Source organism: Pyrus communis, chromosome 16 (assembly GCF_963583255.1).
Source record: "Pyrus communis chromosome 16, drPyrComm1.1, whole genome shotgun sequence".
Lineage (NCBI taxonomy): Eukaryota > Viridiplantae > Streptophyta > Magnoliopsida > Rosales > Rosaceae > Pyrus > Pyrus communis.
This window is the reverse complement of record NC_084818.1, coordinates 19,093,643-19,165,731: the sequence shown is the minus strand read 5'-3', so window position 1 is coordinate 19,165,731 and position 72,089 is coordinate 19,093,643. Positions and strand designations below refer to the sequence as shown.

General features: G+C 40.4%; 3 protein-coding genes and 2 pseudogenes across 3 annotated transcripts; 4 read left to right on the top strand and 1 right to left on the bottom strand.

Moving 5' to 3' along the window:
* Positions 1 to 67: 67 nt before the first annotated feature.
* LOC137720095 (extradiol ring-cleavage dioxygenase-like) lies at positions 68 to 1,204 on the top strand. Its single transcript, XM_068459107.1, has one exon. The coding sequence runs from the start codon at positions 234 to 236 to the stop codon at positions 1,032 to 1,034; it is 801 nt and encodes a 266-aa protein (XP_068315208.1). The 5' UTR covers positions 68 to 233; the 3' UTR covers positions 1,035 to 1,204.
* A 13,008-nt stretch (positions 1,205 to 14,212) lies between these two features.
* On the bottom strand, positions 14,213 to 14,833 carry LOC137719924 (uncharacterized). The gene has a single exon (XM_068458906.1). It carries the CDS (start codon positions 14,831 to 14,833, stop codon positions 14,213 to 14,215), a length of 621 nt encoding a protein of 206 aa, XP_068315007.1.
* A 4,377-nt stretch (positions 14,834 to 19,210) lies between these two features.
* LOC137719923 (extradiol ring-cleavage dioxygenase-like) lies at positions 19,211 to 23,190 on the top strand (annotated as a pseudogene).
* Positions 23,191 to 28,408: 5,218 nt separating this feature from the next.
* On the top strand, positions 28,409 to 51,038 carry LOC137719921 (cellulose synthase A catalytic subunit 2 [UDP-forming]-like; annotated as a pseudogene).
* LOC137721013 (uncharacterized) lies at positions 34,466 to 40,193 on the top strand. The gene is made up of 9 exons (XM_068460137.1): positions 34,466 to 34,493; positions 35,126 to 35,249; positions 35,508 to 36,632; positions 36,719 to 36,936; positions 37,150 to 37,515; positions 37,666 to 38,398; positions 38,720 to 38,807; positions 39,218 to 39,232; positions 39,642 to 40,193. The coding sequence occupies exons 1-9, from the start codon at positions 34,466 to 34,468 to the stop codon at positions 40,191 to 40,193; spliced, it is 3,249 nt and encodes a 1,082-aa protein (XP_068316238.1).
* Positions 51,039 to 72,089: the final 21,051 nt, after the last annotated feature.

The following is a 72,089-nucleotide window of genomic DNA, read 5'->3' as shown; positions in this document are numbered from 1 at the left end:
GGTGCTGGGCAAAAAAAGGTGGGTGGATCTGCTCTTATACTGCGATTATCTCTAATTTACCCGAATAGTTAGGTGGGGTCCTGAGGAAAGGGGACTCTATACCTAATCCTCATCCTAAATCAAATTCACAAATTCCCAAATCCCTAATATTTCCAAATCGAAGAAATTTTCTTGCTGTTGGGTTTTCGTTTTTGTGGTCATTGAATTCTCAAAGAAAAAGGAAAAAGATTCTTATGGCAGTGAAGGACACGTTCTACCTTTCGCACGGATCCCCCACGCTGAGCATCGACGAGTCGATTCCGGCCAGAAAATTCCTCCAGTCTTGGAAGGACACGGTCTATCCTCACAAACCCACCTCCATTCTCATCATCTCGGGACACTGGGAGACCGCCGTCCCCACCGTCAACTCCATTTCCGGCCGCCACGACACCATCTACGACTTCTACGGCTTCCCCAAATCCATGTACCAGCTCAAGTACCCTGCCCCCGGCTCCCCCCACCTCGCCAACTGCGTCAAGCAGCTGCTTACGTCCTCCGGCTTCGGCCCTGTGGACGTAGACAGCAAGCGGGGGCTCGACCATGGCGCATGGGTCCCGCTCATGTTGATGTACCCGGAGGGAGACATCCCGGTTTGCCAGTTGTCGATTCAGACAGAGAGGGACGCCACTTACCACTACAACATGGGGAGGGCGCTGGCTCCACTCAAGGAGGAGGGCGTCCTTATAGTGGGGTCCGGTAGCGCCACTCACAACTTAAGGGCGTTGAAGAAGACAAAGGGCAATGGTGTTGTCCCTTGGGCTCTCGAGTTTGACATATGGTTGAAGGACGCTCTTCTCGAAGGAAGGTACGAGGATGTGAACAAGTACGTGGAGAAGGCACCGCATGCGAAAATGGCGCATCCTTGGCCGGATCACTTTTACCCGCTGCATGTAGCGGTGGGGGCTGCTGGTCCGGATGCGAAGGCTAAGCAAATCCACGACAGCTGGGAGCTCGGTGCTCTTTCGTATGCCTCCTATCAGTTTACATCACCTTGAACTTAGAACTACTTGCGGCTTCCAGTTGAAGATTGTAATAGGGTGTGCCGCGGCGGTGGCGGCTGCGGCCATCAATCATGTCAATAAAGTTGCCATGAATGAATGATTGTGTATTACTGAATGCTAATTTGTCAGTTACCCCATTATCCAATTTCACTTTGTTTGCCTTCTTTTTCTGCTTCTTTTACTGCGATTATCTAAATATATTGGGTTTCTAATCCTTGTTTACCAGAATTAATCTACCTGCTAATATTACACAGCCTAATACCTGCGTACAAATATGACAATAAGATGACACATCAAAGTAACTCAGAGTTCGGGTTGGCCTTGGCGAATCATTTAGGATGGAAGTTGAGCCTCTGCTTGAGAAAGCAAGGGTGTAGCTTTGTTTTTGATAAAATCTTGTTTGTTTCTGTAAACTAATGTTTGGCAATTGGCACTGATATTATGCTTTGACAGGCTACGGCTGAGTATGTAGCAAGAGTTTCCTCTGGAACTGCCCCTGATTGCTTCCATTCTACTTGTATTTACTACAATGTTGTTCCTTTGTTTTTTGGTATAAGGTAATTTATAGGGTCATTTTATTGTCTTTATTGTTAAATGTTAAATAATTTTGAATTATGTGCAGGATGGTGGACACTAGTGTTCTGGTTACAGCGAAGACACAATTGAGGGAGACGTGGAGGAAGGTCGTATTACTCAGGGGGGTCACTTTTTTCATGAACCCAGTGACCTCTTTTGGTAACACCGTCTATACTACGCTTTTCATAATACTTGGAAGGGTTTCAGGTTTAATTTTTTTAGTTGTTGGAACTTGGAAGAGACTTTTGTTCACACCTCGTTTACATTTTATTTCCTCAAATAGGAGCCGGCGAGCACAAAGGATAACAAGATGCAGTTAGTTATGTAGTGGGCTGAATGTACCCATTGGCTCTTTGCTAGTTTTGAGTAGAATGAAAGTATTGACTTTGTGAATGTTGTCTTTTACATTATAAACTCCATGAATCCTTAGAGAACTCTTAACAGCATAACTCTGAATCTGCAGGTCGCTGATAGGCTCCATTGGTACGTAAAGGATGGAGATACGGTAAAGAATTGTATGCTTATATCTGAGATAGTTTTAGTAGATTGGCATGCAAGTGCACTACATTGTAAGATGAAATGTATTTTGGATGTTTCTTTGAGCTATGTAGTTAATTTTCTGATCGATTGTACTAATCCAAATTAAAGTACATACAATTTTATTTGCATGGCAGATTATTTGCTCAGGTGTCTATTCGTCTTCTTAGATGCTTCGTAGAACCTGAAGCTGTATTTGACTGTTCACCTAGAGGCTAGAGGCTAGAGGCCTGCTGATGTATAGATCATCGTACTATTATTTGGCATTCTTTGCACTGATTACAACTTACAACAGTTACAACGGTAAGAAAACTATTTCAGGCTGGCAGCTTCATATTTATCATTTATCAACCATAAAAGTCTTTCCATTTTTTGTTCAGAAACTATTTCAGGCTGGCAGCTTCTTCTAGGACCTGATCATATTTATGATAGCAGAAGCCTCGATGTTTATTGTTCAAGAGGAAAGGTTTTTGGGGGATGAATGCTTTACACTGGACTCTTTTTTCATTAGTAATCTAGGACAATATTACTTCGATTCCAAAATGATGACAAACCCTAATAGCCACAGTCGTGCAGCATTTCTTTGTGAGAGACAACTGTTTTGGGTGGAAGAGAAAGCTTGGGGTGATCTCTGAGGACTATTCCTGGGCTTGATTCAATTTCTGTTTTTGTATGAACGAAACTTTATTCTGAGACAAAGACATCTGATATTTGAAATGTGATTTTTTATTTATTTATTTTTTTTTTTTTTTGAATTTACACAATCGATCTTGCAATGAACATATTCATCTCGTAAGCCAGTGTTTCCTGGAATGATCGCCCTTGTGTTGTATTAAATGAAAATACGATTTTGCTTTTAGAATTTACAATCGACCAAGCCATAAACATATTCATCTCGTAAGTTATATTTTCGTGGGATGATTGCTGTGCTGTATTACATGAACAGGAAAGAGGACTGGTGGTGTTGTGATTCCTTATTCAATGTTAATGTTGGATCATGAGAAGTGCTGTACTTGTGTCTACTTACTATATAGGTATGAGAATCATTTCACTTCTAAACTTTTCTACGCGTCTTTGCTGCGCCGGTTGGGCTGCTAAAGGCAGTGGCGGAGCCACGTAGATACCAGGGTAGTCTAAGGCCATCTCGGAATTTAAACTTACATTAATTGTCTACCGATTGTTGCAAGAATGAGAATGTGGTATTGGTTGATCAGATTTTGGACCTATCCTGGGGTCGACACCTGTGGATGGAAAACTACCTTTTGGTTTTATAAACCCCCACCTAAAATAAAATTTACCATATATAAGTACTCTTCTGCCAACATTCTGATTTCTTTTAAACCAATTCTTTTTTTTTAGTTTATATAAAACAAGGTATATACTTCGAGATGAAGATCAATAATATTAAAAGAAAAATCTAATAATAATAGTTTGAGCTAGTTATAACGTTATTATCAATGTTGCTTAACATGTCAACACAGGTTGTATTTACTATGACTTCTCGCAATACTAATTTTTTTTCATACAAATTTTAAAGCTCCATCACTCTTGTTTGATTAAATTTTTTCATGATATTACTAATTTTTTTTTTCTTTCTAATTTCTTTCATTAGCTTAAAGGCCCATTCTGGTATGAATTTCTGGCTCCACCACTAACTGAAGGTCATAAGGACTGGAAGCCCTTGTAGTAAGCATAAAATTAAAGTAGCCCAAGCTTATTAATAAGCTTAACATAGTCAAGATGGGTGGAGTAGGGGGCTACTCATGGTCCACACAGTAATAAATGTTTCAACTATGTATTTGTATTTGTATTTAAGCTTAACCCTCATTATTGGAATTGACGCTTTTCTTTACATAAAAAAAATGGAAAATAGAGCTATTGCCTGCCGCCATAAACTTAGTGTCTTGACCAATTTGAAAGATCACCTAATGTAATTGAAATAACGGAATTTTGGGTTGTTCAATCAAGTAAAGGATATTTAATAATGGAATTGATAACCGGCTCAATCTTGTTTTACATCCATTCTGTTTTATTTTCAAGTAAACAGGAATGCTTGGCTTGACTCGTAATATTTGTTTAATGAACCAATGAGATATGTAAGTCACTTAGCACAACGGTTTAGTGGTATTTCTCTTCACTTGTAAATGAGATTTTAGGTTCAATTCTCGTCAAAGGTGAATTTGAACCACATTTTATTAGTTCATTATGAGCCTTAGCGCACTCTCTCACCCTCTTAGTATAAATAATATTGTTTGTCCAAAAATAATAATGAGAGAACGTGAATTAGACAACCCTGTTATTTCCTTGATGACTTTGACTGTTAAGCGACCAAAAAGACTATGATAGTTATTGGACCAAAAGGATTGAGATAGTAAACCGGATTAGAACAGAGCAGAGCAGACCAGACCAAATCGAAACTGACTAGATCATATCATATCATATCCACTGGATAAAACGTATTATATTGAAACCCCACATATTGTTGAATACACCCCCACATACTTAATACACCCCCACATTTGCTTTTTTAATCAAAACTTATCTTAATACACCTCATTTACTTTCCTATAATACCTTCACACCCCACACTATCACCATATACCCTACATTTTCTACGTACACCCCACACTCTTCAAATCTTAGGTGCAAATACATAAGGTCATCCAAAAGTACCTTTGGTGTAAAGTTGAAGCTGGTGTGATTTCGAAATTTTTTTAATTTTTCCATTGGAGTGGTGCCAACAATTGTTTGATTATTTGCATGTTTATTCCCTCATGTTTCTCTATCGGGTCATTTTGGTTCCGGTCCTTAATCAACCTAATTGTTAGACTGAAATCTTATTTGTTTAAATATTTTGATCAAGGTCCTTAGCCTCATTTAAAAGATTTAACTAATGCATTTATGCATTTAATGTCCCACAAATTATGAAATTTAAACAAATTCAAATAATATTTTTAAATATAATAAGTACTTAAAAATCAATTTTAGAGTAATATTGTTCTTCACAAAAATTATAGCAAACAAATAATGATACACCCCGACCCGGAATGTCCACTAGGACCCCGAATCGAGTCGTGTTGGCCGACACCTGGAAGGTGACGAAGCCATAAAGTGTGATAATGTAAAAATGTGAATAAATTAAAATCTAATTTGCCTAAGTACACGAGTGCGGGTAAGCGGGTCTGGACCCATTTCACGCATGATACAGAGCATAGATATAGTACAGTAAGGTAAGATAAGGATTATACCATCATAAGAAGACATCTGTACTGAAAAGTGTCATGAATCCTCGTCGATACAGAACTCTGCTGCTAGAACCTGGAGGGGTGCAAAAATAGAAAATATGAGTGAGTGAAACAAAACTTTTCGAACCAATTTCAATTACCAAAGGTAGTAGCCCCTCGTCGTAATACCTGTATAATTTCCCAGAAAATAGAATACATATGTATATAGAAATCATGCTCAATAGCAATGAAAGCCAAGTATATGCCATGTCAAGAATCTCAACAGGAATAAGTAACCCAAGTGAAATAAATCAATATGAAATGGTATGTCAGTCGGATCCACCTATTATGGCCTGTACAGCTAAACCAATAGCTCATCAACATGCTAGCCAGAGTCACCTCACGTGACTTGTACGGCTTATCCATATCTCATCAATCAATGCTAGCACATAAGTCAGAAGTCACCTATAGTGATATGTACGACTTAATCTATAACTCATCAAACATGCCTGCACATGAGTCGGAACTACCTCTAGTAGTCGGTATGACAGGACTAGGTGTAAATAAGTACGCTCAAGTGCTACGATCACATAAAGACTGTGCGAATAATCGCGGGTCACCTACAAGTCGAAACCACCTATAGTGGTCTGTAAGACAAGCCTGTGCACCTACCTTGAGTCCAAGGTGAGCGTAAGGTACGAGAGATGAACATCACGTGAAGGACTATGCCCTGGCCATGGGTGGGAGCATTAACACTGGGGTGTAGGTTTATGAGCTCTCAATGCATCTCAATATAACATGTACAACTCATGGGCAACCTGTACGACAGCGTCGGAGTTGCCTAACACATAAATGTAGTCATGCCATAACTCCATCAATTCAACTAATACCATAAACTCACCTAAACTTACCCGGGTGTCCTGCGTTCACCTTTGCACTTCAAAGCATTCACAATAATTGTGTGCAGGTAATATACATATGGATATACCATGATGCAATCGAATACTCAACCATGTCATAGCATTTTCAATTATATACATATATATAATATGGCATAAAATGCATAAGTTGTAATGCCCTACTCCCGAACTATTTATTTTCGAGGATAATCATCGGTGATAAGTCCAACTAGACACTAGTTTAATTAACTATCATTACTTATGTTTCCTTACTTTAATTTCTTGATTCTTCACACATTGATTTATAACCAACATTTAACCACCAACACATAAGGTTAAATCTCACATTTTACACCAATGTCTCTCACATTGTTCAATTCCCCAAACAAAGCTATTGTCTCAATTATTTAATCACACTTCTTCTATGGTTGCATTTAACGTCTCGTTAGACTGCCTACGTAGCTTAAATAGGGATCAAGCCATTCGTAGTTCATGTTAGTACTTCAAAGCATTCACAGTAATCATAAGCAATAATCAATTTATAAACGTTTGTGGAATTATCAATCATATATATATATATATATATATATATATACACACACACACACACACACGATAGAAAGGAAAAGACCCACTCACCTAAGGTCCGCACTACGACTCCCTAGCACGCATATAGAGACATCAAGAACCAATGTCGCCTAGAACAATTATCAAATCACGTCTCAGAATTCTTACTGATAGAATACATAATTTACATAAAACACATCCCTACATAATTCACTTCGGAAGATCTGCATCACGGATTTCCGATCCGTTACTTCCAAAGTTTCACATTATGTTCCTAGAACCACGTCCTAATGTTTCATTATGATCCAACGGTCGGATCTCTGCCAATTGCCAAAACCAAGTGGCGGTCAACATTTTATTTTATGAACTTACAAATCCAATTCCGGAAGATCTGTACGTCGAATTCCCGATCCATAAGTTTCTATGGTCCTTAAATATTACGTATTATAATGTATTAAAGTTTGGTGACGATCGAACGGACGAATCATCGATTCTTATAAAAGTCAAGTGATGTGTTGTAATGAAACTAAGTTCCAACAATCAAACCACATCATATGGAAATCAATTATGGCATCAGAACATCTAATTGAACTTAAAAGGACATCGGCGGCCCATTGGGCAGGCCGTTGCCGCAAGTGGCAGTCTTTCGCCCCGACTTACCGAAAAATTCGACTATTTAAAAAAAATTTACCAAAATTTACAGAAATGAAGATCTCAATGAGTATAGCAAGTTTTATACCTATGGCCAAGTCTAATTTGGCCGGAAAATCCCCAAATTCACTCAAACCCGCCGGAAACCCTAAGATGGGTGTTCTTTGATTCGACTTCCTCGATGTTCCAACGCCCCTACAACTGATTGGGTCTTGTTCCTAGGTCCAAGGGGAGTTGATTAAGAGTGGTGGTGCGTGGTGAAACTCACCGGACCAGAGGAATCATCATTGAGCACCTCCGGTGCTCCGGTGAGGTTTTTCACGATTTTGGTCCTTAAACCCTTTGATCTTGGGTGGAAATGGAAAAGGGAAAGTCACTGAGTGTTTTGAAAGTGTTGGATGGTAGTGGTTCAACGAAAAAAAGGGCGAAAATCGCCGAAGTTCGATCCGTTTGGGTGTACGGTTGCACTGCCCAACGAGAAGGTTTCTTTATTTATTTTATTTTTATTTTTTTTCTTTCCTCCTCTCTACATGTGGAAATTAAATAATTCCCACAATCTATAGTTGTACAACTTCAAACGTCCGTAACTATACCGATATAATCCGAACTCGCAAACAGCTTTCGCCTGTGCGTTCGCATCAACGAGTACTACACAAATGCGCTAAGTGCATAAGTCAAACGTTTCTCTACACGTTGGTCAAAGAATGTCAAAACCTTCACCTCTAGGGCATTGGGCATAAATTCATTCTTTTAAAATTTATAAAATCATAGAACTAGGAACGGGTTGTCACAAATAATGTACTCACATAATTATTAACATATTTTTTAAAAAATAACTATTGATATATTTTAGAACATAAAATAAATATACATAATTTGACACACCCCGACTGAAATCAAGTTGTGCTGGCCGTTAGGTGAGGGTGACGTAGCCATGTGCACAGTGCGGAAGCAAAAGATAATAATAAAAGTACGAATAAATAAAAACCAAACTACTAAATAAACTAGTTAAAGTAACACATTAGTGTGAGACTAAGTGGGATAAACATAATTAGAGCACAGAAAGCCTAAGTGCAGTCCAGAAGAACGAATACTAATTACACAACACCCAAAAGTGATCCTACATTTGTGATGTTCTGTCAGAACCACCGTCAAGTCCTCGTGAACCACCAAAGCTACTTCCAACTAGAACCTGGAGAGGCACAAAACAGAAAATGTGAGTGGGCAAAAACAAAGCTTTTCAAAATCATTTCATTATCAAAAGTTCTAACCCCTCACCGTAAAACCTGTATAGTTTCCCAGAAAATAGAATATACACATATATCGAAAACATGTTCAGAAATATGCCATGTCGAATGCCTCCACATAAATTGTAAGTAACCCAGGCAATGTCAATCAATGCAAGTAACATGTTAGCCGGAGTCACCTAACGCGACCTGTACAGCTGAATCTAAAGCTCAAATCCCCAACTCATTAACTATACCTGCACATGAGTTGGAACCACCTATAGTGGTCTGTACGACAGGACTGTACACCTAACTTGGATCCAAGATGAGCGTGTGGTGCGGGAGGTGAACATCACATGAAGGACTGTACCCTACTCTGGGCGGGAGCACTAACATCGGCGATGCAGGTTATGAGCTCTCTATGCATCTCACATAACCACTAATTCACAATCATAAACCATAAACTTACCTGGCACTTACCTGTGCGTCTGCAGCACTAAACATAAATATATGCAACTACTAATGCATAAATAAATAGGCAAACGCTATGCATGGCATTTAAAACATATAAACATTCCATTTCATTTTTTGGGAAAAACCACAAGTATATAGGTATATACGGAAAACCAAAAGCCCTCTCACTGATATGTGGAAGGGTTGTAACCCCCTTGCCTCGAGTGACTGCGCTCATCCTCAAGATGGGTCTCACCTATATGCGAAACAACTATAAAATCGTCAATTTAAAGCACATAACCAAAACTAGGTAATAACTTCTCATATAATGCTCAAATGGGATGTTTAGATATACCAACGTGATCTACTTAACCTCACGAACATCCCCATATTTTTAAAATAAATTTCTGAGACCCCACGCGCCAGCGAGTGCACAGACCTACGCACCCCCCACGTGCGGCCACGTGCCAGTCACACTAACAGCGTCAGTTAACACCATTAGGAATATTTCGTAAAACCCTAACGGATTCCGTTAAATCTAACTGACTGCGTCAGAATATTCCGTCCAAACTGACGGAATATTCCGTCATCTTATCTGGTGAGTCACCGGTCGCCGAAAACCTGGAAAAACTTCAAACCCTTCGTTCTCACTTGTTTCATCACCAATTTCTATGAAATTTGCACCAATGGAAAGCTGGAGATGAGTAGAACAACGTTATACCTGTTTGAAACCTAAAAGATCACAGGATCTCGTCGGAAAAATCAAGAAAAATCGGCCAACTTCAAAACTAGCTTTCCCGATGTCCAATTCCACTCAACGCACCACCCCGAGCTTCCTAAGGACCTCACTAAGCTTCCTATAAGCTTCAAATTCCCTGAAAAACAATATTTCACATGTGCATGAACAATGACCAATTCGGAGATTCCTGGTTCGACGTGAAATCGAAGGATTCCTTTCCTGAAATTGATATGGTTGAACTCGTATGATCCTCACAAACACAAGGGCACCATTTTTCACTTCGATCTGCAACGTTTGCAAGGGTTTTGAGCCCCGTCCGTACAAGTGAGAAGGAGAGAGAGAGAGAGTTCGAGACAAAGAGAGATACATGGGGGAAGGAGATGATGTGGATGTGGGTGAGTATGTGGTCCAGATGCAACCAACAAAACCACAAAACAATCACTCCAAAATGACAAATACCTGCCAAAGGCAAAATCGTCATTTCACACATACGGTACAAATAATACGAGACGGGCACAACTTACCCCTCTTAAGAAAATTTCGTCCCGAAATTCATAACAACTTAAACAAACCACTAGTAATTATAGAACAAACGAGGATACAAATATCTCATCCGGTCTTCTGTCTCCCAAGTAGCCTCCTCCGCTGAGTGATTCCTTCACAAAACTTTCACTAAACTCACAGTCTTGTTCCTCAGAACCTTTTCTTTCCAATCCAGAATCGTTACTGGTTCCACGTCATATGTTAAATCTGTGTTAATTTCCAATGGTTAAGGAGGTATCACATGCGACAGATCCGTAACATAATGACAAAGCATAGACACATGAAAAACATTATGCACTTTAGCCAGCTCAGAAGGCAACTCAAGCCTGTAAACCACTTCACCAACTCGCTCGGTGATCAAATATGGTCCGATATACCTGGGACTTAACTTACCTTTCTTTCCGAACCGTACTACACCTCTCCATGGTGAAAGCTTCAGAAACACCCACTCACCAACTTTATACACCCTGTCAGTGGCATGCCTGTCCGCTAAGCTCTTTTGTCGATCCTGGGCGGCTTTCAGGTTAAACTTAATTACCTGAACATTCTAAGTAGTCTCATCTACAATCTCGGGGCCCACCAAAACTCTTTCTCCGACCTCTGACCAACATAAGGGTGTACGACAAAATTTACCATACAGTGCCTCAAATGGTGACATGCCTAAACTCGAATGAAAGCCGTTGTTGTAGGCAACCGCTTGTGCCAAACATCGCCAAACTGCAACACCGAAGATCTCAACATATCCTCCAACATCTAAATGGTCCTCTCTGATTGTCCGTCTGTCTGAGGATGATATGCCGTACTGTAGAGTAATCTCGTACCCAAAGCTTCCTGAAAAGCTACCCAAGATTTAGAAGTAAATTTTGGGTCACGATCCGAGACAATACGCACTGGAACACCATGGTACTTCACAATCTTCGATATGAATAATTCAGCTAATCAGCTTAAAGAATACTTTTCCTTCACTGGAATAAAATGCGCTTACTTAGTAAGCCGATCAACTATTACCCAAATGTCGTCAAAACCATTATGTGTACGCGGAAGCTTGTACACAAAATCCATAGTAATATTTTCCTATTTCCACTCTGGAACGAGTAGTGGCTGCAACAACCCAAATGGCTTCTTCCTTTCAGCTTTAACCTGTTGGCAAATGGCACACCTACTCACATACTCAACTATCTCTCTTTTCATACCCGGCCAATAATAGAATGGTCGAATGGTATGAGCTACCGGAAGAGGAACACGACTAGCGTACAACGCGTTAATACAGCCCTAAGATTTTTTGCTAAGTGCATCAGCTACCACATTCGCACGACCAGGGTGATAATCAATCGTGCAATCATAATCACTAAGCAGTTCCAACCATCTCCGTTGACGAAGATTAAGGTCTCTTTGAGTGAAAAGATATTGAAGACTTTTATGATCCATAAAGATCTTACATTTTTCTCCATAAAGATAATGTCTCCACATCTTCAAAGCAAAGATAATGGCCGTTAACTCCAAATCATGCGTAGGGTAATTCAAGTCATGAGGCTTTAATTGTCATGAAGCATAAGCAATCACCCTACCATGTTGCATTAGCACACATCCTAGACCATTTAAGGAAGCATCACTCCACTATCATCCGAGAATGCCAAAACAGGTGCATGAGTGAGACAATACTTCAATTGCTGGAAACTCTGCTCACAATTATCATCCCACTCAAATTTAACATCCTTCCTAGTTAGCCTCGTCAGTGGTAAAGCAATCACGGAAAAATCCTTTACAAACCGTGAGTAATATCCTGCTAAGCCAAGAAAACTCCTCACCTCAATGATGGTCCGTGGCTGCTCCCAATTCTCCACTGCTGCTACCTTTTGAGGATCCACCAAAATACCTTGAGCAGATATGACGTGTCCCAAAAATGCCAATTGATCTAACCAAAATTGGCACTTGCTAAACTTAGCATACAGTTGGTGTTCCCTCAACCTTTTCAACACCAAAGTAAGATGTCGAACATGCTCAGATTTAGACTTAAAGTATACCAGGATATCGTCAATAAAGACAATGACAAACCTATCCAAATACAGCTGGAATACTTGGTTCATCAAATCCATAAAAGCTGCTGGTGCATTCATTAATCCAAATGGCATTACCAGAAACTCGTAATGACTATAACGAGTCCTGAAAGCTGTCTTAGGAACATCTTCACTACTGATCTTCAACTGATAATAACCAGACCTCAAATCAACCTTGGATAATACATAAGCACCTTGAAGCTCATCAAACAAATCATCTATACGCGGCAATGGATAACGATTTTTAATTGTTACCCGATTCAATTGCCGGTAATCAATGCATAGTCTCAAAGTTCCATCTTTCTTCCTCAGAAACAACATTGGAGCTCCCTAGGGTGAAGTACTAGGTTGAATAAAACCTTTATCCACTAATTCCTGCAACTGGATTTTCAATTCCCTCAACTTAGTAAGAGCCATTCTATAAGGAGTTAAGGATATAGGATTACTACCTGGAAGCAAATCAATAGTGAACTCCACATCTCGGTCTGGCGGCAATCCAGGTAAATCATCAGGGAATACATCAGGAAAATGCCTGACTACCGTTACGTCCTCCATGCTACTAGGAGCAACATCGTTCAACACTACATGAGCTAAGTATCCCTAGCAACCTTTTGATAACAACCTTTTTGCTTGCATAGCAGAAATAACGCCATGTCTCACCCCACTCTGCTCACCCACAAAAGTGACCACAGGTAATCTAGGAAGATGGAATGTAACAGTTTTCCCGTAACAATCTATGTTGGCAAGATTAAAATGCAACCAATCTGTGCCCAAAATCACATCAAAATCAACAATATCTAACGGGATAAGGTCATCTAGCGTACAACATCCTCCACCATCACTGGACATCCTGGATACACACAATTGACATAGCTTTTCTCCCCTCTAGGCATAGCAAACTGTAAATCATACCCTAGAGATGTAGGGTGAGGTTACGTCACTTGAGCAAATGTATGAGAAATAACAGAATGTGTCGCACCACAATCAATCAATACTCTAGCAAAATAACCAAGGATATTTAACGTACCCATGATCAAGTCTGGATTATTCTGAGCATCTTGCAGAGAAATATTATGGATGCGCCCCTAGGTCTGCTGTCGTCCACCACGACCTCTTCTAGTCTGACCACCTCGACCCTGCACATTACGCCCCTGACTAGGCTGACTAGACTGCCTTGAAGATCCCGCACTACTAGTAGCAATCACTCCCTGCTGAGGCTGTCCTCTCTGGTACCACTGAGATCCACTCGCTGGAATGGGAGGATATGGCATATAACCTCCGGAGTACTGAGGATACCCACTCTGAGAATAAGGATCCTGGGGATACAAATATTGCCTTGGAGCATAAGGAACGACATCACCCTGATAATAGTAGGCACCATGACGACCCATCTGACCATAACTACCAGGCCCTGGAACCTGCTGGATCGGCGTAGGTGGTGGAAAGAAAGACTGCTGGGGCCTCTGCTGATTCTAAGGACAATTTGCAGCTCTATGTCCCATTTGCCCACAAGTAGAACATCCACTACTGCCTCTCTTGCACTCTTCAAAATGCCGATTGTTACACCTGCGGCACAACGGAGCTCTTCCTCTACCAGTATCGCCCTATCTCTGGCCTCTAGGACCCCCAGAAAATCTACCACCTCTTCCCTAACTAGTGGCACTAAAACCTACGCTGGAAGAACTGGAACTAGCTCCATTCTACTTAAAACTCTGAGTCTTGCGAGGTCCTTGAGATGCTTGACCTTTGCCTTTATCATCTTTCCTTTGATTGTCATCTTTTCCTTCTTCCTCACTCTCGCTAGGCATATCTTCAGAATCCTCAATCCTCAACAAAATCTCATAGAACTCTTGATAAGAGTCGCAAGGAGTAGTGGTCGCCATAGAACGCCACTTTTTCTTAGTACCCAATCTGAAACGACAAAGCATCTCAACCGGATTGGCAACAACCTCCGGATGATAACGAGACAAATCAGTGAATCTTCGATAGTACTCATTCACCGTTAACTTCCCCTGCTTCAACTCAGTAAATTCTTGCTTCTTACGATCAATGTACTGAGGGGGCACAAACCTTTTCCTAAACAACTGCTTAAACACTTCCCAGTCAGCCCTTTCTTCTGGGGTCAAATGACAGACCTCCTGTTCCCACCAGGATGCCGATTCTTTACCTAAGAACCATGAGGTCGTCTCAACCCACCTTTCAAAAGGAAGATTTCCCTGACTTTGCAATACTCGAAAAGTCTTTTCAATATGCTCCAGCCACCGCTTAACACCCTCATATCCTTCATGACCCTTAAACTTATCCAGCTTCAGATTATACATGGTCTCCAGAGGAGTCCTCTAAGGAGGGCGGAGCGTAGACTGAATAGCAGTAGCAATAGCTTCCCCAAACTGAGCTATATCGGGGAAACTAGGCTCAACTGAGCGACGTTGTTCTCTACGAGGCGGCATAGTTCTAACAGAAGACACCAAAACAATTAGAACACTCACAAAATAAGCAAGACTGCTAAACCTATGCTCTGATACCAAACTGACACACCCCAATCGGAATCAAGGCGTGCTGGCTGTCACGTGAGGGTGACGTAGCCATGTGCACAATGCGGAAGCAAAAGATAATAATAAAAGTACGAATAAATAAAAACCAAACTACTAAATAAACTAGTTAAAGTAACACACTAGTGTGAGACTAAATGGGATAAACATAATCAGAGCACATAAAGCCTAAATGCAGTCCAGAAGAATGAATACTAATTACACAACACCCAAAGGTGATCCTACATTTGTGATGTTCTGCCAGAACCACCGTCAAGTCCTCGTGAACCAACAAAGCTGCTTCTAACTAGAACCTGGAGGGGCACAAAACAGAAAATGTGAGCGGGCAAAAAACAAAGCTTTTCAAAATCATTTCATTATCAAAAGTTCTAACCCCTCGTCGTAAAACCTGTATAGTTTCCTAGAAAATAGAATATACACATATATCAAAAACATGTTCAGAAATATGCCATGTCGAATGCCTCCACATAAAATGTAAGTAACCCAGGTAATGTCAATCAATGCAAGTAACATGTCAGCCGAAGTCACCTAATGTGACCTGTACGGCTGAATCTAGACCTTAAATCCCCAACTCACTAACTATACCTGCACACAAGTTGGAACCACCTAAAGTGGTCTGTACAACAAGACTGGGTGTAAATAAATACGCTCAAGTGCTACGATCATGTGAAGACTGGGCAAATAATCGCAGGTCACCTACGAGTCGGAACCACTTATAGTGGTATGTACGACAAGATTGTGCACCTAACTTGGATCCAAGATGAGCGTGTGGTGCGAGAAGTGAACATCACGTGAAGGACTATGCCTTACTCTGGGCGGGAGCACTAACAGCGGGGGTGTAGGTTATGAGCTCTCTATGCATCTCACATAACCACTAATTCACAATCATACACCATAAACTTACTTGGTACTTACCTGTGCGTCCGCAGCACTAAACATACATATATGCAACTACTAATGCATAAATAAATAGTCAAACGCTATGCATGGCATTTAAAACATATAAACATTCCATTTCATTTTCTAGGAAAAACCACAAGTATATAGATATATACGGAAAACCAAAAGCCCTCTCACTGATATGTGGAAGGGTCGTAACCCCCTTGCCTCGAGTGACTGCGCTCGTCCTCAGGATGGGTCTTACCCATATGCGAAACAACTATAAGATCGTCAATTTAAAGCACATAACCAAAGGATGTTTGGATATACCAACGTGATCTACTCAACCTCACGAACATCCCCATATTTTTAAAATAATTTTCCGAGACCCCACATGCCGCCACGCAACGGCGAGTGCACGGACCTACGCGTCCCCCACGCGCGGCCACGTGCCAGTCACACTGACGGCGACAGTTAACGCCGTCAGGAATATTCCGTTAAACCCTAACGGATTTCGTTAAATCTGACTGACTACGTCACAATATTTTGTCCAAACTGACGAAATATTTCGTCATCTTCTTCGGCGAGTCTCCGATCGTCGAAAACTTGGAAAAACTTCAAACCCTTCGCTCTCACTCGTTTCTTCACCAATTTCTATGAAATTTACACCAGTGGAAAGCTGGGGATGAGTAGAACAACGTTATACCTGTTTGAAACCTCAAAAATCACAGGATCTCGCCAAAAAAATTAAGAAAAACCGGCCAACTTCAAAACTAGCTTTCCTGACGTCCAATTCCACTCAACGCACCACCCCGAGCTTCCTAAGGACCTCACTAAGCTTCCTATAAGCTTCAAATTCCCTGAAAAACAATATTTCACGTGTGCATGAACAGTGACCAATTTGGAGATTCCTGGTTCGATGTGAAATCGAAGGATTCCTTACGTGAAATTGGTATGGTTGAAATCGTATGATCCTCACGAACACAAGGGCACCATTTTTCACTTCGATCTGCAACATTTGCTAGGGTTTTGAGCCCCGTCTGTACAAGTGAGAAGGAGAGAGAGAGAGAGTTCAAGACAGAGAGAGATACACGGGGGAAGGAGATGATGTGGATGTGGGTGAGTGTGTGGTCCAGATTCAACCAACAAAACCACAAAACAATCACCCCAAAATGACAAATACCCGCCAAAGGCAAAATCGTCATTTCACACCTACGGTACGAATAATTCGGGATGAGCTGTCACATAATTAGCATGGGTACATTTAGTAAAATTAAAAATGGGTACAAATAAATTGAAAAATATGGGTACAAATGCAAATAAAAGTTTAAAAAATATGGGCACAAAAAGGAATTAATATATGGGTACAAATTGAAACTGAAAAGAAAATTGGTACAAATTTAAGAAAAAAAGGTTGCAAATTAAAAATGGGTACAAACTAAAAATAAAAATATATGATAAAAAATTTAGCCATGAATATAAATATAAAAAATTTAATGTTTCTAACACTATATGAATATATTTAGAAATAAAAAATATTTTATTATTGAAATAATTAAGGGAATTTTAACGAAAAGCTTCCGGTACTATTCATTTTAACGAAAAACCACATTTTTACACTAAAAAGTCAATCCTGGTACTATTCACTTTACCCTTTATTGTTTATCGTTAAAACTCAAAGTTTTCAAGCTCTTTTCATTAGTTTTCCTAATAATTAATGACGTTTATTAAAATCTTAGGATCTTGATAAAAAATTGAAAATGAATAAGGTTTTAATCAATGGAGTAGGAAAAATAAGGATGGGAACCTAATTTTTCCTTCTCTATCCTTTCCATGGAAAGAGGTGGAAGGTTGTGGGTATTCTGTACCAGTAGATGAGGAAGATGATTTTCGCAACTGTGGATGAGGAAGATGAGGAAGATAAAATCCAAAAAAAAATATGGTAGCTATAGAAGTGTAGAGCTTTATATACAGTAGGAGTAGGAGCAGTAGCACTAGGTAATGGGGATTAAATAAGGAAATTCTTATTAGCACTTCAAAAATCTCATTCTACACTCCTCATAAGTGTATTTTTCTTTCTAATTATAAAAAGTTTGGAGTGCAAAATGAGATTTTTAAAGTGCTAGTAACAATTCCCTTAAATAAATATTAGGGTTGATGATGATGATTCCTCTTCTTTTCCTTTGATCGAATCATGGGAATGGATTTAGTTATTTAATCATTGAATTGGAGGAAGAGATTAGGTTGTTACGACGCTTTTAAAATCAAGGGATCTTTGTGATCTAATGTGGCTAAGGTTTATTAAGTGTGTGATTCTCATCATCAATCATATTTATTTTTAATGGATATCATTCATAACGCAGCTATATGCATGCCGATGTCGTTGAAATCACTAAAACAATGAAAATACGAAGTCTTACCTCATGCAAAGCTTCTGAAACGTTGATGAGCGTGGTTTTGAGAGTTGAAGAAGATAAATAAACTCGGGATATGCATGTGAAAAGTAATTTGGATTTTTTTTTTTTTTTTTTAAACATTATAAGGTCGAAATTGACATTACATATTAGGTATGTAAGTCATTTAATATTAAATTTTAATGAGGGGTGTATTCAACATATTGTGGGGTGCTAATAAAAAAAAACCTATCTATATTGAAAAATGACCGAAGCAGATACGAATGCAAACTTAGCAAAACATCATATCCTTCTATTTTTTATCTTGTGGCCAAAAATAAATTTAAAAGGTGAAATTTTCACGTAAAACAAGACAAGATGAAAATGAAAGGTTGTGATGTTTTGCTCAGGTTGCTCAGCAAAGGATCTAAAGGTGATCCCAGTCCCATTCACCAAACCTGGATTACGACCTATCACTATAATAATATTCAATAAGGAAAAGGGTTTCTATACCTATTCCTTATCCCAGATTTGGATCCTCACCGAATCCCCTCCCTAGGGATCCTAGGGATCAACGCACGTGGACCGTTGATAAAAAATCATGCTACCACAATTAAATGCTTTTTATATTTTTAAAGTAAAGTAGCCTCGTTTTGCGTGAAAAATATAAAAAAGAAAAAAATTGTGGCCGCACGATTTTTGATCAACAGTCCACATGCATTGATCCCTAGGGAGGGGATCTGGCGAGGATCCAAATCCCCTTATCCCAAATCAAATTCCCAAATTCCAAATTCCCAAATCGAAGAAATTTCTTGCTGTTGGGTTTTCATTTTTGTGGTAATTCAATTCTCAACGAAAAAGGAAAAAGATTCTTATGATGGTGAATGACACATTCTACCTATCGTACGGATCGCCTACGCTGAGCATTGACGAGTCGCTTCCGACCAAAAAATTCCTCCAGCCTTGGACGGAAACGGTCTATCCTCACAAACACACCTCCATTCTCATCATCTCTGGACACTGGGAAACCAGCATCCCCATCGTCAACTCCATTTCCGGCTGGCATGACACCATCTATGACTTCTATGGCTTCCCCAAATCCATGTACATGATCAAGTACCCTACCCCCAGCTCCCCCTACCTCGCCAACCTCGTCAAGCAGCTGTTTACGTCGTCCGGCTTCGGCCCCACAGATGTGGACAGTAAGTGGGGGCTCGACCACGACGCATGGGTCCCGCTCATGTTGATGTACCCGGAGGAAGACGTCCCGGTTTTCCAGTTGTCGGTTTAGCCAGAGAGGGACGCCACCTACCACTACAACATGCAGGCCCAGTCCAGAGATTTTTTAGGCTCGAAGTGACGTCAAAAAATGTGCTCTCATTTCATATAAAAGAATATTTGTTTTCACACGTAAAACATCGATAAAATTATATTTAGAAAAACACTTCAAACTCAATAATTTAGAAATACGGAATAATTAATTTATTTTGTATCAAGAGAAGGAAACTAAAAAACTTCAGCTTTCAAGTAGATAGAATATGAGTTTTGTTTTCCATCTGAACTTGTAAAGTGTTTTTGTATAAATTGTGAGTTGTTTTTTCTTATTTACTAACCTCATCAATATAAGACTAAAAAAATGCTAATGTTTTTGAGCCTTTAAGGATATGTATAAGTAATGAATGAACACTAAATTAAACCTTTTGATGACACGTAATATTATTTGCAAATTTGGTCTAAAAATTTAGTCTACGCATTATTTTTTGCTAAAGATTAGACTTGAATTGGAACATATATTTAAAAATAGCAACCCACTTAGCTACTAGCTAGTAAATAAATTAACAACCAAACAAAAATTTGTAAAAATTGAAAAAAATAAACATGCACATAGCATTTCGAACTTAGGACCTGACACACCCCGACCGAAATCAAGGCGTGTTGCCCATCATGTGAGAGTGACATAGCCATGTGCACAGTGCGGAAGTAAAAATAATAATAGAAAAGCAAATAAATAAAAACCAAACTACTAGATAAACTAGTTAAAGTAATATGCTAGTGTAAGACTAAGTGTGATAAACAATATCAGAGCACAAAAAGCCTAAGTGCAATCCAGTAGGACGAATACTAATTACACAACACCCAAAGGTGATCCTACGTTTGTGATGGTCTATTAGAACCACCATCAAGTCCTCGTGAGCCGCCAAAGTACTTCTACCTAAAACCTGGAGGGGCGCAAAACAGAAAGTGTGAGTGGGCAAAAACAAAGCTTTTCAAAACCATTTCAATTATCAAAGCTAGTAACCCCTCGTCGTAAAACCTGTACAATTTCCCAGAAAATAGAACATATTTGCATCTCAAAACCATGCTCAACAAGCTTTAATCATGAATATGCCATGCCAAATATGTCAATATGAAATATGTAATCCAGGTGATATAAATCAATGCAAATGATATGTCAGCCGGAGTAACCTAACGTGACCTGTAAGGTTGATTACAGAGCTCAAATCCACATCTCAGCAACTATATATATCTATCTCATCAACAATATGCCTGCACACGAGTTGGAACCACCTAAAGTGGTTTGTACGACAAGCTGGGTGTAAATAAATAGGCTATAGTTCTACAATCGCATGAGGGCTGTGCAAGTATCGCAAGCCACCTACAAGTCGGAACCACCTAAAGTGGTATGTACGACAGGCTAGCACCTGCCTTGGATCCAAGTTGAGCGTGTGTGGTGCGAGAGGTGAACAATTACGTGAAGCCTAGGCCCTCAACTCTGGCAGAGCACTAACACCAGGGTGCATGTTAATGAGCTCTCTAAACATTTCACATAATCCTCAATTTTTACATAAACACTAGTTACAACCATAAACTATAACTTACTTGGCACTTACCTGTGCGTCCGCAGCACCAACATACATATGTGCAATTACTAATGCATAATTAAATAGGCAAAGACTATGCCTGGCATTTAAAACATATAAACATTCAATTTCATTTTCTGGGAAAATTCTCAAGTATATAGGTATATACAGAAAACCAAAAGCCCACTCACTGATATGTGGAAGGGTCGTAACCCCTGAGCCTTGAGTGATTGCGCTCGTCTTCAGGATAGGTCTCACCTATATGTGAAACAACTATATAAAAGTCAATTTAATGCACATAACCAAAACTAGGTAATAACTTCTCATACAATGCTCAAATGGGGTGTTTGAATATACCAACGTGATCTACTCAACCTCACGAACATCCTCATATTTTTAAAATAATTTTCTGAGGTCTCATGCATCCCCACGCACCGGCCACGCGCAGGCATGTGCATGGCACACAGACGGAATCCCTAACGGCGTTAGGGAATATTTCGTCCAAAAGCAAGCATATTCCGTTAAAACTAACCTGATGACGTTAACTACCGTTATGAATATTCCATTAATCTTAACGGAATATTCCCCTTTCTTCTTCGGCTAGTCGTCAGACTCCGTCGCCGTCGCTGGAAACTGGGAAAAACTTTAAACCTTTAAATCTCAGTCGTTTTTCATCCAAATTTCATGAAATCAGTACCAAATTAAAGCTCATAACTTGTAGAACATTCCCTTACCTGTTTGAAGCCCCAAAAAAGATGGAATATCGTTGGAAAAATCGCAATATTCCGGTCACCTCTGCAATTCACTATTCTCGAGTTTCCTGACGTCCAATTTCTTCCAAAATGCTTCTCCGAGCTTCGTGAGAGTGTCTTAAAGCTCACAATAACCTTAGAATCCTCTTAAACCTTTGTATTTACGTATGCATAAACAGTGCATGAAAACTGGGTTCTTGGGTTCTCGGGTTTTCGAGGGTTTCAAGTTCTAAAAATGGTATGGATGTACTCAGGAGCTTGCAAGGAGTTTGAATCTTACCTTCTAGACGTCGATCCGTGCGTGAAAGGTTGGTTTTGAAGTTCGTCCGTACACTTGCAAGGGAAAAGGGAGGAAATCCGAGAGAAAGAAGAGAAAGGGAGTCACAAGGGTGTGTGTGAGTGTGTGTGTGGTCCAAATGGTAGCCCACCAACCAAAACAAATCAAACACCCTACAATGCTAATTAACGTCCAGGGCAAAATCGTCTTGTCACACTAACATTACAAATAATTCGGGACAGGCTGTCATAGGACCTCTCGTTAATTTTAAACAACAAAAACCATTGCTTCTAATTAAACTTCTTGATCATTTAGCCAAATTTTATAAATTTATACTGTTATGAAAAGAAATTTGTAAAAATTAGAATGTAAATAAGCACAAATGGTGTTTGAAACCTAAGACCTCTTTATTCATTTTAAACAACAAAACCACCAGTTCTAGTTAAATTTCTTTGTCACTAAACCAAATTTTATATATTTATATTCTTATAAAAACATATATAAATATGTCACCCTAATAATTTTGGTACTCCCAATTTTTTTGGACCCCAGATGATCGCCCTACTTACACTGGGCCTGGGCCGGGCCTGACAACATGGGGAGGGCGCTGGCTCCCCTTAAGGAGGAGGGCGTCCTTATAGTGGGGTCAAGCAGCGCCACTCACAACTTAAGGGCGTTGAAGAGGGAGACAAAGAGCAATGCATGTGTCGTCCCTTGGGCTCTCGAGTTTGGCACGTGGATCAAGGAAGCTCTTCTAGAAGGAAGGTACGAGGATGTGAACGAGTATGTGGAGAAGGCGCCACATGCGAAAATGGCGCACCCTTGGCCGGATCACTTCTACCCGTTGCATGTAGCGGTGGGGACTGCTGGTCCAGATGCAAAGGCTGAGCAAATCCAGGACAGCTTGGGGCTCGGTGCTTTTTCGTATGCCTCCTATCAGTTTACATCGCGTGCCTTGAACTGAGAACTTGCAGCACTGCCATTTGAAGATTGTAATAGTGCATGTGTCTGCCGACGCTGCTCCCGCAGGTCAAGCATGTTAATAAAACTGCTGTGGATGAATGATTGTGTATTAATGAATATTATGTAAAGTGTGCAAGTGAGATGTGCTTCTCCTTTAATTGCAGCTGAATCTTAATATCACTCAATGGCCTTTAGGATTTCTGCTTAATTTTATTGAGAAGAAACTAAAACTTTTGCTCCCTTTCAAAAGACATGAACACAGTATTCACCCAACAAATATCGTATCCTCAGTGATTCTGTATTATGACTTGCTATAGAATCACCCAACAGACTCCGTATTCACACAATGCTGTGGATGTTGTTTATTTATGCAATGGATTCAACCAACCCCATTACCTTTAAATTTATCTGGTCTGCACAAATTGCCTTTGTTAAACCTAAGGTGTTGAACGTTGAATCCTTATCCTTGAAGAATTCTGAAAGCATAATTCTGAATATGCAGCTTCCTGATAAGCTCCACTGGTATGTAAAGAATGGAGATACGGTAAGGATGTATTTGCCCTATATTTTGATCAAGTACTCAACTGTTTTGGAAATAAAGATTGATTAACTTTGTTTCGGGAAGTAAACTGGCTAATAATATCCTAGGAGATATGCAAGTGCATAAATCTTGCTTGCCTACAATGATGAATGCGTATGGAATTTCTGGGTTGGGTTTTATAAGGTTTGTAGTTACAGTGGAATGCAATTTCGACAACTTGCACTTACGACTTACGAAGTATTCAAGGATCTTGGTTACCGTTCATCATCATTTTTGCTTCAAAAAGTTTTGTTATTACTTTTATCTCGCGATTCCTTCCATATGCCACATTCTAATGTTCAATTTTAGGCTGTTGTGTGCGTGCATTTTATAGGATTTAAGACGAACTTGGAAACTGAATTTTGTTTTGTGATCTTTCATTTGGCATAACATTTCAATTTTGAGAGGAGAGATTGGATGACTGTTGCACCAAAAGAGTTACCGACAGTGTCACAATTGATAAGAAATTGGGGCATTTTTTTTACTTGACAGACGTTTGTGTTCCTGAAGCCTTGTGTCAATTGTTTCTGCCTCTCAAACTCTGTTTATTATGCAGATAATGGGGTTAAACCCTACTTTCGGGGTTAAAGCAGGCGTGACAAACAAGTTTATCTATAAGGCTCTTGAGCTCATGCCAAACATCATTGTTCTAATTCTTCCAACAGAAACTCAAGGGTAGCATCTTGCCGTTGTTCATCTCTCTGTGTCTCTGCGATGGACACGCATATACACGCTTTGAGAAAATGAGCCTGGTCATGAAATACAGGTTTGGGTCATAATTCTCAACCCAGTAATTATTCTTCACGCCAATGGCCTTTAACTTAAAAGGAATGCATGAGATTTTGAAGTGCTAATAAATGTAATTTTTCTTAATATATTATTTCATGAACTCGTTCGTTTTTTTTTGTTTTTCAGGGTCTGCCTTTGAATCAAAGGAAAAAGCAGTAAACTACGTTAATGCGAAGAGTATCAAAGATGTAAATACACAACATCTACTCATAATACACTATATGCACACCACATGCCCATAAATGTACAGTACATGCACATAATATGCATAGAACGAGAGAAATTTTAACGACAACATATTGATATAGGGGATACAATTAAAACATAATTGTTATGTATATAAGGTTACAGTGACAGTCTTGTTACGTATATCAACCACCGCTTAATCGTGCACGTGGAAAACATGATACTCATTGTCATTATTTCACGAACACGCATGACCCTTAACATCCTCTAAGTTTTTCTTAATTTTGTATTTCGCTGAGGCCAACTAGGTTATGGTCATACTCGCTAAATTCTGGGGCACAACATACGTGCATTATAAATTCTGGGGCACAACATACGTGCATTATAACTAGTGAACATTTCCGCTTTTCATATTAAGATGTAGCCATAATGCACACCATATGCGCACCGCATGCACATTACGGAAATTTTCACAAATTTCTGCAATTGAACACTTGACCAGAAATTGTTCCATCCCATTCTTGTAGCACATCAAAACATGAAATTTATTCCATAACCCATCGCCCCAACATGAAACACAAACCCTAATTTAATTTCTAAGTATTAATTCATCTTACAAACAACCAATTTATTCCATAAATCATTGATGAAGAAACTTGAAACTAAACACCCTACCTTACTATGCTTGCCGAAGCTTTAGTCGTCGGAAAAAACAGAACTTTTCGGCCAAAACATAAAATATGGTACAAAACCGAGCCCACTCTTCTCACCTCTCTCTTGCATCCTTTTGTTCGAAATCAGAGGTATGAGGTGAACCCAAAGCCCAGCTCAATCTTCTCGCCTCTCTTTGGACTTCCATCGCTTCAAAATTAGAGGTCAAAGATCTGAGGAATGGAGAGAGAGTAGAGAGAGAAAGTGAGAGGAGAGAGAGGAAGGAAGAGAGAGAAATAAGAAAATGAGAGGAATAACCCATTTATATGTGGGTATTTTAATAATTTTGATTTTATACATAATGTGCATGGTCGATTTGTCCTATTTCTGTGTGAAAATTAAAACATCGTCTGATTTTAAAATATTTCCCAAAAAAAAAAAAACCAATACCTTGGCTCTTTCTGGCTCTCGCCATCTTTAGAAGTCATAGTATATGAGACATCATATGACTCGGTGCGTTTGGTTTTGAAAGGTACCGTTTGGTACGTGGGACGGGACAAAACGGAGTGGGACGAGACGTTCCATCCCACGTTTGGTGTGCCCAAAATGGGTGGAACGCGCTGTCCTGCGAGACGAATTTTGGGTGAATTTTGGTTCCGCCTCCCCCGTGGAACGACTCGTTCCACATCCGTGGAACACAAAATTATAACATTTTAAGACAAAAATACCCCTTATCTTTTTCAATATTTACACCATCCAAAAACAAACCCTAAAATTCTATCTTCTTCGTTCCATCTTCTCTACCTGCTGCTACCTTTTCCCGTAGCCTTCCTCCTCATCTTCTCCCGTAGCAGCTGCATCTCCAGGTTTGATCTTGATCTTCTCCCGTAGCTGCTGCGTCGCCAGGTTCGATCTCGATCTTCTCCCATAGCCGCTGCATCTCCAGGTTCATTTTCTTGATTTTTCCATGGAAAATTTCAATGTTCTGGGAAAATAGGATGATTATGAGAAAATAAGTTAGTTTTCTTGGTTTCTCTAGTTTAATTTGTGCTTGGGAACAAAGTCTGATTTTTAAGGTTTATTACGATTCTGGTTTGTAAAGATTAGATCTGGTTCCGATCTGTGCAATTTAGCGGGTTCGGTTGTGAGCTTGGCTTTGTATGATGGAAAAAGTTGGTTCTTTCTGCATTTGGTCAGCTGAAATGTTAATCAATTTGATGCATTTTAATGGTTATTTTACTGATTATTGGTCAGTGTGTATAATTAAGCCCATTGTTTACAATTAGAGGAGGGTTAGTAACACTCATCGTATATTTCCGTATGCTTGTTTTCAGATGCAAGGGATCTTTTCACATGTGTAGTTAAGTTGATTTATGCAAGTGCATATGTTTCGTTACATGCTTAAAGCTTTGGATTTTTGTACTATAAGAAGTCATTCCCTTTAATCGATATAACCCATTTGTCGTAGTGTATGATGTTTTCTGCAATCAATATGTTGCACGTGTTTCAGGAGATGAAGTTTATGGATTTGGTTCTGGAAAGTGTGATCAATTGGGTATCTCCAAAGGTAAGATCAAATTAATTAGTCTTTCCTGAGTGAACTTACGGATTTGAAGGCATGATAATTGCAAGGATCGCTACAAATGGAGATCATAATGCATCATTGTCTGGTGAGTGCAACAAATCCCCCTTTCTTGATATGGTCATATAAAGTTGATCACATTGCTCGTCATACGAATGTCCAGCTTAAAAATGTACCAGTTCATGAAAGATCTAAGGACTTCCATGCTAGTTTGGTCCATGGTTTCCCACATAGGAAAGAAGCCGGTGCCGTAGGAAGTACCAATTAAACATTATTTGCCTTGGTAGCTTGATTCTTTGATTGCTGTTTTCTTTGTTGTCTATGGCATCAGCTGAGGGGCATTTGTACACTTTAGGAAAAACTATGTGAAAGATTGTGACTTGCAAGCAGTTTTACTAGTGTGTGTGAATGTAAAAGATGGTCTGTTGAAGTTTATTTGGTGTTCTCATATGCTCATCTCTCCTCCTTGTACATGGGAGTTCTTGTCTTAAAGATCCAATGTTGTCCTAAATAGCCATTTATTAGATGAATACTCAAGAAACATGAAGTTATTGCTTCAGGCCATGGGTCTGTTGATTGATATGTACACATCAGTATGGCTCTACAGACACATCAGCATGAAGGTTACACATCAGCAAAGTAGTTAGTTTGTTGAGATTGTAGGAAGGCTGTTAGTCTGTTAGGATTTGTAGGGATATGAAGTTAGTTGGTTAGTAGTTATGAGTGAAGCTAAGAGTACTTGTATAAATAAAAAACACCTCTCTCTGTAATTCATTCATTGTTCAAGGAATACAATCTTTAGTTACTCACTTACTCTCTCTAAATTCTTTGCCATTGTTTTTCGTTTTGCTTGTTCTACCATGTCTTCAGTCAAGAAATGGCATCATACATCATGGCATAACACATCTTCAGCCATGTACTATTGTAAAAAATATATCATAGATAAACATATATGTGTTTAAATATGAACAAGTTAAAAAAAAAAAAAATATTATCCCGTCCCGTTCCACACATAAACATTATACCAAATAACAGACGAAACATGGGTAAGTTAGTCATTCAATCTTTTAGTTCCGTTCCGTCCAGCGCATACCAAACGCAAGACGAAACAATCGTCCCGTTCCATCCTGCGCGTACGAAACATAATACGAAACCTCGGTTCTGTCCTGTCTCGTCCCGTCCCGTCCACGTACCAAATACCAAAGGATACGAATGGGACCCACAAGCTGCTGTCCCCACAAGGATTAGAAGTTTTTAGAACTTGCTCAATTGTCTCTAGATCCTACCAGTTTCACAAGGCTCACATGGCATGCTACTATTTGACATTGTCATCAAGTCAATTCCAATATAAAAACAAAAAAAAAAAAATCAAAAAGACACACTTTGAAGATGAACCGAACAAAGTTTGGTAACCCACAAATCAGAGACGGGACTCCTGAATTAAAAACAAAAAAGAAAAGAAGGGACACAGGTTTTTATAATTTTTACTTTACAAAATAGTTTTTTTCCCCTTAAAATTTCAGTTCTTGCCAACTCCGGTGGGGGCACAACTCAGCGCCACCACCACTCACCTCAGTCCTCCTCAATATCATCTTCTCAATCAATCCTCACAATTGCTGGTCTGCATTTTCCATTTCCTCTCTCTTCTTCCTTCCTACGCTTCCTGAATTTCCACATACGCTCACTCTCTCCCTCTCCCTCTCTCTGCTTGTATCTGGATAAGAAGAGAAAGAGGAGGCAGGCAGGCGAAAGCTGGGATGAATTGACAGAGACAGTGGGCCGGCTGGCAATACTTTTTAAATGCGGGGTTGGGGTTGGGGTTTGTGCTTGGGTTTTGTTGGGGTGTGAATAGCAAAAGTTGGTTGTTGTGGGGGCCGGCAGACTGGGTGAAAGATCAGAGCTTTGAGCTAATGAGCCATGGACACAAGAGGAAAACTTGTTGCTGGTTCTCATAACAGGAACGAGTTTGTGCTCATCAATGCAGATGAAAGTTCACGGGTATGCCCATTTCCTCCTTTTTTTTGTTTTCTTGATTTTGGCAATAAAAACAAACTTGGGTCCTAGTCAGTTAGGGTTTATTTTTTTTTTTATGGTAGTCCTCCAATTGGAATACTGATTTGGATTGGGGTTTTTTGGTGGGCAGTTTTATCTTCACTACTTAACAACTTTTAGTGTGTCAGCATTCTGTAATCTCCAATTATTATTTTTTGATTAATTATTTTGAAGGACTTGTTTAGCACTGCGAATGTAATTTGCTCCAAGGAATTTCAAGAATTTTTGAAATTGTGAGCATTCATCTCTCTTTCTCTCACACTAACCAATTGACAAAGGATGGAACAAAGTATGAGATTGTCACACAGTCAAGGAACATGGAGTTAGGAAAGAAAAAGTGAGCTAGAAAAATAATCTTACTTATTTCATTGTTTTGGAACAAGTTTGTGAGAGACAGTAGCTGATCGAACTAGCGTTTCAGTTGGATGAACCGGTGCAAATTTGAAACGAAATGTAGGAATGCTGGCATTGTTGAACTTTGTGGAATCATTTTGAAAACTCTTAAATTTTTACCAGTGGCGCACTACTTGTGTGATTTGTTATTAATTTACTTTGGTTTGACAAGAAACAAGTTGATCATCGACCGCAACGATAGATGTACACTTTAGTGGGCTATAAAGGGGGTTTGAAAGGTTCTGGAAGCTATTACTGAAAAATTATAGTAATGATGATAAGATTTCTCGGCTGTGTATTCGGCTTATCATCTGTATTATGTGTTTAATGGATGTTCAGAGAGGTTATGTTACATCTTAAGTCATCGCATTTACTAATGTCTTTTGAGGTTGTTACACATCAAGTCTGTGCAAGAATTGAGTGGACAAATATGTCAAATTTGTGGAGACGAGATTGAAATTACAGTTGATGGAGACCCCTTTGTTGCCTGCAACGAATGTGCTTTCCCTGTGTGCAGACTGTGTTACGAGTACGAGAGAAGAGAAGGAAATCAGGCTTGCCCTCAGTGTAAAACCAGATACAAGCGAATCAAGGGTAGTCTGTTCTGCATTTTTCTAAGTACAGTTCAATTTCCCACTAAAGTTTCAAACTTTTTCTTAACAACCGAAACAACTTGCAGGTAGTCCGAGGGTTGAAGGTGATGAAGAAGAAGATGGCATTGATGATTTGGACAATGAGTTCAATTATGGTAATCTTGATGCTTTGGGCCCTCATCAAGTTGCAGAGTCTGTGCTGTCTGCATGCCTTAACCTTGTAAGTGGTTCCGACTACAATTGCAGAATTCCTGCACATTCAGAGCATGAGTCCTCTCCCTTGGGTTCTGAAATCCCACTTTTGACCTATGGTGAAGAGGTAAATATGTCAGAAATTGCAATTTGTCCTGTCTATTATGATTACATGCTTTTTATCTGTATGCCCCTATGATTTGATTAGTGCCTTACTGTGATGATTTTTCTTCTTTTAGGACTCTGAAATTTCTTCTGATCGACATGCTCTTATTGTACCTCCGTATATGGGTCATGGAAACAGAGTCCATCCTTTGCCTTTTTCTGATCCATCTTCTTTTAAGTTATTTTTTTTTTAAATTACTTATTTGTGTTCTAGCATGCTTGTAACTGTTTTCATCCATCTAGTAGTAATCTTAGTACTTTGAATGTTGTAGTGCAACCTAGACCAATGGTCCCTAAGAAAGACATTGCAGCATATGGGTATGGGAGTGTGGCGTGGAAGGACTGAATGGAAGAGTGGAACAAAAAGCAGAATGAAAAACTTCAGGTTGTAAAGCATGAAGGAGTTAGCGATGGAGGGATCTTTGGTGGGAATGATGAGCTGGATGATCCTGATTTACCCATGTAAGTGACTAATGGCTATTAAAATTAAAGAATGCAAATAAATTTATCAAAGTTAATTTTGAGAGAATTACATGACTATTAAGCAATATGACGATTATACAACCACACGCACGCACACAGACAGAACATTGTGTTCCGCAGAACTCCAAAGCCCTCATTGTTCGTAATTGGTAGTTCACCAATGATGTTAGTTGATTGTTTATTCTTTATCTTGATTCTATTAAGTAACCGTCATCTGCTCATTACTTTTTTTTGTATATTTACAAGATTGACTTGATATGCTTTATCAGGATGGATGAAGGCAGGCAGCCACTTTCAAGAAAGTTACCTAAGCAAGATAAACCCATACAGAATGATAATATTATAGAAACTAGAAACTTCCTATGTAAGCTTTCCAATTGTATTTCTGAATTTTTTATTTTGTACACTATGAAGACATATATATAGCCTTTGGCTATTTACAAAGATACCCCTTAACTACCTACCTTATAACAGTTCTAACTAAACACAAACATTAGCACAGCTAATTACATTTAGAGATAACAGACTATTTTACAGTAACTGAAATGGGTGACTTGTCATTTTCCCTAATACACCCCCTCAAGCTAGAAGGGGAATCAGAACAGATTCCAATGGGAAGCTTGGAGCACAGGAACTGAAATCGACTTTTGGATAAGGACTTGGTGTGAAGATCAGCTAATTGGTCTGCACTGCAAACATACTGAACTTTGAGAAGATTAGCTAGAACCAATTCTCGAATATAGTGGTAATCAATCTCAACATGCTTTGTACGAGCATGAAAAACAGGATTAGATGCTAGAGAGATGGCTGAGATGTTGTCACACCAAAGTGTAGGCAGTGTAGGGATAGGGAAGTGAAGATCTCTGAGGATTTTGCAAACCCAAGTAAGTTCAGCAGTTGTATGAGCTAAGGAGCGATATTCAGCCTCTGTAGATGACCGTGCAACAGTACTTTGTTTCTTAGCACTCCAGCTAATGAGATTGGAGCCTAAGAACACACAATAGCCACTGGTAGATCTTCTATCAAAAGTACAGCCAGCCCAATCAGCATCAGCGTATGCTGAAAGATGGGTTGAACCCTTTGTGAACCATAAACCGTGGGAAAGAGAACCTTTAAGAAATCGGAGAACTCGTTTAGCTGCCTGAAGATGTTGTTCCTTGGGAGCATGCATGAATTGGCAGATCTGGTTGACAGCAAAAGCGAGATCCGGTCTAGTCCAAGTAAGGTATTGTAATCCCCCAACAATAGAACGATATTCAGTGGGGTTGGACAAGAGAGGCCCATTGTTATCTAATTTTGTGGAACTAAGGGGTGTGCAGCACGGTTTGGCACCCTCCATGTGTGTTTTCTTAAGAAGATCAATTAAGTACTTGGATTGATGAACAAAAATGCCATGGGAGGATCTGTGTACTTCTAAGCCCAAGAAGTAGTGTAAAGGACCAAGATCCTTTACTGGAAACTGAGAACTGAGTTGGGTGATAAACTGTTGACATATTTGGGAGTGAGGACCGGTTACTAGAATGTCATCAACATACACAAGAACAATAACCAAATGAGGACCATGAAGAACAAACAATGAGGCATCAGATGAAGATTGTTGAAACCCAAGAGAATGAAGAGCTTGAAAAAGTTTATCAAACCAAGCTCGAGGAGCTTGTTTTAGTCCATATAGGGATTTCTTCAACTTACAAACTGAAGTAGGAGAATTGGGATCAACAAACCCGGGAGGTTGTTGCATGTAGACATCCTCCTTTAAGTCACCATGAAGAAAGGCATTGCTTATATCCAATTGATTGAGAAACCAGTTATGTTGGACAGCAAGACTGAGTAAGATCTGAATGGTAACTGGCTTGGCAACTGGACTAAAGGTCTCTTGGAAGTCAATACCTTATTGTTGATGAAAACCCTTTGCCACTAGTCGGGCCTTAAATCTGTCAATGGTGCCATCAGCCTTTTTCTTAACTCGAACCACCCATTTACATCCAACTATATTTTGGGAAGGATGAGAGGGGACAATGGACCAAGTACCAGTAGAGATCAATGCATTATACTCATCTTGCATTGCAGCTCGCCAATGAGCATGCTTAGAAGCTTGCAGGTATGTATTGGGAACATAATCAGTGTCAACAGGAAGAGGATGGTTAGTTGCTGCATAGGCATGAGGGATAGATTTATAAATGCCAGCCTTGGATCTTGTGATCATTGGATGAGAATTAAGAGGAAGAGGAGGAGGATTGGACTGACTTAAGGGTAAGGTGGAGGATTCAGAAACAAAGTCAGAACTGGAAGCAGCAGGGACTGAAATGGGTTGAGAAGAAGAAGGATGGGGAGAATCAGAGGCAGAAGTAGAAACAGGTGAAGAAGATAGTGCACGACTAGTAGAGAGATGGGGAATATATTTCTCAAAATAAAGATCCAAAGAGGAAGAGCTTTGTGACAGCCCGTCCCGGAAACATTTTAACGCACGTGTGAAAGGACAATTTTGCCCCTAGTTCGTTTCTTTTACGTCTATTGGTTGTTTTTGTGTTGTGTTGGCATGTGTTGGGCCACACACTCACACTCTCACTCTCCCTACCCCTCTGTCCCTTTCCCTGTGATCGTCCCGAGCCCCCTTTCCTCCCATTTCCCTTGAAAACGTACGGACACACACCCAAAACCTATCAAACCTTTACAGATCGAGGGAACCAAGACCATTTTCGAGCTCGTGAGGCTGGGAGGAGTGCAGCTATACCATTTTCAGGTAAGAACATCAACGCTTTCACGTCGATTCTACGAAGTCCGATTTGGGTACTATTCATGCACACGTGATTTCTCACGTTTTAGGAAATTTGAAGCTCGTAGGTAGCTTGGTGAGGTCCCAAGGAGGCTCGAAGTGGTTCGTTTGAAGGATTTGGACGTCGGGATCACTGGTTTCGAAGTTGGCCGGAGTTGGGTTGTTTTGGCAGGTGAGATTTCGTGATTTTTAACCCTTGAAAGTAGTATAATTGTGTTCCTCTAGTTCCAAGCTTCAATTTGGTACCAATTTTGTCAAATTTGGATGAAAAACGAAGGAGATATTGAAGTTTGAAAATTTTCCAGTTTTCCGGTGCCGTAGAAGGAGACGGAATATTCCGTCAAGTCTGACGGAATATTCCTGACGTCGTTGACGGAATTTGTCAAAACTGACGGAATATTCCCTACGGCGTCAGTTGACGCCGTCAGCGTGCCAGGCACGTGCCTGAGCGTGGGTGCGCGTGCGGCGATGGAAAATTTTTCTAAAAATTTGGGTGTGTTCCTGAGGTCGAGTAGAGCACGTTGGTTTATTCATTTGCCCAATTTGAGCAATGTATGAGAAGTTATTACGAAAGGTTGGTTATGTGCTTTAAAATTAACGTTTTTGTAGTTGTTTCGCATATAGGTGATACGTATCCCGAGGACGAGCGTGGTCACTCGAGGCAGGGGGGCTACGACCCTTCCACATACCAGTGAGTGGGCTTTTGGTTTTCTGTATATACCTATATACATTTATTTTCCCAGAAATTGATTGAAAGGGTTATTTGTTTCATGCCATGCATTATATTATCGTTGTTTATGCACCATTAGTCACATTATTAGTTGCATACATATACATATGCATATTGGGTGCTGTGGACGCACAGGTAAGTGCCAGGTAAGTGTTATTCATGTTTATATTTCAGTAGCGAGTCGAGATGCTTAGAGAGCTCTTAACCTGCACCCCCGGTGTTAGTGCTCCCGCCCAGAGTAGGGCACAGTCCTTCACGTGATGTTCACCTCCCGCACCACACGCTTAGCTTGGATCCAAGTTAGGTGCACAGTTCTGTCATACAGACCACTTTAGGTGGTTCCGACTCGTAGGTGACCCGCGATTATTCGCACAGCCTTCACGTGATCGTAGCACTAGAGCGTTTATATGTATTACACCCAGGCCTGTCGTACAGACCACTTTAGGTGGTTCCGACTCGTGGGCAGGTTTAGTTATTGATATTGAGATTTGAGCTCTAGATGCAGCCGTACAGGTCACGTTAGGTGACTCCGGCTGCCAGATTATATGTTATTGATATGATTTATACCTGAGCACTTGCATTTCATTCTGAGGTTTCGACATGGCATATTCTTGAGCATGATTGGCATATCTATATACATACGTACATATGTTCATTTTCTGGGAAGTATACAGGTTTTACAGCGAGGGGTTAGAATCTTGTTTTTGAAATGGTTTTTGAAAAGCTTTGTTTTTGCCTACTCACGCTTTTGTTTTGCGCCACTCCAGGTTCTAGTTGTCTAGCAGGTTCGGTGGTTTCCCAGAGGGCTTTCCCGGCATTTCTGACAGAAGATCCCCAGAGTAGGGTCACCTTCGGGTGTACTGTTGTCGTATCATTTTCTTTTGGACTGCTGTAAGCTTACGCTCTGAACTTGTGTCTCACTTACGCTAGCACTTGATTTTATTACTTTATGTTGCTAGTTTTTATTAATTCGTACTATTTGTATTACTATTTTATTAGCTTCCGCACCGTGCACATGGTTACGTCATCTCCGTGTGACGGCCAGCACTCCCTGATCTCGGTCGGGGTGTATCAGTTTGGTATCAGAGCCTAGGTTTGGCAGTCCTGTGTCTTTGTGAGTATTCTAATGGTTTTGGTGTCTTCTGTCAGAATTATACCGCCTCGTCGGGAACCACGTCACTCTGATGAGTCTAGTTTCCCCAATATTGCTCAGCTGGGGGAAGCTATTGCTACCGCCATTCAGTCGGCGATCCGCCCTCCCCAGAGGACTCCTCTGGAGACTATGTATAATCTGAAATTGGATAAGTTCGAAGGTAATGAGGGTCATGAGGGCGCAGAGCGATGGTTAGAGCACATTGAGAAGACTTTTCGTGTGTTGCACAATCAGGGGAACCTTCCTGTTGAGAGGTGGGTCGAGACGACCTCATGGTTTTTGGGTACGGAGTCTGCAGCCTGGTGGGAGCAGGAACTCCGTCGCTTGACTTCAGCTGAGAGGACTGATTGGGACGTTTTCAAAGAGTTGTTCAAGAGGAGGTTTGTGCCTCCTGAGTATGTTGATCGTAAGAAGCAAGAGTTCACCGAGCTTAGACATGGGAAGATGACGGCTAATGAGTACTATCGCATGTTCACTGATCTGTCTCGCTACCACCCAGAGGTTGCAGGTAATCCGGCGGAGATGCTTCGTCGTTTCCGCCTAGGTACTAAAAAGAAGTGGCGTTCGATGGCGACTACTACCCACTGTGATACCTACCAGGATTTCTATGAGATATTGTTGAGGATTGAGGATTCTGAGAACATGCCGAGCGAGAGTGAGGAAGAAGAAAAAGATGGTAATCAGAAGAAAGATGACAAGGGTAAAGGTCAAGCGTCGCTCGGGCCTCGTAGGACGCAGAACTTTAAGAGGGGTGACACTAGTTCTAGCTCTTCTAGCGGTGGTTTTAGTGCAACTGGTCAGGGACGAGGAGGTAGGTTTGCTGGTGGTGCCAGAGGGCAGAGACAGGGTGATGGTGGTAGAGGCAGAGCTCCTGTTTGCCGCAGATGTAATAATCGGCATTTTGGTGAGTGCAGGCGTGGCAGCAGTGGTTGCTTCACGTGTGGGCAGATGGGACATCGGGCTGCGAATTGTCCACAGAGTCAGCAGCAGAAGCCGCAGCAGACTTTCATGCCACCACCTGCATCAATTCAGCAGATTCAGGGTCCGAGTAGTTATGGGCAGGTAGGTCGAGGTGGTGCCTACGACTACCAGGGTGATGTTGTTCCTTATGCCCCGGGACAGTATTAGTATCCCCAGGACCCGTATTCTCAGGGTGGTTATCCTCCGTATCCTGGTGGCTATATGCCGTATCCTCCAGCTTCAGCAGGTGGTTCTCAGTGGTTTCAGGGAGGACAGTTTCGCCAGGAGAGATTGCTACTAGTAGTGCGGGGTCTTCGAGACAGTCTGGTCAGCCCAGTCAGGGGCGTGGTACTCAGAATCGCGGTGGTCAGACGAACAGAGGTCGCGGCGGACGACAGCAGACCCAGGGGCGTATTCATAATATTTATCTGCAGGATGCTCAGAACAATTCGGATTTGATTATGGGTACGTTAAACATCCTTGGTTATTTTGCTAGAGTATTAATTGATTGTGGAGCTACACATTCTGTGATTTCTCATACTTTTGCTCAAGTGACGCAACCTCGCCCCACACCTCTAGGGTACAATTTAGAGTTCGCTATGCCTAGAGGAGAGAGATGTATAGTAGATTGTGTGTACCCAGGATGTCCAGTGATAGTTGAGGGTGTTGTTTTGCCAGTTGATCTTATCCCGTTGGATATTGTTGACTTTGATGTGATTCTGGGCACACATTGTTTGCATTTCTATCGTGCCAATATTGATTGTTACGGGAAAATAGTTACGTTTCACCGTCCTGGACTACCTGTAGTTACTTTTGCGGGTGAGCAGAGTGGGGTGAGACATGGCGTTATTTCGGTTTTGCGAGCGAAAAGGTTGTTGTCTAAGGGTTGCCAGGGGTACTTAGCTCATGTGGTGTTGGAGGAGGCAGCTCCTAGTAGAGTTGAGGATGTGAGAGTAGTCAGACACTTCCCCGACGTTTTCCTCGAGGATTTACCTGGTTTACCCCCAGATCGAGACGTGGAGTTCACTATTGAGTTGCTTCCAGGTACTAATCCTATTTCCTTTACTCCTTATCGTATGGCTCCCGCTGAGTTAAGGGAATTGAAAGTTCAGTTGCAGGAATTAGTGGATAAGGATTTCATTCAGCCTAGTACTTCACCGTGGGGAGCTCCAGTATTGTTTATGAGAAAGAAAGATGGAACTTTGAGGCTGTGTATTGATTACAGGCAATTGAATCGGGTGACGATTAAAAACCGTTATCTATTGCCTCGTATCAATGATTTGTTTGATCAACTTCGAGGTGCTTGTGTATTCTCCAAGATTGACTTGAGATCTGGATATTATCAGCTGAAGATTAGTAGGGATGACGTTCCTAAGATGGTGTTCAGGACTCGTTACGGTCATTACGAGTTTCTGGTTATGTCATTTGGGTTGACGAACGCACCTGCTGCTTTTATGGATTTAATGAACCGGGTGTTCCAGCCATATTTGGATAGGTTTGTTATTGTTTTCATCGACGACATTTTGGTGTATTCGAAGTCTAAAGCGGAGCATGTTCGACATCTTACTTTGGTGTTGAAAAGGTTGAGGGAACACCAATTGTATGCTAAGTTTAGCAAGTGCCAGTTTTGGTTAGATCAAGTTGCGTTTTTGGGGCACATCATTTCAGCTCAGGGTATTTTGGTGGACCCTCAGAAGGTCGCAGCTGTGGAGAGTTGGGAACAACCGCGAACCGTCACTGAGGTGAGAAGTTTCCTTGGTTTGGCGGGGTATTATCGGCGTTTTGTTAAGGATTTCTCTATATTTGCTTTACCGCTGACGAGACTAACGAGGAAAGACGTTAAATTTGAGTGGGATGATAAGTGTGAGCAAAGTTTCCAGCAATTGAAGTATTGTCTCACTCATGCACCTGTTTTGGCACTTCCGGACGATAGTGGTGATTTCGAGGTTTATAGCGATGCTTACTTGAATGGTCTGGGATGTGTGTTGATGCAGCATGGTAGGGTGATTGCTTATGCTTCACGACAGTTGAAACCTCATGAGTTGAATTACCCTACACATGATTTGGAGTTGGCCGCTATTATCTTTGCGTTGAAGTTGTGGAGACACTACCTTTATGGAGAGAAATGTAGGATCTTTACAGATCACAAGAGTCTTCAGTATCTTTTTACTCAGAAGGAACTTAATCTTCGTCAACGGAGGTGGATGGAGTTGCTTAGCGATTACGACTGCATGATTGATTATCACCCTGGTCGTGCAAACGTAGTGGTTGATGCACTTAGCAGGAAGTCTCAGGGCCGTATCAATGCGTTGTACGCTAGTCGTATTCCTCTTTTGGTGAACTTGCGTGCTACAGGAGTGAGGTTAGAAGCAGAAGATCGAGAAGTGGTGTTACTTGCTAATTTTCAAGTTAGACCAATTCTAGTTGATCGGGTGCTTGCAGCTCAGGTATCTGATAGGGAGACTCAAGAACTAATTCAAGCTCGAGATCGTGGAAGGAGGAGAGACCTTAGGGTTCGCGAATCGGATGGCATGTTGATGCAAGAGAGTAGAATGTTCGTGCCTAATAATTTGGAGTTGAAGAAGGAAATTCTCGATGAAACACATATCTCGGCTTACGCCATGCATCCAGGAGCTACAAAAATGTATCATACCATTCGACCATTTTATTTTTGGCCGGGTATGAAGGGGGAGATAGCTGAGTATGTGAGTAGGTGTGCTGTTTGTCAGCAGGTCAAAGCGAAGAGGAAGAAGCCGTTTGGGTTGTTGCAGCCGCTTCCCGTTCCAGAGTGGAAATGGGAAAATATCACTATGGATTTTGTGTACAAGCTTCCGCATACACAAAATGGCTTTGATGGCATTTGGGTGATTGTTGATCGGCTCACTAAGTCGGCACATTTTATTCCAGTGAGAGAGAAGTATTCTTTGGGCTGTTTAGCGGAGCTGTTTATCTCGAAGATTGTGAAGTACCATGGTGTCCCTATGAGTATTGTCTCGGATCGTGATCCACGATTTACATCCAAGTTTTGGGTGGCTTTTCAGGAAGCTTTGGGCACGAGACTACTTTATAGTACGGCGTATCATCCTCAGACGGACGGACAGTCAGAGAGAACCATTCACACTTTGGAGGATATGTTGCGAGCTTCGGTGCTACAGTTTGGTGATGCTTAGCACCAGCGGTTGGATTTGATGGAATTTGCTTACAACAACAGCTTTCATTCGAGTATCGGCATGGCGCCATTTAAGGCATTGTATGGTAGATCTTGTCGCACACCGTTGTGTTGGTCAAAGGTTGGAGAAAGAGTCTTAGTGGGTCCGGAGATTGTTGAGGAGACTACTCAGAATGTTCAGGAGATTAAGTCTAACCTGAAAGCAGCTCAGGACAGGCAGAAGAGTTTAGCAGATCGGCATGCTACGGACAGAGTGTACGAGGTTGGCGATTGGGTATTTCTGAAGCTTTCACCGTGGAGAGGTGTCGTGCGGTTTGGAAAGAAGGGTAAGTTGAGTCCTCGGTACATCGGACCATACATGGTCACAGAGCGAGTTGGTGAGGTAGCTTACAGGTTGGAGTTGCCTCCGGAGTTGGCTAGAGTGCATAACGTTTTTCATGTGTCTATGCTTCGACATTATGTTGCTGATCCGTCTCACGTGATACCTCCTCAACCGTTAGAAATAAATCCAGATTTGACTTATGACGAAGAACCGGTGACGATCATCGATTAGAAGGAAAAAGTTTTGAGGAACAAGTCAGTGATGTTAGTGAAAGTTTTGTGGAGGAATCATTCAGTCGAGGAAGCTACATGGGAAACAGAAGATCGGATGAGGGATTTGTATCCTCGGTTGTTCTTTGACAACTAGGGGTTGTTATCTGGTTGTTTTGAATTTCGGGATGAAATTCTATTAAGATGGGTAGGTTGTGACAGCCCGTCCCAGAAACATTTTAACGCACGTGTGAAAGGATAATTTTGCCCCTAGTTCATTTCTTTTACGTCTATTGGTTGTTTTTGTGTTGGGCCACACACTCACACTCTCACTCTCCCTACCCCTCTGTCCATTTCCCTGTGATTGTCTCGAGCCCCCTTTCCTCCCATTTCCCTTGAAAACGTACGGACACACACCCAAAACCTATCAAACCTTTACAGATCGAGGGAACCAAGACCATTTTCGAGCTCGTGAGGCTGGGAGGAGTGGAGCTATACCATTTTCAGGTAAGAACATCAACGTTTTCACGTCGATTCTACGAAGTCCGATTTGGGTACTATTCATGCAGATGTGATTTCTCACGTTTTAGGAAATTTGAAGCTCGTAGGTAGCTTAGTGAGGTCCCAAGGAGGCTCGGAGTGGTTCGTTTGAAGGATTTGGACGTCGGGATCACTGGTTTCGAAGTTGGCCGGAGTTGGGTTGTTTTGGCAGGTGAGATTTCGTGATTTTTAACCCTTGAAAGTAGTATAATTGTGTTCCTCTAGTTCCAAGCTTCAATTTGGTACCAATTTTATCAAATTTGGGTGAAAAACGAAGGAGATTGAAGTTTGAAAATTTTCCAGTTTTCCGGCGCCGGAGAAGGAGACAGAATATTCCGTCAAGTCTGACGGAATATTCCTGACGCCATTGACGGAATCTGTCAAAACTGATGGAATATTCCCTACGGCGTTAGTTGACGCCTTCAGCGTGCAAGGCACGGCCACACGCGTGGCACCCTTTTGCATCAACATGCCATCCGATTCGCGAAACCTGAGGTCTCTCCTCCTTCCACGATCTCGAGCTTGAATTAGTTCTTGAGTCTCCCTATCAGATACCTGAGCTTCAAGCACCCGATCAATTAGAATTGGTCTAACTTGAAAATTAGCAAGTAACGCCACTTCTCGATCTTCTGCCTCACTCCTGTAGCACGCTAGTCCGCCAAAAGAGGAATACGACTAGCGTACAACGCATTGATACGGCCCTGAGACTTCCTGCTAAGTGCATCAGCCACTACGTTTGCACGACCAGGGTGATAATCAATCGTGCAGTCGTAATCGCTGAGCAACTCTATCCACCTCCGTTGACGAAGATTAAGTTCCTTCTGAGTAAAAAGATACTGAAGACTCTTGTGATCTGTAAAGATCCTACATTTCTCTCCATAAAGGTAGTGTCTCCATAACTTCAACGCAAAGATAATAGCGGCCAACTCCAAATCATGTGTAGGGTAATTCAACTCATGAGGTTTCAACTGTCGTGAAGCATAAGCAATCACCCTACCATGCTGCATCAACACACATCCCAGACCATTCAAGGAAGCATCGCTATAAACCTCGAAATCACCACTATCGTCCAGGAGTGCCAAAACAGGTGCATGAGTGAGACAATGCTTCAATTGCTGGAAACTTTGCTCACACTTATCATCCCACTCAAATTTAACGTCTTTCCTCGTTAGTCTCGTCAGCAGTAAAGCAAGTACAGAGAAATCCTTAACAAAACGCCGATAATACCCCGCCAAACCAAGGAAACTTCTCACCTCAGTGACGGTTCGCGGTTGTTCCCAACTCTCCACAGCTGCGACCTTCTGAGGGTCCACCAAAATACCAGGAGCTGAAATGATGTGCCCCAAAAACGCAACTTGATCTAACCAAAACTGGCACTTGCTAAACTTAGCATACAATTGGTGTTCTCTCAACCTTTTCAACACCAAAGTAAGATGTCGAACATGCTCCGCTTTAGACTTCGAATACACCAAAATGTCGTCGATGAAAACAATAACAAACCTATCCAAATATGGTTGGAACACCCGGTTCATTAAATTCATAAAAGCAGCCGGTGCGTTCGTCAACCCAAATGACATAACCAGAAACTCGTAATGACTGTAACGAGTCCTGAACGCCGTCTTAGGAACGTCATCCCTACTAATCTTCAGCTGATAATATCCAGATCTCAAGTCAATCTTGGAGAATACACAAGCACCTCGAAGTTGATCAAACAAATCATCGATACGAGGCAATGGATAACGGTTTTTAATCGTCACTCGATTCAATTGCCTGTAATCAATACACAGCCTCAAAGTTCCATCTTTTTTTCTCACAAACAATACTGGAGCTCCCCACGGTGAAGTACTAGGCTGAATGAAATCCTTATCCACTAATTCCTGCAACTGAACTTTCAATTCCCTTAACTCAGCGGGAGCCATACGATAAGGAGTAAAGGAAATAGAATTAGTACCTGGAAGCAACTCAATAGTGAACTCCATGTCTCGATCTGGGGGTAAACCAGGTAAATCCTCGGGGAAAACGTCGGGGAAGTGTCTGATTACTCTCACATCCTCAACTCTACTAGGAGCAGCCTCCTCCAACACCACATGAGCTAAGTACCCCTCGCAACCCTTAGACAACAACCTTTTCGCTCGCAAAGCCGAAATAACGCCATGTCTCACCCCACTCTGCTCACCCGCAAAAGTAACTACAGGTAGTCCAGGACGGTGAAACGTTTCCCGTAATAATCAATATTGGCACGATAGAAATGCAACCAATCTGTGCCTAGAATCACATCAAAGTCAACAATATCCAACGAGATAAGATCAGCTGGCAAAACAACACCTTCAACTATCACTGGATATCCTGGGTACACACGATCTACTATACATCTCTCTCCTCTAGGCATAGCGAACTCTAAATCGTACCTTAGAGGTGTGGGGCGAGGTTGCGTCACTTGAGCAAAAGTATGAGAAATCACAGAATGTGTAGCTCCATAATCAATTAATACTCTAGCAAAATAACCAAGGATATTTAACGTACCCATAATCAAATCCGGATTGTTCTGAGCATCCTGCAGAGAAATATTATGAATACGCCCCTGGGTCTGCTGTCGTCCGCTGCGACCTCTGTTCGTCTGACCACCGCGACTCTGAGTACCACGCTCCTGACTGGGCTGACCAGACTGCCTCGAAGACCCCGCACTACTAGTAGCAATCTCTCCTGGCTGAAACTGTCATCCCTGAAACCACTGAGAACCACCTGCTGAAGCTGGAGGATACGACATATAGCCGCCAGGATATGGAGGATAACCACCCTGAGAATACGGGTCCTGGGGATACTGATACTGTCCCGGGGCATAAGGAACAGCATCACCCTGGTAGTGGTAGGCACCACCTCGACCTGCCTGTCCATAACTACTCGGACCCTGAATCTGCTGAATCGGTGCAGGTGGTGGCATGAAAGTCTGTTGCGGCTTCTGCTGCTGACTCTGGGGACAATTCGCAGCCCGATGTCCCATCTGCCCACATGTGAAGCAACCACTGCTGCCATGCCTGCACTCACCAAAATGTCGATTATTACATCTGCGGCAAACTGGAGCTCTGCCTCTACCACCATCACCCTGTCTCTGCCCTCTGGCACCACCAGCAAACCTACCTCCTCGTCCCTGACCAGTGGCACTAAAACCACCGCTAGAAGAGCTAGAACTAGTGCCACCCCTCTTAAAGTTCTGCATCCTACGAGGCCCGAGCGACGCTTAACCTTTACCCTTGTCATCTTTCTTCTGATTACCATCTTTTTCTTCTTCCTCACTCTCGCTCGGCATGTTCTCAGAATCCTTAATCCTCAACAATATCTCATAGAAATCCTGGTAGGTATCACAGTGGGTAGTAGTCGCCATCGAACGCCACTTCTTCTTAGTACCTAGGCGGAAACGACGAAGCATCTCCGCCGGATTACCTGCAACCTGGGTGGTAGCGAGACAGATCAGTGAACCTGCGATAGTACTCATTAGCCGTCATCTTCCCATGTCTCAGCTCGGTGAACTCCTGCTTGTTACGATCAACATACTAAGGAGGCACAAACCTCCTCTTGAACAGCTCTTTGAAAACGTCCCAATCAATCCTCTCAGCTGAAGTCAAGCGACGGAGTTCCTGCTCCCACCAGGCTGCAGACTCCGTACCCAAAAATCATGAGGTCGTCTCGACCCACCTCTCAACAGGAAGGTTCCCCTGATTGTGCAACACACGAAAAGTCTTCTCAATGTGCTCTAACCATCGCTCTGCGCCCTCATTACCTTCGAACTTATCCAATTTCAGATTATACATAGTCTCCAGGGGAGTCCTCTGGGGAGGGCGGATCGCCGACTGAATGGTGGTAGCAATAGCTTTCCCCAGCTGAGCAATATTGGGGAAACTAGGCTCATCAGAGCGACGTGGTTCCCGACGAGGCTGCATAATTCTAACAGAAGACACCAAAACCATTAGAATACTCACAAAGACACAGGACTGCCAAACCTAGGCTCTGATACCAAACTGACACACCCCGACCAAGATCAGGGAGTGCTGGCCGTCACACGGAGGTGACGTAACCATGTGCACGGTGCGGAAGCTAATAAAATAGTAATACAAATAGTACGAATAAATAAAAACTAGCAACATAAAGTAATAAAATCAAGTGCTAGCGTAAGTGAGACACAAGTTCAGAGCGTAAGCCTACAGCAGTCCAAAAGAAAGTGATACGACAACAGTACACCCGAAGGTGACCTTACTCTGGGGATCGTCTGTCAGAAATGCCAGGAAAGCCCTCTGGGAAACCACCGAACCTGCTAGACAACTAGAACCTGGAGGGGCGCAAAACAAAAGCGTGAGTGGGCAAAAACAAAGCTTTTCAAAAACCATTTCAAAAACAAGATTCTAACCCCTCGCCGTAAAACCTGTATACTTCTCAGAAAATGAACATATGTACGTATGTATATAGATATGCCAATCATGCTCAAGAATATGCCATGTCGAAACCTCAGAATGAAATGCAAGTGCTCAGGTATAAATCATATCAATAACATATAATCTGGCAGCCGGAGTCACCTAACGTGACCTGTACGGCTGCATCTAGAGCTCAAATCTCAATATCAATAACTAAACCTGCCCACGAGTCGGAACCACCTAAAGTGGTCTGTACGACAGGCCTGGGTGTAATACATATAAACGCTCTAGTGCTACGATCACGTGAAGGCTGTGCGAATAATCGCGGGTCACCTACGAGTCGGAACCACCTAAAGTGGTATGTACGACAGGACTGTGCACTTAACTTGGATCTAAGTTGAGCGTGTGGTGCGGGAGGTGAACATCACATGAAGGACTGTGCCCTGAAGAATAAAGGAGAATGGATGACCCAAGCGTCGGTGCCAAACTTTGACAGGACCCTTGACACTGAGCAGAGCTGAGGGAGAAGAAAGTGAAGAAGTGCTGGAGCCTTGAAGAGGGTAGAATCCATCTCTAACGGGTCCCCGCAAAAGCATCTTCCCCGAAATACGATCCTTGTCAGTTGATCCATAAGGGTCAAGGGTCAATGAACAGTTATTATCTTTGAGAAACTGATAAGTAGACGAGATTATGTTTCATGTAGGGAACGTGTAAAACATTCTGCAGCTTAAAGGAAGTATGAGGAGTATGCAAAGCAGATGAACCAATATGATGAATAGAAAGACCTTTACCATCACCAATATACACTTTATCTTCACCAGTATAGGGAGTGGGAGAAGAAATGTTGGCAACATCATTAGTAATGTGAGAAGTCGCACCCGAGTCAATCAACCAAGGCTGAGCTGGTTTGGCAGATTGATTGACATACATAGCAGCGAGTTTAGCAGGAGGAATCCGACCACAGATGTCAGGATTCATTCGATCAAAACAATCAAGAGCCTCATGACTATTAGAACCAAAGATTTGACAGGGAACTTTGAAATGGGAAGAGCCTTGAGGATGACGAGAGCCTTGAAAGTTACGATTTCCACGAATGTTGGAGTAATTGCCACGGTTCATTTGGAAATTGCGATTGCCTCTGTGAGAGAAGGAATGGCCTCTGTTATGTTTGCCACGATTTGCAGATTTTGATTGTTGCCAGGATGAAGATTGGTGCTGAGCAGCAAACACAGAAGGAGTAGGTAGCAGAGGAGGCTGAGAGTGCACCGAGAAGGCTTGAAAAGGTTCAGCAGCAGAGGATGAACTGATATTTTTGCGTCGAGCCATGGACAGTTCTTTAGTGAGAAGAAGACCATGGAGTTCATCAAGAGAGGTAGAGGACAATCGAAGCATGATTGAGTCAATGAAGGACTCAAAATCATCAGGCAAGCCATGAAGTCTGGCTGCAATTAGGTCGCGATCAGAAACGGAGGCACCAGCAGCTTGCAAGGAGTCTGAGATTTCCTTAATTTCTTGAAGATACTCGGAGATGGAGCGAGAACCTTTCTAAACAGATTGGAGACGCGACCGTAATTGACCGTAATTGCGGAAGGATCGATGCTGTGAAGCAGAAATGGCTCTGATACCATATAGAAGCTGGAAACTTCCTATGTAAGCTTTCCAATTGTATTTCTGAATTTTTTATTTTGTACACTGTGAAGACATATATATAGCCTTTGGCTATTTACAAAGATACCCCTTAACTACCTACCTTATAACAGTTCTAACTAAACACAAACAGTAGCACAGTTAATTACATTTAGAGATAACAGACTATTTTACAGTAACTGAAATGGGTGACTTGTCATTTTCCCTAATAAATAATACTCCGCCTTGTAATACTTGGCTTATTCTTTCATTATAGAATCCTCCATCCAGTTAATGATGCATATGGCTTGTGGTTTACATCAGTCATATGTGAAATATGGTTTGCTATATCATGGATTCTGGATCAGTTCCCCAAATGGCATCCAATAGAGCGAGAAACATACCTAGATCGACTATCACTTGGGTAGGGCCAACTTATTTAGTGTTGTGTTGTCCTCAAGTTGTCAGATTTTATTTCATTTTATTCATTTCCACTTGCTTTGGGGATTCCCACATAAGTTGGAATAAGTTGCCTCATGATTTGCTTCACATATTCCCAGGTATGAAAAGGAAGGGAAGCCATCTGAATTAGCCAGTGTAGGCATCTTTGTTAGTACAGTTGACCCTATGAAAGAACCTCCTCTAATCACTGCAAACACGGTTCTGTCCATCCTTGCGGTTGATTATCCAGTTGATAAAGTTGCATGCTATGTCTCGGATGGTGCTGCCATGCTTACTTTTGAAGCTCTCTGAAACATCCGAGCTTGCCAGGAAATGGGTTCCTTTTTGTAAGAAGTTTAGTATTGAGCCCCGAGCCCCAGAATGGTATTTCTGTCAAACAAAGTTCATCCAGCATTTGTAAGGGAAAGATGTGCAATGAAGGTTTGTGACTATATATTGTTACTATTTTATTATTTTTCATGCAGTTTATTGTAATGATTTGAATGCATGGATTTTCAAATAGATTTTGGGTTTTTGCTTCTAGTTTTACCAGAATGATTTTATCTATTTTTTTTGCAGAGAGAATATGAAGAATTTAAAGTTAGAATCAATCGTTTGGTGGCCATGGCACAAAAACTTCCCGAGGATGGCTGGACAATGCAGGATGGGACCCCCTGGCCAGGGAGTAATGTACGAGACCATCCTGGCATGATTCAGGTGGGATTATATTTCTTTCTTTAAGTTTTTGGCAGCAATATTTTAGTGATATGATTACAATGTACACTCAACAACATGAGGCTTTTGTCTTTCACACTGTTTCTTCTTTGTAGAATTGTTAGTTCCACAATAATTATTCTCATGAATTTTATCAATCGTTGATTAATATTCATTAGGAGTTAATGGTGCCTCTGGATTGCTGAAGATGCTTATATATAACCATACACATATACACAAGATATCAAGAGCTTACACAAATTTGAGCTTCTTGTGCATTTTCAGTGTGTCTTTGTACATTTTATTAGTTTTTAGGTCTTTGGCGTTTTTGGTGACCGTGTAAGAGTTCCTGGAGGATTTTCTATGTAATTTCTGTTCATTTACAGGTCTTTCTTGGTAACAATGGTGTTCATGATGTTGAAGGATATGAGTTACCTCGTCTAGTTTATGTTTCTCGTGAAAAGAGACCAGGGTTTGATCACCATAAAAAGGCCGGTGCCATGAATGCTTTGGTAAGCCTTAAAGTTCATGTTTGTGTTGCTTACAGTAGGCTACTTTTCCTTTTCTTCCCCTCTTTGTTTTTGTAATCCTTTTCAGTATTATGTTTATGAATTAATATTGACAAATTTTTATTTTTTAAAAAAATATATTTATTTGAAGATTCGGTTCTCAGCAATTATCTCAAATGCTCCTTATCTTCTGAATGTTGACTGTGATCACTACATCAACAATAGCAAGGCAATCAGAGAAGCCATGTGTTTCATGATGGACCCTACATCAGGGAAGAAAGTTTGCTATGTGCAGTTCCCTCAAAGATTTGATGGGATTGATCGTCATGATAGACACTCCAACCGGAATGTTGTATTCTTTGATGGACGTATATGACTCTTTATTTGAGATTTTAATTTCTGTTGCCACTGTAAAATGCTAATCTGGTATTGAAAACAGATCAACATGAAAGGGTTAGATGGTATACAAGGACCAATATATGCTGGAACTGGGTGTGTTTTCAGAAGGCAAGCACTTTATGGATACGATGCTCCTACCAAACAGAAACCCCCTAGCAGAACCTGCAATTGCTGGCCAAAATGGTGCTGCCTGTGTTGTGGATCTAGAAAGAAAAAGAATGCAAAATCAAAGACAGAGAAAAAGCAAAATCGAAAAAGAGGGAAGCATCAAAGCAGATACATGCACTTGAAAATATTGGAGAGGGAATTGAAGGTAATGGTTGCACCAAGAATGTAACTATCATTCTTTTAGGGCAATTAGCAGGAATGATCAGCTTTTAAGATTTGGTTGCGGAAATGGTCACTTTTAGTAACGGCGACATATTGATGATTCAAATGATAACAACCACGACGATGGTGTGATGACGACATAATAAACACTGATTATTTCTGCAACCAAATCTCAACAACTAATAATTCCTGCTATTGCCCTTCTTTTATTGGTGTTTTAATTTCTTTCTTTCTTTATTTTTTGGTTTGAAAATTACACAGCCAATGACTACGTTGTGTTGGTATTGCAGAATTAAACACCAGCAAAACATCCAATATGTCCCAGCTGAAGTTGGAGAAGAAATTTGGGCAGTCTCCAGTTTTTGTAGCCTCTGCAGTTTTGGAAAATGGTGGAATACCGGAGGATTTCAGCTCTGCATTGCTCTTGAAAGAAGTCATCCAAGTCATAAGCTGTGGTTATGAAGATAAAACAGAATGGGGAAAGGAAGTACGTAACTGGGAGAGATGTTTAAAATTTTCTAAACTTATAATCCCCGAACCCATCTTTTATTCACTCAATGAATCTAATTTTGATCTCAAACAGGTTGGCTGGATATATGGTTCTGTTACTGAGGATATTCTGACAGGATTTAAGATGCACTGCCATGGATGGCGGTCTGTCTACTGCATACCCAAACTTCCAGCATTCAAAGGATCAGCTCCTATTAACCTCAGTGATCATTTAAATCAAGTTCTACGGTGGGTCCTTGGTTCTGTTGAGATCTTCCTTAGTAGACATTGCCCAATCTGGTATGGATATGGGAGTGGATTGAAAAGCTTGGAACGATTTTCGTATAAAAACTCAGTTGTATATCTGTGGACCTCCATTCCCTTGATCATTTATTGTATTCATTGTCCCTGAGGTAACTCTACTCACTTTTTCCTGTTTTTTGTGGGAAAGATGCTTAATTGGAACAAAATATGTGGTATGCTGATTTGAGTTGCATATTTTGGGCTCTGAAGGAACATATTTAGCTCATTAAATGTGCTTTATGTTTCATATTATTAGAATAGCAATACTTGCCTTCTAAAATTTGGTGGCCTTCTGCTAAAAGGTTTTCACAAAGTAAATGACAGTAATACAGTACAAACTAGGTTAATGATAATAATTTTTTTATTGGGTCATGATCTTTTTACTGTGAGTCCTGCAAATGTTACGTGTTTGTATGATGATGAAGGTTTGTCTATTAGGTACTAAACCTATTTTCCAACTTCCTTTGAATATGAAGTATGCGAGCACAGTTTTCTATATTTGGATTAACAATAGTTTTAGTCCAAAAACTAAATCCTTGCTTGGGCTGTTATACCTTGTACGCTTGAACATGCCTGTTCTAACTATTGGTACCTTAACTTGAACGTATAGATAAGCAACTATGCCAGCATTATTTTCATGGCTCTCTTCATATACATAGCTGCAACTGGTATCCTTGAGATGCAATGGGGGGGCGTCGGGATAGATGACTGGTGGAGAAATGAGCAGTTCTGGGTAATTGGAGGCGCTTCATCACATCTTTTTGCTCTCTTCCAGGGTCCCGTACTCAAGGTTTTGGCTGGTGTTGACACAGACTTCACAGTTACATCAAAGGCAGCAGATGATGGAGCATCTTCCGAACTTTACATCTTCAAGTGGACATCATTATTGATCCGTCCTACAACTTTATTATAATAAACATAGTCGGGGCTGTCGTTGGTATTTCAGAAGCCATCAATAACGGGTATGATTCATGGGGTCCGTTGTTGGGTCGGCTATTTTTTGCCTTCTGGGTCATTGTGCATCTCTACCCCTTCCTCAAGGGATTGCTGGGTAAACAAGATAGGATGCCCACAATCAATATTAACTCTTATGTGGGTTCGAATCAATAGGATTCCTTATTGTAGAATGGTTGTATCTATTCACATTTTATCAATGAAGCACATAAGTTGCCGATATTCGGATTGGAGGTTTGCGGGTTAAATTGCGATTGGATACGTGAATAAAGTCTTAGGTTGTTCTCAGTTCCAGCTTATGGTCGTTCTGGAGTTGCACAAGTATTTTTGTGGGGATGAAGTCTCTAGTTTAGGGCGCTGTCTGTGTCGATAAAGAGGGCTGGGGGATGACACATTGTTATTTGTTCTGTTAATTCTTTTATTACATCCGGTGGATTTTAGGGTTTTGTTTTTCTTGTTTGTTTCTTTGTGTCCTCCACACCCCAACCTTTGGTCTTACATTCTGAGAGAGAATTGCATTCTTATTTTTCGCTCCCTTGTCAACTTTAGGGTTTCATACGATTGTCATAAAAACGAATATCTCGTACACCTTTTGGTTTTTTTTTATTACTGTTTTTTTTTTTTTTTCCTTTCAGAAAACAATGGACCTATAAATGTGTTGCCGTGACGTGTTCGAAAGTTGAATGGGTACTTTCACCCTTCCAACAAACCATAGACGACTTAGGCTAAGAATTTCGTTGACCACAACTTTTATTCGAATAAGCCGAAGATTGCCCTAAAAGTTTTACTTAATTAGATTCTTACTCTGATGGGGGACCTCAGAAGAGCAGTGCGAGCCTCGGGGCCGTAATAAAGAGCCATGACAACGGTTGACACCGTTGGATCTAATCTTAACGGCTGCCAACGTATCAGCCAAAGTAAGCTTAATGTAAAACCTTGTCATAAATGACCCATCAATTTAGGAAATTTTGGTTTGATGTAGGTTTATGCACAATTGTTGACATGTTGTGTATTATTGTTGAATTTATTTGTGTTGAAGTTATATTGTTCACTTGGGGTTGAGTTTTGTTAATGAATGCATGTTTAATTTTATGAATGAACTTAATTTTGCTAAATTCAAAGAGCTTTGTTAATGGTTGATGTATGATTATGAAACCTTGTTGACAGGTTGTGTTAAGGTTAACTATTGTTGAATTTGGTTGTGTTGAAGCTATATTGTTGACTTGGGGATGAGTTGTGAGATGAAAGTTTGTTTAACTTTATGAATGAACTTAATTTTTCTAAATTCATGAAGCTTTGTTCACGGTTGATGTATGGTTATGAAAACTTGTTGAAGTGTTGTGTTAGGTTATATGTTGTTCAATTGGGTTGAGTTGGAGTCATATCGTTGACTTTGGTTCATTTGTGTCGATGAGAAATTGCTAAAATTTATGAATGCTTGTATAGTTTTGTGTACAGGGGAAGGGTGAACAAGCCACATGAGAAGAGGAATCGTACAAGGAAAGGGTGAACAACCTTTTTTAACCTTCTCATGTTTTAGGGCTTTTGTGGCAAACATTTAAATGATGCCCAGAAGGCTGCCTTTAGAGCTTCTTACTACAGGTAGTTTGAAAAGGTTAATAGAATGGCTTGCAGTGGTAAGTTGTTCCATGAATTGTCACTCCGCAGAGTGAAAAATCAATGGGTGCAAGAATTGGAGGGACTTAGCTATTTAATTGGCCGTGAAGTTACGCGGTTCACCAAGGACTTTTGCCTCATCAATGGGCTTAGGTGCGACGAACCCTATGACATAGAGGTTGACCCTTCTGAGATTAGGTTACTGGAGGAGCGTTTTCCTCAGAAGTTTGGTACGAAGGAGAGACCAAGAACAGTAGGAAAAAGAAGGGCAATACTAAAGCGAAGAAGGCCTCAAAGAAAGGGAGCAAGATGGTTTCAATGACTTGTGCCGAACTAGAGGGGCCAAAGATCCACATGGGGCTGCAAAGGATTTACGTATACTTTTCAGGTAATATGTGTTGGGTTAGTAGTGAATTGGTTATTTATTATTGTGGTTGAGTACTTATTTAGTATATGTGCAGGTGTGGGCATACGAAAAAAAATTCCACAATTAGATAAGTCCATACATTATTGTAAGATGACTTCTCCAAAAGCCAGCCTGCGAATTTTTCGGTAGAAAACAATCAAGAAGTAGCCCACTTTTGAGCTACTCAAGATGTAGATTATCGAGAGTAGACATGTATGACTGTCTGTGAATGTATATGACTATTTATGAATGATATGAATGTTTATGAATATTTATGACTACCTATGAATGTCTATATGACTGTGCACTACTGTGTGTGAATGTTTAAGTATGATCATGAGTATAGTCTGATGATTGTTATGTTAATTGAAAGCTTGTAGGCATTCGACACATTTTTACAATTGATGTAGAGAAGAAGCAAGCTACTAGATGTGGGGAGATGACAAGGATATTCTTATACACGACAACCTAACCCCCAACATGAATGATGTTGGTGAGTTGAAATTGAAGATAAAGCAGTTAAAGATTTCTTTAGTGCGAATGGCACATGAGAAGGATTAAGGAGTTGTGGAGAAAGATTAGGAGTTATCCGCTATTATGGAAGAAGTAAGAAAGAGAGGTAAGACAAAAGCGGTTAAGGAGTCTAGTTAGGAAGCAAATGAGTAAGAAGGTGACGAAGAAAGGGGTCATGTTGCAAGTGAGGAATTAACGAGGGAGAAAGTGATGAAGAAACGGAGGCAGATGTAGAAAAAGAAGAAAGAGAGGCTAAACATACTGTTGGGGAAGAAAGTGAGAAAGTGAAAGGGGAAAATGGTAAGGACAGAGGGAAGGGAATTAGTTGGTGATTCTGGAAATGGAAGAAAAAGTAGAGGGTTTGAAGCTGGTGCTAGAGACTGTTGATTAGGACATTCCTATAAAATATTTGTGCAAAGCTTGTAGACTTGTTTAGAAAATTGCTACTGGAGCGGTATGGAGAAGTTGGTGCTTCAGATGATGATGATAACGAAGTGGTATTCATTTCTTAGGGGGGAACATTTGGGCACCAAAAGAAAGGTGCATCTGACGAGGGCAACAAAAAAAGCAATAGCAAAGAGAAAGAGTAAGAAGAAGAAATACATGATGTGCCTAGATTCTACAACGATGATATTTGACCTTACCAAATCCAGAAAGATGGAAGCCGATAAACGTTGGAAGAAGCGGTGCATAGAGATGACCCCACCAAAAACCTTTATGGAGCGAAAAATAATCTGAAAATTCCTGGAGCTGACAAGTGGATTTTTACTCGAAGAAGACAAGAATGCCCTTATTAATTTGACAAAGTCCATGAAGATTTTCATGTGCAGTTCAGCATCCCTGAAGACCTGAGCAGCTAACTACAACCTCATTAAGTTGTCCTGCCCATGGCAAGGACAAAATTCGAAGGCATTAAAATTAGGATTAATTACTAAATCCTATCATTAATACTCTCCTAATCAAGGAGTTCCTCCTACACGCACTAGAGTAGGCAACACAGAGGATGGAGAGAAGCATAAGCATTGTCCCACTTGAGTTTAGCTAGCAACCTACTCCAAGTGCAACCACGAGCAGCTCAATCGCCAGCCAGAGACAAATCAGGTGTGCAACACAGGTGAGCAGGAAAGGCAGAAGAGCAGCACAAACCTGCAGGTTACCATGGGGCCAGTCGAAGGCTCCGCTGCCCCTACAGAGCCAGATCCAAGAATAAGTAGAAAAGGCTTTTAGCTAAGCGATTGTGCGACTTCCAGTGCATTAAGACCACTGACAAGGTGCTTCGGAGGGACGTTGCCGACATAAGTAGGTCACTATTCACAGACGGGATTGAGCAAATGGAGCTAGCGCGCTAATTCAACCCTCCACATTTCACTGTTTTCAAGGGAGACAATAATTCAGAGAGACACCTAAAGTATTACCGCGTGATGATTTTCTACAAAAATAACCTCATATGAAAGATTTTCGCCACAACTCTACAAGGCAAGGGACAAGATTGGTTTTACACCTTGCCGCCTCGGCCAATCCGGAACTTAAACAAACTTTCTTTGGTTTTAACCAAGGAATATTCGTCTTAATGAATCACACTCACGCGAAGAGATTTAAGGTGGAGAATTCTAAGATTGTCAGATGTGACAACACTATAGCCAATATAGCTTTCAGGAAGCGACTCTTGGCAGACCACTCTATGTTTAAAGAATTGATCATGGGGGAAGACTTGACCTTGGAAAACTTGTATGCTTTGACAGAAAAGCATTCACTTTGGGCTAAAGCCGAATGAGCCCAGAAAGCACAGGAGCAACCTTGGAAAGACCCAGAGGCAACTCAGAAGAGACTAGACAAGAAGCATTTTAATGACAAAAGCAAGCTAGGAAATAAGAGTAGGGACTGTTCCTTAGCGAAATGAGGCTCAACGCCCAAGACGTACATGAAGTCCACAATCCAATCAACCAATCCTCTGCAACCTCAAGAACGAACCATGGTTCAAACTACTACCAATATCGAAAGGAGACACTTCTAAGCTTGACTAAAAGAAGTATTGTGCATTCCACCGAGGTCCAAGACACATGACAGACACCTGTTACAAGTGGAAGAACTACCTAGAAAAGTTGGTGAAGGAGGGCAGATGTGACAAGTACATCGACAAGCCGATGTGAAAAGTCAAAGGCATTAAAGATAAGATTAATTACTAAATCCTGTCTTTAATACTGTCCTAATTGAATAGTAACTCTATCAATAATGCATTGTTGAAAACATGGAGTTTTTCTATGACTTCAATAAGGATAAGGAGAAGGAAAACGAGTAATTTAGTCTTTAAAATTGTCGTTCCTATTTATGCATGAATTTTAAGTAGTTGTTATGAATGCATTGATCATGTGAATGTTTTTGTTAACAATGTTAGTCTGGTGGCTCCGTTAGCCAATAGCATGAATAGGGATACTGAATCCGTTAGCCAATAACATGACTAGGGATACTAAATTTTAGAGGCGCATCGTTAAGCATGGAGCAATTGGCCAAGCTTGCTGTAAACATATTGTGAACATCTAATTAAGCATGGCATTTTAGCAGCACAATGATTTACAACTTTGGCTCTTCAGGAAGCACCGGTACGAGCTTGAAAATGTTCGGCCCGTGGTGACAGCTAATATGACTGATAATTTTCTAATAAAGTAGCACAATTTGCATGCTGTCAAATTCTTGTTTTCAAACCTGCAATAGACACTAAAGTTCAAAATTGTTAAATAAGATCAGCAGGCAAAGGATGTTGGAGTATAAGTATGGCAGCTGGTTCAACCATTTAAGGTTGCTGCAATGAAGAAGAAGAAGCTTAAAATGTATAAGTCATGGTTCTAAAAGACGCTAGGCGCTAGTCGGGCGGCCAGCTGGGGCCTAGCGCCTAGGTTGCTAGGTGGGGCCTAGACGGACTAGGTGGATTTACGTAAATTATTATATATTATAATAGGTTAATTAAATTTAATATATAATTATTGAGTAATATGTGTTTTAAAAGAAGAACATACATATACATATATATATATATAAGCGAGTATTTTACGTAGATAATATGGTAATCTAAAATAGAAGACAACAAGATATTATTTATATATCCTCATAAAACATTATTTTAAGTAGATAAATAAATAAAAAATAGACACCCCAATGCTGGGTGGTTGGCTTCATAAAAAGTTCAAAACCAATCAATTACTCTATGTAACCCTCTCCCCCACGTTTCTCACATAATCCAAGGTGGAGTCCGGATATTACTACATTTGACCCCTTGCAAAGTGGAAACCCTTCATTTTAAATTTATTTCGTTTCTTCTTCCTCCTTCAAAACTCAAACTAGATCTGAAATCCAGAAACCAGGCTGAAATGTTAAGGTTGCTCTCTCTCTCTCTCTCCGCTTGTTCTCTTCCCTCATCGACACACAGATGGCAAGCTGCAGAAATTCTGCATAAGGCTCTACTGATACGATAAAAATTAAGAGTTGCAGATCTGATGAAGAGCTGTAGCGAGATTCAAAATGCCTAGGGTGCCACCTAGCACCGCTTAAACCGCCTATAGTACCCAGTGAGCACCTAGGTGGCCTCCTAAATCTTCCCCACCTTAACCAAACATTTTGGCCTAAATCGTGTCGTAGCTTCACCGCCCAGTGCCTAGGCGGCCACCTAGGTTGATTTTTAGAACACTGGTATAAGTGTAGGAGTAGTTTGTATTCAAATTATGTAATGAACGGACAAGATTAAAACATCTCAATGGTGTGTATCTTGCCACATGTCTAGTTAGTTAGAAGTTAAGTGAAAGCATTTGTGTTGCACTTGATCATAGTCAAGGTGCTTTGATGTATTGGCAACGGCTGTATAGTTGGTTTTCAGTCGAGCTTCTTGGATTGAATCCAACGCATATTCAAAGGGAGCAACGTACTCTTCTTCTTGAAAGTTCTTCTCTGATATCCTAGCTTTGCATTCATTCAATTTCTTGTTGAATTGATTACAATTACATAGAGAAATCTAGCTAAAAAGTAGCTCAAACACTAACATTGTGATAACCCGTTCCTAATTTTTCGATTTTATTAATTTTGAAAGAGTGATTTGACGAAAATACCCTTAGAGGTGAGGGTGTTGACTTTCGTGTATAGTGAGACGTACGAAATATTCTTTTAGCGTATCCTTGAAGTACCTGACGATACGAATGCGTAGGCGCAAGCGAAATCAAATTTGGAGCTACGATTAAGATTTTACGAAATTCGAAACGCAAGGGCAATTTTGGTAATTTTTCAAGTAGAGATATTTTTCACTTCGGACCATTCCCGTGCTTATACGTGGCAAGATTTCCCCCTTTTTTTGGGGGGGTCCTTTCTTGTCCCATGATCTCTCTCTCACTCTCTATTTTCTTCTTCTTCTTTCACCCTCACTCACATTTACTCCTTCTCTTCCTCCTTTTGCCGAGACACACACACACACACACACGCACCTCTACACCTGCAACTACAACAAGGCAACACCCCAACCATCATCCCTTGTAATCCTTGTGAACCATTGGACCTAGAAATAAGAGAAAAACACCTTGAAAACCACCTCCCCGTACTGCACAGTACAAGCACTGTGCATTACTTTGCTCCGGTGAATTCTAGCCATTTCCGGCCAAGGTAAGCCTCGAAATTGGTCCCTATCATTGTAGATCATGTCTAGGCTCATGATTAGTAAGCTTTTGTGTGGTTTTAGTGGTGTAGGAGCTCGAAAACATAAAGGAAGGTCACTGTTCATTATAATATGTGTGTGTGTGTGTGTGTCTACGTATGCCTGGATCAAACTAAAGTTTATAAGAATTAACGAAATGGCAGAACTTATGAAATATGCTACATTCTACGGGATGCACACGTATGATATGATTATTGGTGTCATAATTATGTTTACGGCTATGAATGATAGTATGTTGATTAGAACTATGGCATGACTATATTTGTGTTTTATGCTCATCATTGCTGTACCTCGGTGTTAGTGGTCGCCCAGGGCCAGAGCCAGGGCTAGTCTTTCACATGTATGTTCACCTCCGCACTGTACGCTTGCCTTGGATCCAAGTAGGTGCCAGTCTTGTCGTGCATATTGCATTAGACAACTCCAACTCATAGGGGACCGTGAATAACTCCAGTCTTCATGTGATTATAGCACTAGAGCGTATATTATGAGCTATCGTACAGGTTGCATTAGGCAACTCTGACTCGTGCGCTAGCATAGATTGATGAACATCAGTTTAGTCGTACAGGTCACATTAGGTGACTCCGACTTGTGTGCTAGTATAGATTAATTGAACACCTAGTTATACTTATATTACTGTTGAGATATTGTGATGTGGCATACTTCTGGATTTAGTGTTGATTTGCATTTGATTTCATATCTATGCGTAGTATGATTTTCTAGAAAATATACATGTTTTATGGCGAGGGGTTATAACGTTTTCAAAAGGTTTGTATAAAACTTTATTTTTAAGCCCACTCACCTTTGTTTTTCGCTCCTTTAGGTTTTAGCTGCTGAACTTTTGTATTGACGAGGATTCTTGGAAAATCTTAGTATAGGTGGCTACCTATAATGGTATAATCCTTATCCTACCTTACTGTATTTTACTTATGCTCTGTCATCACGTGTGAAATGGGTTCATTCCCGTTCACCAGTGCACTCTTATGTTTAGGCACTTTTAGGTTTAAATTTATTCACCTTTCCCACATCGCTGCACTTTATGGCTTCGTCACCTTCCAGGTGTCGGCCATCATAACTCGATTCGGAGTCCTAGTGGACACTCTAGGTCGGGGTGTGTTAGTTTGGTATCAGAGCATAAGTTTGGGCAGTATTGCGTTCATCACACACGTGATGTAAGCATTCTTGGTTCTTGAACCTAAGTGTTGAATCTTGCCACCTCGTCGAATACAAAAAATGTGTTGACTTTTCCAATGTTTTGGACGTTATAGACGACTTATCAACATGCTAGAACATTGTTTTGGTAGAACCTCTATACTTAAATGAAGAACCTCTCTGCCAAGGAAAAATCCCGAATGGAGACAAGTTGATGAACCTTAACCAAGGCTAACGTATCAATAATTGTATGCCACTAGAGATCTACTGATCAATCACCTAATCATTTCTACCAACCTTTTTGAGTTAGGAAACTAGAAATGGTTTTGATTCCTTTATAGTGTCCGTTAGCATACAATCCATTTGAATCCTTATGAAGTTTTACTTTTGTCAAGATTTTAGAAACGTCTTAAGTGACAATGTGGCGCTAAAGTGGTAGCACTCGACGGAAGAACATCTAGGGACAACCACTTTTGGTCCCCAATAGCATTAATTTTTTTCAAACGCACTAGTGATCATTCCGGATCTTCGGGAGGAAGATCGACTTCCGTTTAAGTCCGTTCTAGAGTAGATTATTAACAATTCCTTTTCTGGCCTTAGGACATGCCAACCAATATTAGTTTCCAGAAATTCTTTTGGTGCTACTAGTCATTTTGATGAGTTTACGCATGAGGGTACGAGTTGTTATACCTACAGTTAGTAGAAATCCTCGAAGTAGTAAGTGTTTTTCCCTAGAATTAATGAAACCACCTCATAGAACCAATTCCTTACCAGTCGTCTGAAACCATCGACCCGAGTAGGCTCTAACCTGTAATCAGCCTACAGTGGCGCTACTAATTGATGATACTGTCCGATATTAAAGAACTATCAACCAGTATCCTGGCGATATGATTTTTGATACCGGACACATGTACTAGTATCTGGGAGTGATACCTTTATGCCAGAAAGCCGGTTCATAGTTTTAGGGTAACGAACAATATCAAAATATCTTATATGCGTTAATTAGCTGCGTGACTGAGAGAATGATTAATAGTGACTACATGAGCCGAAGAAACTAAATCTTGGAAACTTAGTAGTAAACTTTGTTGGAGAACAATAAACTTGTAGTTGTTTTAACCATATTTTCCATTTGGGTGACCCAAACCACTTCGACCAGCCATCTTTTCGATCACTTCCACAAGCAGATATTAGTTTGAAGCACGAAGTAGGTTCCGCTATAAGAGCGATTTGAATATCGAGAAAGCTGTGAAGACCTTTTAGCATGTGGTGTAGTGAAAAGAAGTAGCCTACTACGTTCCGAGGATGTATACCTTTGGCGTTAATTCTTAAAAGTACACCTGAGATTTCACCAAATGGTGAAATGGATTACACCATCGATCTACTTTCTAGTACTACACCAATTTTTCTCGTATCTTTTGAACAACTCATACTTTATTGAGAGAACTTAGTTACAAAAGCTTGCCAATTAGGAATTTACCCAACCAAACACTTTATCTAAGAGAACCGTAAACCTATTCGCGATGGTGAAAGGTTGAACTTTAGGATCGTACCTAGATTTTAGCAACACATTCAAGTGATGATTAAAACCGCTAACCCATACTTCGAATTGTTGGCCTTTTTGATAAACTTCTTGAGCCCTAGTTTCTTCCATAGCCTGATGAATTCGTAGTAGTCTTACAAACAACTTTCTCACCTCTCCTAGTGATGAGATTAAATTCTCTAAACACTAACAGTCAGTTTTATACCAAATTCCACAAATGTTAGCTTTGTTTAAATGGGTATGTTTCTTGGGAGACATGCTCTTAGTGGACAATATTCTTTTCTTTTCCCAAAAAGGTTCTGGGGGAAGAAAATTGAAATTCTCACAAAGTGTTGTGAAATTCGAGATATCCTTGGTCTTGTCGATTACATCGATAATTTGTTAGCGATCTTTCAGCCATAGTGTTTTTCCTCACTTATCAACTGAGGAAAGTTAGTTTAGTTTGGGATGTTGACTATGAATAAAGTTTCTGACAACTGAACTGTTGTCTCACCTCACCTCTATTTTAGACCTTTCGATGACATTAATCATTTTGGAAATTCATGATGACGTGTTCTTTGGATGTTTCGGTTAAGAAGAGACAACATTGCGGAGTATCGCTTATATTTCCCAACACGTAGAATTGTTTGAAATGAACTATCGTATTCATGACCTAGATTCAATTGTCATCATCTTCATTTGGAAAACCGGATGACACTTCTCTATGAGGAAACGTGTCCAGAACCTTCACCAACCTCACAAATGTCTCAAATGCAATTTCTCTTGAAAAGAGCTAAACTTTTGACAGCAATGATGGAGATACCAAATCAACGTCTATGCTTGCACTATCATGTATTACCCTGGTTGTGCAAATGTAATTGCTGTTACAGCAACAAAAGATATATCTACCCTTGAACATCTTTAGCTTGTCCTATTCCATTCTAGTTGGGATTCGGGAGTATTGATATGACGTTACCTACGAACCCTCAAGAAATCATTCGAGTGGTTAATCACTTACTGTATTTGAAAAGAGATGGGAAATATCAACATAATCTCCCAATATGAGGTATCTTGTACATGTGGATGTTATGATGATGTGTCGGTGATTATCTATCGACTTGACAAGTCAGCTCACCTTCCGTTGGTCCGAAAGGACTACATTTTAGACCACTTATCAAAAATTCTCATTCTTGAACTTATCAGACTTTCTGACGTTTCGATCGACATCTACTTTGACTGTGATTCCATATTAACATCTTTGTGCTGAAAGGCATTCTAATCAACCTTGGGTATCTGTCGACCCCACTGCACTTCTTATTATTTTTGATGCAGATAGACTGTCTAGAAGAATTGCTCGGACATTGAAGTTTTGGTTGTGACCATTAATTTTTCAATCACCCAACAAATACTCTATTAAGTGAATCGTTACCGTTGGTGATTGAATATTCCAGAAACTACCATTGTAGTGAGATGTTATGCATTAATCTAGTTGCTTTGTATTCTAGATTGATGGACTTGTTTTGACTCTTAATTCTTGATTGTTCTTTTAGTCTTCTCGACACAGTTTTTCACTAAATTCGAGAGAAAATTTCATAACGAATCTACTTGTTGAGGCATATGTGAATTACAATGTTCGGTTGCATAGTGTACATGACACTACTGTATTTCACAGTGATGCGCGTTTCACTTCCAAAGTCTTAGGAAGCCTTCTTGAAGGTTATGTGTATTAAGTTTTGTCACATACCACATTTCACCCTCAGACTAACGGTTGGTCTGAATGAACTATCTGAACCTTAGAGAACATATTGCTTTGGTATGTTTTACAGTTTTAGCTGGTTATGTTCGACACTTATCTCCGCTTATGTTGCGTACGACGATATTTATTATTCTGGTTTGGCTGTGGTATTGTTGAGCCATGGTATAGAGATTCTACGCACAATATAGGATTGATAGATAAGTAATTTGAACATGTATTCCAATAATCGTGATTACAATTTAGGAAATTGTGCTAGTTATGTTGTCGCTTGAGAGGGTAGTACGTGAGTGCAGTTGAGGCACTAATCAGACGATGTATGTGTATTTCCCAATGGGGGACATGATTGTAATATTGCACCCATGGGAATTGGTTATTTACTTATCGGGACAACAATGAGTTGTCGGTATTGTGGGCTGCAGATCGTAGTATCAATAACTTATTCGTTGGGTTCATCAAGTAAGTAGACAATTAGGCCGTCTACGTTAGTATTTTCATCTATTTGTTTATATAGTTATATATTTATTTATTTATTTATTTTTGGGTGTGACCCAAAGATACTACACGCTTATTTTCAGAGTACGTGACACTAAGAGTGCGTACGAGAAAATTTTCTATGTTCAGTTTGGATTTCAGTACAACTCCTTTAAATTGTACGTTACATTATGTACGTATTTTGACGACATGTTTCTATATATCTATTTTTGACTTGATGTTTTTATAAAGGATTGTTTACGGTAATATTATATTTTAGTATTGTACTGAAGGAGAAGGAAAGTATGAGTTTGGAGGCATGAAAGAGGAATCATTGCAACCCAATCGCGACGGAATGTCACTCTCTTTTATGCAACCACTCTAGCTTGATTTCTTCTACATATATCTTCTTCTTACCTTTTCAGAGTATTTTATGTATAACAAGTGATTTCAAATTTCGGGGACAAAATTTTTTTAGGGTGGATAGATTGTGATAATTCGTCCTTAATTTTACGAAGAGTGATTTGACGAAAATGCCCCTAGAGGCAAGGCTATTGACTTTCGTTGACCAACGTATAGTGAGACGTACGAAATATTCTTTTAACGTATCCTTGAAGTACCTGACAATACGAACACGTAGGCGCAAGTGGAATTAAATTTGGAGCTACGATTAAGATTTTATGGAATTCGAAATGCAAGGGCAATATTGGTAATTTTTCAAGTGGAGATTTTCCACTTCGGACATTCCCATGCTGACATGTGGCAAGATTTCCCCATTTTTCTGGGGGGTCATTTCCTGTCCCGTGATCTCTCTTTCACTCTCTCTTTCTCTGTTTTCTTCTTGTTCTTTCACTCTCACTCACCTTTACTCTTTCTCCTCCTCCTTTTGCTGAGACACACACACACACACACACACACATCCCTCTACACCTGCAACTATAGCAAGGCAACACCCCCACCATCATCCCTTGTAATCCTTGTGAACCATTGGACCTAGAAATAGGAGAAAAGCACCTTGAAAACCACCTCCCCATGCTGCATAGTACAAGCACTGTGCATCACTTTTCTCCGGTGAATTCTAGCCATTTCCGGCCAAGGTAAGCCTCAAAATTGGTCCCTATCATTGTAGATCATGTCTAGGCTCATGATTAGTAATTTTTTGTGTGGTTTTGGTGGTGTAGGAGCTTAGAAAACACAAAGGAAGGTCACTATTCATTTATGAAAATTTTTTATCCATGGTCGTTCGGCCACTTTCCAGCCATTTTTCTGACGAACTCCGATCTCCATTAGGCCTCCTAATGGTATGAATCTCTTCTCTACATTTTTGACTTCAAAATGGGTTTTGAATCATCAAGTTTGGTTAAGTATCGAACTAGAAATTAGCTATGAAAATTGGGAAACAAATTTCCAGATTTCTGGAAAATTTGGCCGTGACGATAAAGGCATTTTTAGGCCATTCCCCTGTCCAACTCAGGCCACAATTGGACCCCAAACTAACACAATCCTCTTTCCCACATTCCTAGTTTCTAGTTCGCTTTTGAATCATCGGATTTGGTTAAGTATCAAGTTAGATATTAGCTCTGAAAGTTGGGATGAAATTTCCCAAATTTTTAGAAAATTAGGATCCGTGGTCATTTGGCCACTTTCAGGCCATTTTTCGGGCCAACATTGACCTTAACTCGGCCCTAATTTAGTGGTTTTGTTCCCTACATTTCTAACTTCAAAATGGCTTTTGAATGATTGGTATTGGTAGAGAATCAAGCTCGATAGGAGCTCTGGAAGTTGGACTAAAAAGCTGCAAAAAACCAAGAACTCGCGAGGAAGGCGAGTACGTACGTACTCGCAAGTGCGTGCGGTGGAGCGTGGAAGAACCCGGGGTCCCTCCTTAGGTTTCTCGACGTGCCGGACTTGAATCCGCTGTCCGTTTTCTGAAATTCGACCTTTTAAAGATAGTTCCTTTATTAGCCGTACTTTGTACGAAAAATACATTTATTCGTTAGTACGGTATATATTTACATTAATGGTTTCATTTCTAGTAGAAATGCATCGCAAGGACTCTCGATGCCACGAGGCAGGATCAAATCGATGACATGATCTATGAGTGGGTCTTTTCCTTTTTATAGTGTATATATATATATATATATATGTATATGATTGATAGTTTCCATTTATACATTTGAAAAAGAATCCTCTACGTATGCCTGGATCGAACTAAAGTTTATAAGAATTAGCGAAACAGCGGAACTTATGAAATATGCTACATTCTACAAGATGCACATGTATGGTATGATTATTGATGTCATAATTATGTTTACGGCTATGAATGATAGTATGTTGACTAGAACTATCAAATCACTATGGCATGAGTATATTTGGGTTTTATGCTCATGATTGCTACACCCCCCGTGTTAGTGTTAGTGTTCGCCTAGGGCCAGAGCTAGAGCCAGTCTTTCATGTTCATGTTCACCTCCGCACCGCACGCTCGCCTTGGATCCAAGTAGGCGCCAGTCCTGTACCTATCGTACAGGTTACATTAGGCAACTCTGACTCGTAGGTGACTGCAAATAGCGCCAGTCTTCACGTGATTGTAGCACTAGAGCGTATATCATGATTACACCTAGTCCTATCATACATGTTGCATTAGGCAACTCCAACTTGTTTGCTAGCATAGATTAATGAGCATCAGTTTAGTCGTATAGGTCGCATTAGGCAACTCCGACTTGTGTGCTAGTATAGATTGATTGAACACCTGATTTTACTTATATTACTTTTGAGATATTGTGGTGTGGCATACTTTTGGATTTACTGTTGATTTACATTTGATTTCATACCTATATGTAGTATGATTTTTTGGAAACTATACATATTTTACGGTGAGGGGTTATAACATTTTCAGAAGGTTTTTATAAAACTTTATTTTCAGGTTCACTCACCCTTGTTTTTCGTCCCTCCAAGTTTTAGCTGCTCAACTTTTGTATCGACGAGGATTCTTGGCAAATCTCAGTATAGGTGGCTACCTATAATGGTATAATCCTTATTCTACCTTACTGTACTTTACTTATACTCTATTATCACGTGTGAAATGGGTTCATTCCCGCTCACCAGCGCGCTCTTATGTTTAGGCGCTTTTAGGTTTAAATTTATTCACATTTCCCACATCACTACACTTTATGGCTTCATCACCTTCCAGTTGTTGGCCAGCACAACTTGATTAGGAGTCCTAGTGGACATTCCAGGTCGAGGTGTGTTAAACATGGCCTCAGAGCCAGGTTGGATTTGAATCTGGGAGTGAAGCTGTGAATTTATGAGTGTTCATTTGCGTTTTCAACGAAGAACTCAGAAGCTTAGAAATGGTTGGATCTAGCAACGATCTTCTTGCACCATTATTCACCGAAATCAATTATGAATTCTGGTGTATCAGGATGAAAACAATTTTCAAGTTTTATAATCTGTAGAGTTTTGTTGAAGATGGTTTCACATTGTCGAAGGAAGGAAAGGAGGCAGATGAGAAGCAATTCCTTGCTAATCAGTATCTTATCTCTAGAGATGTAATGGTGGTGGGACTGATACAAGGAGTTGTGAGTGATGAGATCTTTCCCATAATCGCAAACCAAGAGATTGCAAAGGATGCTTGGGATGTTCTTAAGCAAGAATTCAAGGGTGATGCTCAAGTCATGGATGTGAAATTACAAGGTATTCCTCGTGATTTTGAATATGCTAGGATGAGAAATAATGAATCTCTCTCTGATTATCTAGCTAAATTATCTAGCCTTGTGAATAAGATGAAGACGTTTGGTGAAACCTTGCCAAACAAGACACTAGTTGAGAAAATGCTAATTAGTCTAACTTCTGCATATGATAATATTGTTTTTGTTATTGAGGGAACTAAGAAATTGGATGAGATTGATCCAAATGAGGTTGTTGCAACTCTGAAAGGATTTGAGCAAAGATTGAAAGGACACATTGAAGATGAATAAGTAATTAAGACTGCATTTAGCAGCCTTAGTACCCAAAATAAACGTGGATCACATACCACTACGTACAAGGGGAAGAAACCCTTCAAATTTAGAGATAAGAATGGTGATTTTAAGGGTAATGATAGGTTTCAATATGCTGTCAAACCCTGGTTTAATAAGGAGAACACAAGAGAGGCATGTAAAATCTGTGGAGATATGCACTATGGTGAATGCAGATTCAAAGTGAAGCCTAAGTGCTACAACTGTGGCAGATTTAATCATTTTGCTAGAGACTGTAGAAGTAAACCAGTTCAAAGGTTCAAGTTGCATAGAGAATGGAGGCGGAAACCTCAATGTTCTTTACTTGTAATTCTGCTGCACTTATCAAAAGTGAGCATGTTTGGTATATTGACAGTGGATGTAGCAACCACATGACTTCACATGAGTCTATGTTGATTAATCTAGACAGAAGTGTCTCAACAAGAATCAAAATGGGAAATGGACAGATTGTTCAAGCTTGTGGAAAAGGAACCTTCGTGATTGAAAACAAGAAGGGCACTAGACACATTAAAGAAGTAATGCTTGTGCCATGTCTGGATGAAAATCTCCCAAGTATGGGGCAAATGATGCAGCATGGTTATTTTCTATTATTTAGAGATAATTAAGTTGTAATCTTTGAAGATATGAGTTTGGATAGTCATGTTGTTGTAGTACAAATGACTGGCAATAGGTGTTTCCCATTGCCCATGGAGGATATAAGTGGTTCTACACTAAAAGCCAGTTGTGAGGGTGATGCTCGGGAATGGCATAAAAGGCTGGGGCATTTGAATTTCAATAACTTGTAGTTGTTATTAGATAAGGAAATGGTGTTGAGGTTACCAAAACTTAAGAAGTCTTCTGGAGTATATGAATGATGCATTGCTAGAAAACAGCATACAGATGCCTTCAGTAAAGAACATACTTAGAGAGCAAGTAAGCCTTTGGAATTAATCCACTCAGATGTTTGTGGACCAATGCAGGTTACAACATTTGGAGGAAACATATACTTCTTGACTTTCATTGATGATGCAACCAGAATGTGTTGGGTTTACCTTCTAAATCACAAGTCATAAAGCCATGGTTAAAGCAGAGTAGCTACAAAATTCTAGAGTTAAGAAGTGACAGAGGTGAAAAGTAAAACTCTCATGAATTTAATCAGTTTTGTAAAGATTTGGGGCTTGAGAAACAATTGACAGTGGCTTATTCTCCACAGCAAAATGGTGTTGTTGAAAGGAAGAACAAAACCATTGTTGAAATGGCTAAGAGTATGCTTTATGACAAGCACTTGCCCTATGAGTTCTGGGGAGAAGCTGCTAACACAGCTGTGTACCTACTCAATAGGTGTCCAATCGAGGCTGTGGAACACAAAACTCTTTTTGAAGCTTTTAGTGGCAGAAAACCAGGTATTCAACATTTAAAGGTGTTTGGATGTATCTGTTATGGTCACATACCTGGGCAATTAAGACGAAAGTTGGATAAGTCTTCTATGAAATGTATATTTGTTGGATATGGGAAGATGGAGAAATGATCCAAGATCTACAATTTGAGTACCAAGAAGATCTTTTTGTCAAAAAGTGTTGTATTTGATGAGAAGGGTACCTGGAATTGGAATGTAGAAAGTTGTGACAAGCTGTCATTTCCTGTTAATCATAACCTACCTGAGATTGATCATGGTTTTTAGCTAGAATGGAGCAAGTGTGTAACACATGAATTCACTGATTCTCAAGCTGAGAGTGGTGAGTCAAGCACAACTAAAGCTACACCAGTCAAAGAGAGATCATTGAGTGAAATCTATGCCAGATGCAATGTAAGCATGATTGAACAAGAGAATTTCACTAATGCTACCACTGATATAGCTTGGAAGAAAGCAATGAATGCTGAGATTAAGATGATAAAGAAAAACAAAACCTGGGAATTGGTTAACAGACCATCAGACAAACCCATTGTTGGAGTGAAATGGATCTACAAGACCAAATTGAATATGGATGGGACTATTCAGAAGCACAAGGCAAGGTTGGTTGCCAAGGGGTATACACAGAAGCCTGGGGTTGATTTTAATGAAACTTTTGCTCTTGTTGCAAGAATGGATACCATCAGAACTCTTGTAGCTTTAGCAGCTCAAAATAAGTGGAAGTTGTATCAATTAGATGTGAAATCAGCTTTTTTGAAAGGAGTGTTACAATAGAAAGTCTTCATTGATCAGCTAGAAGGTTATATTGTGCAAGGTGCAGAAGCTAAGGTCTATAAGCTTAAGAAAACATTGTATGGTTTAAAGCAAACTCCAAGAGCTTGGTATGAAGAAATTGATGCTTATCTGCATAATTGTGGATTCACTAGAAGTCCAAGTGAAGCAACATTGTATATGAAGTCAAGGGGAGAAAATGAAAGCATCATTGTCTCTATCTATGTAGATGACATTATCTACACAGGTAGTAGGACTGAGTTGTAGGAAGAATTTAAGTGTGACAAGATGAGAATATATGAAATGATAGACTTGGGACTGCTATATCATTTCCTTGGAATGGGAATTCTTTAATCTGAATCTGGAATTTTCATTAACCAAAGGAAATATGCAGTGAGTTTATTGCAGAAATTTGGGTTAAAGGACTGCAAACCTGTTAGTATTCCATTGGTGGTGAGTGATAAGCTCAAGAAAGATGATGAGGGTGACAAAACAGATAAGAATGTATATAAGCAATTGGTGGGAAGTCTTTTGTATCTGATTGCAACTAGACCAGATATTATGTTTGCAGCTAGCTTACTTGCTAGATTCATGCATGGACCAACAAAGAAACATTTGGGAGCAGCAAAGAGAGTGCTTAGGTGAGAAAGGCAAAGAATCAATTCTCATAGGCTACTGTGACAGTGAGTAGAGTGGGGATGAAACTGATATGAAAGACACATCTGGATATACTTTTGAAGGAAATATTTATGAAAACTAGTTTAATTGAGCAACATCTATGCATGCTATTAACAATTAAAAGGCGGAATCATGCTTGTATGCATTCAAAAACAAAACTTAACCCATGAAAATCAAAGCCTAATAGTTATGGTGAACCAAGACTCAACTCAAAACAAAGTGAGTTGAGAAATCTTATACCTTTGTTGATTCCTATTTGCATAGGCAAAGGCTAATCACCCAAGAGAGAGGGCATTCATTCCTTACTTCTTACCTCCATGGATTTCTTGGAGGAGGATGGATGAATGGATTCTCCAAGTTCCCAAAGTAGAGAACCTCTAAGTCTCCACACCAAGGAGAGCATTGATGAAGAGATGAGTGACCTAGGAAGAGATAGATGCTAGTAATCTCTCCCTAGGGTGGCCGACCTTCATTAGAGAAGAGAGAGCTTTTGTGTTCTCTTCTCTTCCCTTAGAAAACCCTAAGGATGAAATGGCTATAGAGTTCTTTTATACCACCTCACAATGGAGTGGCAAACTTGCAATTAATACAAGTTTGCTACCCTCACCAATATGGCCGACCATTGTAGGTTAATTGGGCTTTGAAGCCCTTTGTGTTTTCAAGTTGTCATACAACTTGAGTTATTGGGCTTGACATTCAAATCCTATTGGGCCTTGAGGCCCCAAACTAACCCGAGGTCTATAACGAACTTATTCGTTTGATTAATTAACACATTAATTAATCCTAGCCATAAATAATTAAACCATTTAATTATTCTTACTCATCTCTATTGTTTCTTCAATCTTTATCGTACACGGTCTACGATCCATTAGGTTCCTTTTAGCGAGGCAGTGGGTGATTATAACTCTTCAAATCGATTGTGAATTGAAATATACTTTCAATTCTCCCTTTAGTGATTATACACCTTTAGGGCTTCCACAAACCATGAGTGACACCTAGCAATATGTCATGTGACATGAGTATGAGAACTCCTTGTTGATCGCGTTCAGTGGACTCATTCTGTATTAACCACCTACATGCTTGTCTTGGTATTAGTCACACCAATGACTCGAGACTAGTCACTTTCCCTAAGAGAAGACATAGCACGTACTGATCTTAACGGACTTTCAATGCCCAATCGACAATCCTATGATTAGGAACATTTAGGATATGTATACGAAAGAGAATGATCTTATGAATCTAACTTCTTTAGATCACATTCTCCCAATTGCATATTCCTTGGACTTATCTTTTAGGCATATAACATTTATATGAGAAGGCTGAAAACAATAATCTTTGCCCTTTATATTACACTAGATCAGTTTAACATGTGATATGTCTGTAAAGTATCATCATATGATTGGTTTTAGGGCACATTTCCAACAACTTTCTCATTTGGAAGTGAGGTTTTATCTTGGGCCTCAGTTAAGCAGCACAATGTAGCTATATTAACAGCTGAAGCTGAGTACATGAGTGCAACTAAAGCAACCACTCAAGTTGTGTGGTTAAGGTTTGTGCTTCAAGATTTTGGTGAAGAACAAGGTGAAGCTACTCCTATTTATTGTGATAATATATCTGCCATTGCCATGACAAGAAATGTTGTGTTCTATCAAAGAACAAAGCACATTGGAATAAGGTATCATTACATTTGAGAAACACTACAGTCAAACATCATCAAGCTAATCTGTTGCAAATTAGAAGATCAACTTGCTGATATTTTCACCAAGGCACTTCCCAAAGATCGTTTTTGTGCACTCAGAGAGAAGCTTGGAGTTAAACCAGCTACCAGCTTAAAGGAGTGTTGGAGCATAGGCATGGCAGTTGGTTCAACCATTCAAGGTTGCTGCAATGAAGAAGAAGAAGAAGCTCGAAATGTATAAGTGTAGTAGTAGTTGGTATTCAAATTATGTAATGAAAAGACAAGATTAAAACATCTCAATGATGTGTATCTTGCCACGTGTCTAGTTAGTTAGAAGTCAAGTGAAAGCAGGTGTGTTGCACATGATCATAGTCACGATGCTTTGATGTATTGGCAACAACTATATAGCTGGTTTTCAGCCGAGTTTATTGGCAACGGCTATATAACAGATTCGAAGGGAGCAACGTATTCCTCTTCTTGAAAGTTCTTCTCTGATATCCCAGCTTTGCATTCATTTCAATTTCTTGCTGAATTGATTACAATTACATAG

Coding starts and splice junctions, on each gene's coding strand:
- LOC137719924 (XM_068458906.1), bottom strand. CDS start 14,833: ATGTATAATCTGAAGCTGGATAAGTTTAAGGGTCATGAAGGATATGAG.
- LOC137720095 (XM_068459107.1), top strand. CDS start 234: ATGGCAGTGAAGGACACGTTCTACCTTTCGCACGGATCCCCCACGCTG.
- LOC137721013 (XM_068460137.1), top strand. CDS start 34,466: ATGCATATTGGGTGCTGTGGACGCACAG. Junction 35,250..35,507: donor TCATTTTCTTTTGGACTGCT/GTAAGCTTACGC, acceptor GTCTTCTGTCAG/AATTATACCGCCTCGTCGGG. Junction 36,633..36,718: donor GTTCCTTATGCCCCGGGACA/GTATTAGTATCC, acceptor CAGCTTCAGCAG/GTGGTTCTCAGTGGTTTCAG.